This window comes from Lissotriton vulgaris, chromosome 7, assembly GCF_964263255.1.
Source record: "Lissotriton vulgaris chromosome 7, aLisVul1.2, whole genome shotgun sequence".
Lineage (NCBI taxonomy): Eukaryota > Metazoa > Chordata > Amphibia > Caudata > Salamandridae > Lissotriton > Lissotriton vulgaris.
This window is the reverse complement of record NC_141695.1, coordinates 1,610,991,538-1,611,063,626: the sequence shown is the minus strand read 5'-3', so window position 1 is coordinate 1,611,063,626 and position 72,089 is coordinate 1,610,991,538. Positions and strand designations below refer to the sequence as shown.

Below are 72,089 nucleotides of genomic sequence, written 5' to 3'. Positions count from 1 at the left end.
CACTGCTGATGACGTCACATATTACATCACTCATGACATGGTCAGTGACATCACTCATGACATCACTGATGACACCATCCAGTGAATGTGTGTCTTTCTGTAAAAAAAATATGTTTTACATATGTATTTGTAAAGGTCGATGGAAGAATACATTTTTAAATAAGTGTCTAAATGGATGTTTTAAAAAAAAAATTGATTGGTTAACTGGCTTATTAAGTATATCTTAGTGAATACATACATTAGCGAGTAATTTTTAAATATTTAAAAATATGTATCAGTGTTTCACTTTGTGTAAAAGTGGCTGCATGGGTTGGTGAGTAGCTACATGTGTGTGTATAAGTGTTATTAGATTTTTTTTTAGTATCAGTATGAGTGTCTGTATGGTTTGGTGGGGGTATTACTTAGCACATAGATGCATCAATGACTGACTCACTGTATGTGTTTTGAAGACAGCATATGTGCAGGACTGTATGGGTGGATGAGTATGTATATGTGTGTGTTAGTGAGTGAATGACTGTCTCACTAGTGTCTTTATCAGTAACCACATATGTTTTAATTTAGTATATGTGAGTATTGATGTATATAAGTGAGTATATGTGAGAGTGAGAGATTGTAAGAGTTCCTGTTTAAATAAGTATGTGTTTCTATAAGTGATTGTTTAAGAGAGTAAGTATGTGTAAGTTTCCTTAGAAGTAAGGTGGTAGTGTGTGTATAGTTGTATATGCAAATAAATGGATGTTCAATAGTTTATTTGCATGTGTGAGTATGTGTGTGAGTAACTTTTGGATGACTGTCGGTGTGTACCAGGATGTATAGGTGTATCACTACATATGATGAGTGAGTATATGTATAAATGACTATATAGAACTGTTGGTGAATGAGTGGCTGTGTATATAGACGGTGGAATTACTGAATTGGTTGTTGTAACTGGTATGGGTATCTCCATGTTTTTGAGAATGTTAGTTTCTATTTTTGAATATGTGTTTCAAGGGTTACATTACACTGAAAGGAGGTCTGTCACTCTGTCACAAGGATGGTGTCATCAGTGATGTCATGAGTGATGTCACTGACCGTGTCATGAGTGATGTAATATGTTACGTAATCAGCAGTGAATTGCAGGCGCGCAAGTTATAGTGAGTCCAACTAACTATAACGTGGGAATTTCAATGGTTTTAGGTCAGTAAAATTTCCAGCTAACTATAACTGGTGTCAAACCTATGGTTTTTTCAGTGAGTTTAATAGTTTTTTTTTTGCTGTTTTTTAAAAACCTTTATTTTCGGTATGCACAGTACACAGCGTCTGCCTACAACCTGAACGGGCCGGCCGCTATGACAATGAACATCAGGACAGTAGTGATAGAGGCAGTACAGGCAGCACGGAGAATAGCAACTAATCAGTGTACAGGCACATGAAACAGAAAAAGCAGAAGGATAAAATAGGTTTCATTTTAAGATTTTGGTGAAAAACATCTAACGAAACAAACTACATAAGCACATGGCAAAGAACGATTCCAGGGGCTCAAGTGGAGAGGGCAAGGGAACCAATCTCTAAAGAATATTGTGACATATGTCCGGGGACGGAGGAGTGATAAACAGAACAATGTAAAATATTACTATAGACAAACATCCGGAACGTCAACTAAGGGGACAATGGGACATCAGTAGTCTAATCAAGGAGTGCAAATATCCCCACGATATACGTTCCACTGGGACCAAATCCTGCCCCATTTCTTAGGACGGCCCGAGCTAAATAGACAGTCTTCTCCCTGAACATGCACCAGTCCATGTTCTCCTTCCAAGCTGTTATCCCAGGCGGTCTATGGGAACCCCAAAGTTGAGCAATATCCCTCTTGGCAACCATGTTACCAAGAGTGACCCAGAAAGTCTGAGCAGCAGTACAGTCCGTGGGCTCCCAAACGTTGAGCAGGCACCCGTGACCCTTTCCATTATTGCATGCACTCTAGACCAGAAAGCGGACATATGGTTTGAGTCTAAAGGGTACCTCCACTTTCGTAGTATTTATGCCGTGTCTACAAGCCTTGCATTTGGAACATTTTTTTAACCCCTTTTGGTTAGAAAGCCAATCTACAGTTTTTTTGATGGTCGGTGCATTGCAGACTAGATGATTCCTCATGGATTTGGCTTTCCTGAATGCTATGGAGGGTCTATTTCCACATATTTCTCCAATGGTCGGGTCGTTCCTTACCAAAGGCCAATGCTTTGTAAGTATTTTCCTAACCTGGGTGTGGTCGGCATTAAACCCTGTAATGAGTCTCGGGGGTTCTTTGTTGGGTGTTTGTGAGGCTGGAACTTGTTTCTGAGCAAACAGAAGATCCTTTCTATTGATTATTCTGCATTTGGTATCAGCCTTGTTACAGGTTTTCTGGCTATACCCTCTCTTTTTTAATCTAGAAAATAGATTTTCTTTCGCCTCAGTGAGCCCTGTTTTGGTACTACAATTTCTCGTCATGCGTAGGCACTCCGCATATGGGATAGATTCCTTGAGGTTCTGCGGGTGAAAACTCTGTGCATGTAGCACTGAGTTTCCCGCGGTTGGTTTGCGGTACGTTCTAGTTTGGATTTTACTTTGTTCAATGTAGAGTTCTACATCTAGGAATTGTATAGAGGTGGTGTCGGTGGTACACCTGAATTTAAGATTGAGTGCATTATCGTTAAGTTGTGCTGCAAACGATTCTGCCTCTTCTTTGGGGCCTTGCCAAAGTATAAAAATTTCGTCAATGTAGCGTTTGTACATGACTACATTTTTGGTGAGTGTGGCAAGATGTTTGACTCCCAGTACCTGTTCCTCCCACCAGCCCATGTGAAGATTCGCATAGCTGGGAGAGAAACAGGTACCCATAGCTGATCCTTGCAGTTGTTTGTAGTGGAGTCTGTTAAAGATAAAGGTATTGTTTGTCAAACACCACTCTGTCATTTCTAGCAACATCCTAGTGTGATTATACAGTGTTATAGGTCTCTGCCCCAGAAAATGGTTTACAGCTCGTAGTCCATCATGATGTCTGATGCTAGTATATAACGACTGCACATCTAGGGTCATAAATACATAATCATTTTCCCATTTTACGTCGTATATTTTGCGTAAAAAGTCTCCAGTGTCTTTAATGTATGCTGGGAGTTTTGAAACAAAGGGTTGCAGGAAATGGTCAATGAAGATGCTAGTGTTTTCAAACAGGCTGCCAATAGCTGCAATGATGGGTCTTCCTGGGGGCACTTTCTCATTCTTGTGTATCTTTGGGATAAGGTACAACTGTGGGGAAACTGGGTAATCTGTTTTCAAAAATTCGAACTCCTGTTTGCTGAGGAGTCCAGTGCTTTTCCATTTGTACAGTGCATTGGTGTATTTTTCCTGTATTCCAACAATATGCGAGGGAGTGATCCTGGTATAGCACTCCTGGTCTTGTAACTGTGACATGGCCTCGTTATTGTACATTTCCAAAGGCCAGAGCACGATGTTTCCCCCTTTGTCTGACCACCTGATCACAATGTCTGATCTAGCTTTAATTTTCTCCATTAGCTTGTCATATATGCAGTCTTTGTTTTGGTACTTTTTAAAGAACTCCCTGGAGCTGCGCATCGAAAGGTCTTTCAAATCTTTTATCACACAGTCTCTAAACAGATCCAGACCATCTTTTGGCATGGCTGGCATGAAGACAGAACGTGGTTTGAAGTTTGTTCTTTCAGTTTTATAAATGTCTATATCTGCCATTGCTGCTGCTCTTCCCGATGATACCATCTCATTCTCATTGTCGTATTCTATATCAATCATATCTCTTAGTGCGTTCATGTTGGCCACACAAACCTAGGACTTCTTGGGCGCTGGGTTGTGTGTTTGCGACTTGAAATGTTGTGTTGACAAAATGTTTTTGTAGCTTCAATTTGCGCATATATTGGAAGAAGTCAATTCTGGTTTGTGCGTAATCAAAATTCGCATGTGCACAGAAAGTCAAACCCAAAGATAAAATTTCTAGTTCTTTTTGTGATAGCTCCATGTTAGAAAGGTTAATTACTGTGTTGTCTGTGCTATTTTTGTTGTCTGGCATTATCGTCGTTTGTTCTTTCTGTATTGTTTTTTTGTTGTTGTTTTTGCCGTTTCTTTTCCCCCACCGTCTGTCTTTTCTGCGGCGGCTTTTTGTTTTTGTTGAGAGTCCTGTTTTGTGGTTGATTTGTTCCATTGTTGATGGGGTATCCTGGGTCTTAAGGTGGTGAGGCGTTGTAACCGTAAAAAAGCCAACTCTTGTGCTGGTGTCGGTACAGGTCCAGTTGCTCCTGTGGCATTATTCGTTTCATTTTCCGATTCATAGTCTGTGCTTAGTTCTGGTTCACTTTGCTCTCCTGGTGCTCCTGTGCTGGTTGTGACATTTGGTAGGGGTTGTCGCCTGACTTGGTCATATTTCCTGGCAAAAGTTTAAATTCTGCCAGTCACATAGTCCTTTCTATCCGTTTGGAACTTTATGGCTTTTCTTTCTTTTATTTCTTCTTCGTGTTTGAGAATTCTTACTTTTATTTCATCCAACGCTTTAGCGATTTCTTCTTTATTTCTTTTGTGTCCAGTTCTTTTATGATCTCTTCAATGCGGGCAATGAGTTTCTCTCTGTCACTTGCCGCGTACTTAGTCAATATTTTGAGCATGTTCATAGACGCCTGCGCGCTGTTATCTGTCCAATCCTGGAGCATGGCAGGGTCTGGGTTTTCATACGTGGGAGCTACTAGTATTCTTAATCCCCTGGGAACTCGACCAACTTCAATGTATCTACTCAAGGATTTCACCTCCCACCATTTTGCCACCTCTTTTTCCCTTAGTTTCTCCAGTTCTGCCAGTAGATTTTTGGTTTCATCCTTTTTCCCTCCTTTATCCTTGGGAGCTGGCATGTTGTTTGTGTTATCTTCGCCTGTATCAATGTCTTGGAAAATGTCCAATGCCGCCTCTTCCCGTTCTCTTTCCCATTCCACAGCCATTGTGGGTTAAGTGTTTTAAATAAAAAGTTGTTTGGAAAATTTCACTGCCCGTATAGTGCTCCTTCGCACCTGGGCTACCTCTCCCTTGAACCTCGCTCTTTCAACTTTCCCGCTAGACCTGTTCTTCCACACACGTAACAGCCTTACCTGGCAATCCCCGATTGCCCTCCGGTGATCGTAGATTCCAGTCAGGCTGTCCGCTGCGTTTTCACAGATCCACTCGGTTGCTTCCTGCTCACAGTGATGGTTCCGGGGGGCGCTGCGTGTCTCTCTTTCAGAAAGTTTACCATAGGTATTTCGTCCTTTTCTCCCACAGCACAACCAGATCGAGGAGGGTCAGTGTTGGATCTCCAGGACGGGAGATCCTATAAATCAGGAACACTCCAAACTTCTGCATACAAGAAAGGCACTGACTCCGTGAAATTTTGGATTCCAAATAAGTTTTATTCCCCTATTGGCTGCTTGACGCGTTTCGGCGGTAAGCACCCGCCTTGTTCACAACATCTCCGCAGTTTGTGGTTACATTTATACCCCAGTGACTTTACATTACATTATGTATGTTTCACGTTTATTTTGTGGTAGAATCTAGCTTGTTTTACACTTCTATTGCCTGGTTGCCATGGTTACATTTGGCAGAGGTCCAGATCGGCAGACATAGAAAAGTTACTAAGGCATGCACATTCCTGAGTCACATCATCCTCCCTTTCACGTTTACACGTAACTATAGAAACCACACGGCTGCCACAGCCTAGTGATTTTTCCATTAACGCAGCGCGCTTGACACAATGCAGAGCGGTAATCCTTGAGCGGTCGTGTTGCTTTTGAGAGTAAGTAAAACCTTGTTTGTAGTAGTGTCACAGGTTAATGCTGATAGAGGCGCGCTGAGAACGATGCATAGTTGGCTTGTCTAGCGCTATGTGAAGGAAGCTTAACTGTGGTTGAAAAACCGGGTGGCTCCTTTATGTGCGCTTGTGGGGTTTGTGTATGTCGTGGGTTTTTGGTACTAAATGATCCCAGAATGGACCTCTTGGGCCTCTGTGTATATATTATGTGCAGTCAGGTGCCTCAATTATTTGTATAGCATATGACAGTGGTGCTACACAATTAGTACACATCCGCATTTAGCCTAAGAAACACATCTTCTCCAAGTGGAAAGGCGTATGTGGAACATTCATATAGATTAATGTAAAGTTAACAAATACCAATATTGATGACATAATTACTGTCAGCACCCGCGATCATTTTGTACACATTTCTACTATGTGTATATCTCTAGTTGGATTGTGTGTTCCCATTGAACTTTGTTGTTTTCATCCCCCCCACCATGTGAATTCGAGGATAATACATAATTACATCTACTAAAGTTTATGAAGACATGCCTATTGTTGTAAGCTGAACTACCACTCCTGATAAAACAGAGTCTGGGGTTGGTGATTGTGCTCCTATGTACAATGTGACGTGAGGTTAAAACATGAACAGTAGATGTTTCCAGGAAGGGAAAGGAGGAAACTCTTGGGGAGAGGGAAGGCATTACAGAATTGGAAATGGACCATTTGTGTGATTTACAGGTGCACGCTAAGCGCCTCATCAGCGTTCAGGCCATTGGGTATTTTAGAATTGAGGAGAATTATGTACCTCGATTCTAATCTCCTAAGAGTTAGTAGACGGTTACCACCCCTGATATTTTTGGGGACACTGTCTATGACAAAGTACGACAGTACTCCAATGTCACCTGCATGGACCGCATTGATGTGTCTGACCACTGGATAGGCTGGGTCATCATTCGTCACTGCTCGGAGATGTTGGAGAACTCTCACGTGCACTGGGTGAATGGTGCTTCCTACGTACCGTTTACCACAAATACAGACTAAAACATATACTGCGTGATCCGTTTTGCAGTTGTATTTGTCTCGGAAGGTATATGGTTTGAGTCTAAAGGGTACCTCCACTTTCGTAGTATTTATGCCGTGTCTACAAGCCTTGCATTTGGAACATTTTTTGAACCCCTTTTGGTTAGAAAGCCAATCTACAGTTTTTTTGATGGTCGGTGCATTGCAGACTAGATGATTCCTCATGGATTTGGCTTTCCTGAAGGCTATGGAGGGTCTATTTCCACATATTTCTCCAATGGTCGGGTCGTTCCTTACCAAAGGCCAATGCTTTGTAAGTATTTTCCTAACCTGAGTGTGGTAGGCATTAAACCCTGTAATGAGTCTCGGGGGTTCTTTGTTGGGTGTTTGTGAGGCTGGAACTTGTTTCTGAGCAAACAGAAGATCCTTTCTATTGATTATTCTGCATTTGGTATCAGCCTTGTTACAGGTTTTTTGGCTATACCCTCTCTTTTTTAATCTAGAAAATAGATTTTCTTTCGCCTCAGTGAGCCCTGTTTTAGTACTACAATAACTCGTCATGCGTAGGCACTAGATTCCTTGAGGTTCTGCGGGTGAAAACTCTGTGCATGTAGCACTGAGTTTCCCGCGGTTGGTTTGCGGTACGTTCTAGTTTGGATTTTACTTTGTTCAATGTAGAGTTCTACATCTAGGAATTGTATAGAGGTGGTGTCCGTGGTACACGTGAATTTAAGATTGAGTGCATTATCGTTAAGTTGTGCTGCAAACGATTCTGCATCTATATATACAGCCACACAATCCAACCAATTCGGTCGAGAAAAACGGCAAGCACTCCGATTTCAAGACGTTTCAAAGTCTATTTATTTTCCAAACCCCCTTCACCCCCGACAGACGCGTTTCGCAAGTAAGCTACGTCAGTGTCAGTTTGTGCAAACATTCAATCGCCATTTTAAACTCACCGCACTTTTTCATTTCATCAACATAGAAGATGGTAAATTCCATGGAAATGGCGGCCATCTTGTAGTGTAGTATTACAAGGATTGTACATTAGTTCAAACAGAAAAATTAAGTGCTCTAGTGCAAAATTAAAATCGTTGACAACAACAAACATTATTCTTATGCACACTATTTTCATTTATATGTTTCTCATAATATTGTATCAATTCATATATGTACATTCCAAGATTATGTACATTTGGATTCACATAGCTAGTTATGTAGGGGTGTATCCCCTAGTTTTAGATGAGATATATCCACTCCAAAGTTTTACAGTGCATATTCCTTTTCTTTATGGGGCCCTGTATGGGCTTGAATCCAAAGTGTGTATGATACAGATATTTACATATTTACAAGGCATTATCAGGGGATCGTGCAAGTATAGAAAGATACCTTTACCTAAACAGTGTGTGCACACAGAGTAGTTCCCAGTCCTGTTTCATAGGTGAACCCACATTTCTGCATCATTATTGAGGCCCCACAGTGTCATTGTTTTGAGGTCCAAGATATACCTTGACTCTGTGATGCGGAGTGCTTTTTCCCTGTCCCCACCACGTTCTGATTTTGTAATTTGGTCTATGCAGTAATAGCTGAGTAAATCCCTGTTGCTTTTATGGAATTCAGCAAAATGACGGGCTACCGGATAGGTCTTATCATTGTTCGCGATAGCCCTCATATGCTCCAGGATTCTCAGTTTAGTGGGTTTGATGGTACTGCCTATGTAACGCTTTTTACACGGGCACTCCAGATAATATACTGTAAATTCTGAATTACAGTTTAGATGTTTCGTGATCACCCTGTTAGGTTTATCCTCTCCTGATCTTCCTGGGTATTCTTTTACTTTCTTGCTATACTTTTTATTTTTTTTAAACACTTTATTAAAGCTGCTGAGGCAATCCACATTTGTAAAGACCAAGCAAATATCCAGCATAAATTGACATCAGGTATCACATTGAACATTGCAAATAAAACACTGGTGTTTCCAGTAGGATTGCGTATTTGAACATAGAGAATGATACAGGGTAAAAATTTTCTAATAAGGCAACAGAGATTCAAAAGGAAAGAAATGAATAGTACGAAAATCAAAAGCAAGATAAAAGAAACACAAATCATAATTACTAGATTGCAAGACCAGCACAGTAATTCAGCTCGAGTGGCGGTAACCACCATCCCTGACAACATCCCCAGTCCAGACAAAGCAGACGACCTCAGGCACCACCCAACCAATACATGGACGGCGTTCAGTAGTCCACACATTTGTGTGTTAACAAGAAAGTCAGAAGGATAGATCGAACACAATACAGCCTCCTTGTGTGTCAGGCAATACACCCCCGAAGCTAGGAGGAGCAACGCTTCTCCAATCTACCCGGACCAAGTCTCCTGCATCCCAGGGCAGAAGTGAGCCGCATTAGGGTTAGTACGATGGTAGGTGCAACGAAGGGGTCCCTCACGCCCTAGCCCACCCCAGTCGGTGTGTTGGGATGAAGTGACTGAGAGGGTGTTTCACGTCTCATCTTTGCAATATATTGGCGATACGGACCCCAGAAGTCAATAGGGCAAGAAGAGGTTGGGAGCTGCTCCGAATATTCCACACTATTCATATTACAGTATGCCACACTCCCAAGCAACAAGGTGACCTTGGGGGCGCGTCGTGCACACCAGAGCAGTGCAACCTCCCTTTTGGCCAGAAGGAAGCAAATGGACGCCAGTTTACGGGTTTTGCGGGGGAAATTTGCCACATAACCCAGCAGCGCAATTTCCGGTGTAACAGTCAGTGTCAGACCCAGTATGTCCCCCAGAATCTTGTGTACCTCAACCCAGTAGGTGTGGAGTCTCGGGCAAGTCCAGGACAGGTGTGCGAAATCCGCCTGAGGGGCGCTGCATTTGGGGCAGGCATGAGGTCTGTTGGCGTCAATTCTGCGAGCAAGTGCCGGTGTGTGATACATCCTTCGCAGGAATTTAAAGTGTACAAGTTTGTGCCTACTATTCATGGAGACCTCCCTGGTCATAGCACAACATGCCTCCCATTGGTCGTCTGAAATCTGCGTGCCCAGGTCATGTTCCCATGCGGCGCAGACCGCCCCATCCGACGATGGAAGTGAGGACAAGCACAACTTGTAGAGTTTAGACACCACATGAGCCCCTAAGTTATTTTGTATGATGAATGTAAGTGCGGGATTATCATCAGGCGGAAGGGGGAATGTGGGGAATGTAGCTCTCAACAACGCTTGCAATCTCGTGAGTATGAAAGTATCCATAAAGGTTCGATCAGTGAAACGGGGGTCCTCAGTCACAGAGAAGGCATGTCCATTGGGGAACAGGTCACCAACCGAGAGTAGTTGGAATTTGGATAGAGACCGGCGCACCACAGATTCGCCGGTTATAGGGAGCCAGTGTGAGTTAGGTAACGGAAGGGCAGACGAGTACAGTGTGTCTATGTGCAGGAAGCGCCTGATCTTGTCCCAAGCCCAAGTCGTTGTAGCGAGCGGGAGTATGTCGTGAGGTTCTCGAGGTAGGCCCCTGGGGAGGACTGCGTTAAGTGACCGCGGGAGTGCCGCATCAGCTTCAGGTTTCAAATGTGGGATTCTGGCATCCGGATGGTACCAATGGTGGGCATACAAGCATTGGGCGACCAAGTAGTAGAGGTAGAAATCCGGGACCCCAAAGCCACCTCTCTCGTAAGTTAGTGTCACAGTGCGCCAGGCTATGCGTGGGTTTCCCCCCCCCCCCACACCAATCTCCTCAGGGCAGTGCGTAATTGTGTGAAAAAAACCTTGGTTAGAGGGATTGGTATGCTATTGAAGAGGTACAAAAACCGGGGGAGAACCACCATCTTAACAACAGCGATACGTCCGGCCAACGACAGAGGGAGACGGAGCCATCTGTCAGTGTTGTCTTCTAGAAAATCTAGAGCTTGCCCGTAATTTAGACGAATGATGGACACAGTTTCAAGATGGACATGTATCCCAAGGTACTTGACAGATTCTTCACACCACTCCAATGGAAGGGAGCAAGGCCACCGTGTGGTGGCGGGAGTGAGCGGAAAAAGTTGTGATTTGTGCCAATTGACCCTGAGGCCCGAGTATTTGCCAAATCGAGCAATCTCAGATAACAAGGGTTGTAGATTGGTCTCCAGAGTACGGACATATAAAACCATATCGTCTGCATAAAGCGAGACCAAAAGAGGGCCAGTGCGGAATTGGAGCCCTCTGTGGAGATGTTTCTCCTGGAAGTGACGAACCAGGGGGTCCATTGCCAAAATGAAAAGGAGGGGAGATAAGGGGCACCCTTGTTGGGTGTCTCTAGAGAGTGTAAACCCATCAGTGATGGTGCAGTTTAAGCGAATGCGAGCCGTGGGCACAGTATACAGCAGCTCCACCGTCGCAACAAACATTGCGGGCATGCCCATCCTGCGCATCACCTCCAAAAAAAAGGGCCATTCTAGAGTGTCGAAAGCCTTCTCGGCGTCTAAGAAGACAGCAGCCGTTGGCGTGGAGGGTTCAATTCTATGTAGGACCGAGAAAAGTGTGCGAAGTTTCAGGGAGGTTGATCTCTGAGAGATAAAGCCAGACTGTGCTGGCGATACAATGGTGTTCACCAGCAGTGCAAGCCGCATCGCCAGTACTTTTTCCAATATTTTGTAGTCTAGATTTAGAAGTGACAGTGGGCGGTAGGAACTACAGACTGTGGGGTCGCATCCCGGTTTGGCAACAAAACTATGACCGCTTCTCGGAGTGTTGGGGAAGGAATACCAGACTCAAGGGCTTCTGCATATACTTCAACAAGTATGGGCACCAGCTCCTCTTTGTATTCCTGGAAAAAGTCGGCCGTGAAGCCATTAAGACCGGGCGCCGAGGAGCCCCTCAGGGAGTCAATGGCTTCAGCAATCAATTCCGGACTTATGGGATGAGCTAGAAAGTCTTGCATATATTTCTCTAAGTACACCATGGCAATTTCGTTAATATACGACCCCGGGTCACGGCAATCATCAGGAAGTGCGGACGTGTAAAGATGTCGATAGTAGGTCAAAAAGGTGTCACAAATAGCAGGGGTTGAGAAGTGATGCCCGCCCAGTGCGTCAGCTATGTCAGTGATGTATGTGGCCTGCCGAGGCGAGCGTAGCAGCTGGGCCAATAACCTGCCCGGCCTATCTCCCTCACCATACCGGCGCGCCGTGTGGTATTTGCCCTGAAACCGCAACTCTCTGTCCGCGGTGTCCCTGAACTCCATCAGAAGCTCGAGGCGTCGCGCCTCGCGACCCGGCGAAGGGTCAGCAAGGATCTCGCTTTCAACCACTAACAGTTCGGTCTCTAGGCGGTTCAGAGTAGCACGGATTTCACGCAGTGCTCCAACACATTCTTACCTCTATTTCGCCACGCTCGTGACCCCGTTCCGCCCCGGCTCTGTGCCGTTTGCGCGGAGGGTCAGTCAGAGGAGCGTCACTTCCTGCCTGCAACACCACTTCCGCCCTGCATCCAGTCATCGCAGGTTAGCGGCCTAGTGTTGCCGAGCTTGCGTGTACTTATCCCCGCTCCCAGCACCCGACCAGTGACTAACGCGGCGAGCTAGGCTGCGGATGCACACTTGCTGTGGCTGCTGAATAATTTTAATGCTGATTTTAATAGCACTTTGTTAAATTACTCTGTTTTGTGTAGCGCTCATTCTTACCTCTATTTCGCCACGCTCGTGACCCCGTTCCGCCCCGGCTCTGTGCCGTTTGCGCGGAGGGTCAGTCAGAGGAGCGTCACTTCCTGCCTGCTACACCACTTCCGCCCTGCATCCAGTCATCGCAGGTAAGCGGTCTAGTGTTCCCTCACATACGTATAAAATGGCAATATGGCGGAAGCGCAGCGGACGAGCGCAGCGGGAGCGCCGACTTCGCGCACAAGTCAAGCCCGTCTGCGCCCGTCCACGGCCGACCGGGCCTAGGGCCCCGTCCTAATGCCCATTTTATTACTTATTCCTCCACTGACCTCCTTAATCTTAACCTCCCAGGGCCCATTACCGATCGCGCCACTAGGGCCGCCCAACAATGTGGTATCTTTGTCCCCTCGGATATCCCTGTGCTTGAAACCACCTCTTCCCTCAAACACTCTCCCTCTCCTTCTACCTTCACGCCCCCAACACTTGTTCCCCTGATGGTGCTGTATTTAAATACTCGCTCCCTAGTTTGCCATCAGCTCGAAGTTTTCCAACTACTGCATGATAGTACCATCGACATCCTCCTCTTAACCGAAACGTGGTTAACCGAGGATTCTGGCCCTGACATCCTCGCAGCTATCCCTGCAGGTTACTACATTATGCAAGCTAACCGTCCTGCCGGCAAGTCCGGTGGAGGGGTGGCGGCCATTATCCACTCTGAATTTAAATTCTCGGAGCTGTCGATGACCCCCATTCCCAAAACTGACTGTCTCACCTTTAAATTTTCCTCACCCAAATCTTCATTTGTCTGTGTCCTAGTTTATAGGCCCCCTGATCATATGCCTCTCTTCTCCCAACTCTTCGGCTAATCCATCTCCCAGCTTTCGATCAATCATGCCAACATCATGATCATTGGAGACTTCAATTATTGCCCATCTGACACCCACGAAAACCATCTCTCTGCGGAATTTACGGACCTGTTGGCAGGCATGAATTTCCACCAGCACATTCATACCCCTACTCACTGCAAAGGTCACATCTTGGACCAAGTGTGGACATCCAACCTTGATATCTCCCCTCCCTCCGTACTTCCCTGTCCCTGGTCTGATCATTTTTCTATTTCTTTCTCTCTTTATCTTCACATTTCGCGCCCCCCTCCCCTTACTAAAAACCTATCTGCTCGCAACTGGAAGAAAGCCAACATAAACGATTTCCATGCTCTATTGGCTTCCTCCGTTCCAGCACCTGCGATCTCGGTCGCCGACCAGGCTGCCCACCTAGAAGAATGGCTGTTAACTGCCTGTGACAAAGTTGCTCCCTACAAAACCATTAAAGCTAAGCGTCCCCACGATGCTCAACGGTGGTTTTCTGATCAGCTCAAGGCTGATAAACTTGCTCTTCGGCAGGCAGAGCGCCGCTGGAGACGCAATTATGATCCTCAGCTTAAACTTGTTTATGTAGATGCCCTGAACACTTACAAAAAAGCTATATTATCTGCCAAAACAGCCTACTTCTCTCAAAAAATCTTGGATTCTAACACCAAAGCCAAAGACATCTTTTCTATTGTCAATGAGCTCTCCCTGCCTGACAGGCTTACACCCCAACCTACCCAAACCTTATGCGACTCTCTGAATTCTTACTTCATAGACAAAATAACCATCATCAAAGACAACAGCCCCCCCCCTCATCACCCCTTCCTTTACCTCTTCCCCCCATGAATTCTAGCCATCTGACTCTGCTCCCACCAATTTCTCAAAATGAATTCTCCGTGCTTCTTTGCGAGGTTAGCTCAGGCTCCCCTAATGACTGCTGCCCCCCTCAGATCCTTAGAGAGGCCTTCCTGGCATGCCCTGGCCCTCCATTAGCTTTGCTCAACAACTCTCTCGCTACTTGGGAGGTCCCCCATTCCTTCAAACAGGCAGCTGTCATACCCATCCTCAAAAACACTAATGCTGACCCCACCATTCTAAGTAATTATCGCCCCATTTCCCTCCTTCCCTACTTGGGCAAAATTCTGGAGACCTATGTTACCCGCTGCCTGAGTACCTTTATCAAGGATTCCTCCTTCCTGGATGCCCAACAAGCTGGCTTCAGACCCCTCCACTCCACCGAGGCGGTCATAGTGGCCGTCATGGATGCCCTGAGGAAAGGTGCCGACAACAACATCTCTCAGGCCCTTGTCCTCCTGGACCTGTCGGCTGCTTTTGACACGGTCGATCATACTATTTTGATCGACCGTGTCAACAACGCCGGCATCCAGGGGGTGGCCCTCGACTGGCTCAGATCTTTTCTGAGCCATCGGACTCAGGCAGTTCACTTATCTACCTTTTCTGCGCCCTATTCATCCCTCACCTGCGGGGTCCCCCAGGGCTCCGCGCTCTCACCCTTACTGTTTAATTTGTACCTCCAGCCCCTTCTTGCTTCCCTCCGTAATACCCCGGTTACTATTTTCAACTACGCAGACGATCTTCAGTTAATTTTTCCCATTGACCCTCTTCCTTCCTCCCGTTCCAACTTTCAATCCACTATGCTCAACATCGCAGAGTGGATGCTTCATAGTCAGCTAAAACTGAACCCCACAAAAACTGAGCTGGTACTTGTTGGGGGCTCCACTAATCCGTGGAATTCCACCTTTTGGCCCACTTCCCTGGGGACTCCGCCTAGCCCAGTTGGCACTGTGAAGAGTCTGGGGGTGATCATCTCTGAGGACTTCTCAATGAGGCCTCAAATCAACGCAGTCACCTCTTCCTGTTTTTTCCACCTAAGGCGGATTCGTAAAATTAGTAGGTTCCTCACTAGAGATGCTCTAATTTTAGTCATCCTAGCATTGATCACTTCCAGACTTGACTATGCTAACACGTTGTATGCCGGAATTCCATCAATCCATCTCCACCGGCTGCAACTTGTCCAGAACCAGGCAGCTCGCCTGATTTTCCGCCAGCCAAAATACCAGCATGTCACCCCTCTTCTGCGTAGCCTCCACTGGCTCCCCATCACTAAACGCTGCATCTTTAAACTGGGCTGCGTCACCTTCAAAGCCCTATCCGAGCTAGCCCCTGCATTCATCTCTTCTTGCCTGACACGGTATGTCCCCCACAGAGACCTCCGCTCCGCAACTCTCAATCTCCTTGTCATTCCTAAAACCAGACGGAAAAAGCATGGTGGCCTGAGTTTCTCTGCCATGGCCCCCACCACCTGGAATTCCCTCCCAACTGCACTCCGCCTCTGCCCCAACTACGATCACTTTCGCAGACTGTTAAAGACCTACCTGTTTCAGTCAACACTTGAGTAACTCCTCCACCCCGGCTGACGTTATGTCAAGAGCGCCATGAAACCGTTGGTGAACGTGCGCGGTACAAATATTTTTAACGTAACGTTTAACGTAACGTTTGGTGATGCATACCCCCTTATGGTGGCCTTAAATCCTTCCCACAAAGTAGCCCAAGTGGTCACAGAGCCAGTGTTGATTTCGAAATAGTCCTCAATGGCGGAACGGACCTCCTCCGTAAAGACCGGGTCTGCTAAGGCTCTCTCTGGGAATCTCCATTGCCGTTCATATCCGCCCAGCCTAGGGATCGCCAGTGTCAGGACCACAGGGGAGTGATCAGAAAGAGTGCGGGGAATGTGTGAAGATCAGTAACCCATCCCGCCAAGCCCGGAGAGAGTAGCCAGTAGTCAATCCTGGTGCTCGTGTTGTGGTAACGGGAGTGGTGAGTAAATGCAGGGGTATTAGTGTGTCGTTTGGCCTCTATGTCAAGCAGTGAGAAGTGTGAGCATATAGCCGCCACGGCTGCACGGGCAAGTGGTTTGCGATCCGTGGAGGGAGATGTGCTATCCCAACAAGGGTCCATCAACAGATTGAAATCGCCCCCCAGTGCCAGTAGCTCTATGTTTGACTGGAGCAGTGACAGGTATAGGTCGTGAAGACAGGCCGGTGAGTCAGTATTGGGACCATAGAACCCCACAAAGGCAATCCTGTAACCATACAACACCCCAGAGAGTATCGCATATCTGCCTTCGCCATCAACTTTACTGTCTGTGAACACAAAGGGGATCCGCTTATGTATCAGAATCGCCACCCCACGTGCGTATCTACTGTAGCTAGAAAACACTCTGTGGGCACCCCAACTCCTAGCCAATTAAGCCGTGTCCGCCTGCACCATGTGTGTTTCTTGTAAGAAAAGAACATCTGCTTTATGCCGGTCAGCATATTGTTTACGTTTACGGGTGGAGGTTAAGCCCCGAACATTCCATGTCATCAATATTAGTCTAGATGGACCAGACTGCAGACCTAACCGGGCCATATCGTCAAATCAAGAACTGTAAGCAATGGGTGGTCGCCCAACAAGCCGACACCATAAGTCTCGCAATCTATCAAAAAAAAGAAAATGAGCCACAAAAAAACATACAACCCATCCCCCACCCACCACCCAGCCTCCCAGTACCCCTTGAGAGGCAGAACCCAGCCAATCTCTGGTCAGCAGTACAGAACACCAATAGCCAATTATACAGAACAGCAAAACATTTCTGCAAACTTAAACGTAACAAACCCCAAGAAGAACAAAATAAGGAGGCATACGCCATGGGGGGAGGCAACGCTACCCCCAAGCAGGCAACCCAGCTACGCGAAATATGAGATATTGGCAAATAACGAAATCCAGCAAATTCGGACCGTCCCACCACATAGAGAAAGAGCCATGACTGGAGGATCCTCGGATGATCAGCCCAGGCCAGTTTCTACAAACAAGTCCGCGCTAGCCTGTGTGTCAGTTTGAGGTGGAGAGTTAGGCCTGGAGCCGGAAGTCGAGCCCGGACCCTTTTTGTAATCATGACAAAAGTCCTGGGCCTCAGCCGGAGAGTCAAAGAAGCGGAATCTACCGTTAACATCCACCTTCAGACGCGCCGGGTAAAGCATACTGTATTTCAAGCCTAGATTGCGAAGAGCCGCCTTGACACTAGTGAATTTCCGCCGTGCCTCTTGCACCATTAACGTGTAGTCCGGAAAGAAGGACAACTTGCTCCCCTGCCACTGCACCTCCCCCATCTCTCGTGCAGCTCGGAGTGCGGCGTCACGGTCCCGAAAGTTCATAATCCTGGCAATAATGGGTCGGGGCAATTGCCCCGGTTGCAGTTTAGACCCCAGCGACCTATGTGCTCGCTCCACCACAAAGCCAGCCGTGAAGGTGTCTTTTCCGAACAGTTCAATAAGGAGGCTTTCAACAAAGGTGTCAATCGGCCTCCGACTACGCTCTTCCAAGTCCTCATTCTTAATGGCCACATCTTTAAGAATTTTTTCGACTCGTTCCAGCCGTTTCAGCGTCTTAGATGACCTGTCCTCTACATCCGATATTCTGGACTCGGCTAAGTCGAGGCGTCGGTCGTGGGCCTGCACCGTGGAGCCAATGTCAGATAACTTTTTCTCCAGACTATCGAAGCGCGTGTCCAGTGCCTTAAAGCCAGCGCGCATTTCCCCCATCATGAACGTTGCATCACCTCCGTCCTGTGTCCCATGAGCGCCAGATGCCGCACCAGGCGGGGGGTCGGCGGCGGGGAGAGGTGGTTTGTCGAAAGTGAGCGTCCTCTGGGAAGGGTCTCTTTTCCCCATCGTCAAGGACGCACTGCGATGCCGCAGGCGCAGCGACAGTGGCGGAGAACAGGGATCAATGATTCTCCTACCTCGCCGCCAAGACTTGGAACTCCCTCCCGGCCCACCTCCGCCTGACCCAGGACCACCTCGCCTTCAGGAAGCAGCTCAAGACCTGGCTGTTCGAGCAGTAGCGGACCCCCCTCCCCTAGCGCCTTGAGACCCTCTGGGTGAGTAGTGCGCTATATAAATGCTCTGATTGATTGATTGATTGAAGGTGAGTGATCAAACTCAGGAGCCACCAGAGCCTGTGAAGAACCAGCGGCGCGTGTACCCAGTGAGTAGGTCCCAATCCAAGGGAGCAATTTCAGGAGAAATGTCAGCCAGCACAGTGATCCGACTCCGAGTCTCTCCTGGTCATGGGCCCTCGCTACGCCAAGCGTGACTGATTAGGGAGAGACCACGTTGGAAGAAAGCGGAGAGGCACCGGTTCCGCTGCAGCAGTCGCACGGCGGGGCCGCTGTGTTACACCGGAGATTGCCGTCAGGTCCCCCAGCAGCCGCGCGCCCCTCTCCCTCCGCCCTCCATCAGGCCCCACAGCTGCCACCTGAACTCCTGCACGGGCCCGTAATCTAGGTCCCGGCTCCGGCGCTCGCCCGGGCCGGAGGCCCCCGCCTCACGCCGGGAACCAGGCAGCCCAGAGCAACGGGAACCGCGCAGCAAGGGCGGCGCCTACGCGAGCCTAGCAGGGGAGATAGCAGGGATCGGGATCGCGACCGCCAGCGGCCAAGCGGCACTCACCCGGCGCTCCAGCGCAGAGAGGGAAGATGGCGTCGAGGTCCGGAGGCCTCAGATCCCCTCCGCCGTGTACTTTGTGCTCGACCGCTCCCGCGGCACGGAAATTTCACCCAGGTGGTCCCGCGGACATCGGGAGGTAGGTCCTAGCGTCTGGGAAATAAATGGGGCGCAGATTACATCCCTTTTCGCTGTTGCCGGGCGCCCGCTCGGAGGAGCTTCACAGCAGAGCGGCCATTACGTTTGCTGCCGTGGCCACGCCCACTTTCTTGCTATACTTGCAAGCTTTGCAGCGCAAGCACGGGAAGAAGCCTGTGATCCTATTGGTAGCCGAGGTTGCAGTTGGGGGGGGAGAAGTGGCTATGAATCAGGTGATCTGATAATGACTGGCATCTCCGATAGGTAATCATAGGTCTATCCGAGATATGTTTTTTCAAGAGGTTATCTGTTTTTAATATATGCCAGTTTTTCTTAAACGCCTGGACAAGATCACCTGATTTGATGTTAAATGTGGTGATCATTCTGACCTGATCATTCTCATTCTGCGCCTCCTTCACCAACAGGAGATCCCTCCTGTTGATGGTTTCTGCCTTAACGGTTGCCTGATTTAATACACTCTTTGAGTAGCCCCTAGCCTGGAATCTGTTGCTAGCATCTTTTTGGGCACCTCTAAAATCTGTTTCCGCTGATCAGTTACTTTTGAGGCGCAGATATTCACCGTAAGGTACGTTCCTGATTAGACTCCTAGGGTGATGGCTAGCCGCGTGTAGCACGGCATTGCCTGCCGTGGGCTTCCTATAAAGTCTAGTGTGGAGGTTGTTGTTGTCCACAAATACTTCTAAGTCAAGATAACATACGCTACTGTCAGTAATTGTGCTAGTGAATTTTAGGTTCAGATCATTATTGTTAAGCGCGGAGACATAGTCCTCAGCCGAGGTTTTATCTCCGCGCCAAACAACAAAGAGATCGTCGATGTATCTTGTCCACATCAAAATTCTCTCATTCCACATTTCATTATTACCTCCCGAGGCCTCGTGCTTCTCCCACCAGCCCACAAATAGATTTGCGTAGCTGGGAGAGAAGCACAAGCCCATTGAAGTACCCCTGATTTGCTACAGCTGGCCAGAGAAAAGGAAGAAGTTATTGTACAGACAAAATCGCATCATACACAAAAGCGAAATTTTTCTTGTTTCCTGTCCAGGAACCACTTTGTGGCACTTAGCCCTTTTTCATGATCAATGCATGTGTATAGATTAACAACATCAAGTGTTATTAGTAGCATATCATTCCCAAGTGACGCTGTCCATGATGCGAAGGAAATCCTGCGTGTCCCTCACATAAGAGGGTAAATCCTTCACAATCGGGGCCAAGTATGTATCAATGAAGCAAGAAGTGTTCTAGAGTTGGCTGCCTATTGCCGAGACAATAGGCCTCCCTGGTGGTCTTTTGGCATTTTTATGGATTTTTGGCAGGTGGGAAGAACCGGGGAATCGCAGTGAAGAAAAGAGTATTCCTCTCAACTGATCATGCCATCACTCTTCCATTGATTGTTCTCTCTTTACCATAGCATAGCACTCTATGTCTCTCAATTGTCTTAGTGCCTCATGTTCGTAATTATCCTTACTGAAGATATTAATGTTCCCACCCTTATCCGAGGGCTTGATCTCCATCGATTTATCATTCCGTAGAGATTTAATTGCTTCCCATTCCTTCCTTGTGATATTAGATGTTCTCATATCCATTTTGTTGTTAGCCATTCTTTCCAGATCTGCCGTTATTGCTTCACTGAAAACATCAATCGCATCGTGAGATGCATTCGGCAGTTTCCTTGATTTCTTCTTTAAATTGCTTGGATCTCTGACTTGTGTTATGGAGGTTACATTATTTCTCTCCATGTCTTGCTCCTGATTTTGTAATTCCTGCGTGGGAGTTAGCAAGATATTCAGGCGGTTATCTTCAATTGTTTCCTCCGTTAGTGTTGTTTCTATCATTCCTGGGCTTGCTGATTCTTGCCCTATTATTGGGTGTTGTAAGAAGATTTTTTTGAATTTAAGTTTCCTAATATATCTGAACAAGTCCATTTTTGTGTCCACAAGCTTGAACTCACTTGTCGGACAAAAGCTGAATCCTTTTTTGAGTACCTTGATCTCATCAATCGTCAAGTTCCTTTTAGACAGGTTGATGATGTTGTTCGCCAGTAGGTAGTTCTAGTTAGGACCTTGTTTCTATTCAAAAAGTGTTTTTTCTTTTCCCAATAACTTTGGCACCGGTTGACGAATCTTCGCAAATTTTTCAAAACTAGTGGGGCGCTCTGGTCCGCTCCCATCTTGAAAGTTTCGGGGTGATCCAGCAAGCTAAAGGTAGCCCTCAAAAAGAACTCTTTTTCTTAAATGGTGTAAATCCGTTCAGTAGTTGCTGAGAAAATCAAAAAATAAAAGTTTCAATATTTAGAGGCACGGAGGATCTGCGGACCCTCCTGACCACAAGCTGTATTCTAATTGACTGACAACACTTCAAACCAGGAAGTGTTCGCAGCCATCTTGTGCCTCAGTTCTGAAATGCGCAAAACAAGAAAAGGGGGCGGGGTAGAAACACCCTGACCCCCTAGGCCCGCTCAGGGGGTCCCACAAGGACCCCCAGGGCCAAAAAACATTACTGAAGGTACCTGGTGGGCTAGTTGAACCCCAGGGACCCTCAGGATCTCAGGATTCAAGGGGACTTAATCCCCCAACTTAAAACGTGCCACATGGGTGCAAACACACCCTGTGGCACGTTTTAATTTGGGAATTAATTCCTCTTCAATCCCGATGACCCCTGGGGGGCAACTAGCCCAACAGGTACCTCCAAAAAGCGCCAGAGGCCTGCGTTGTAGAGAGGTGGTCCAGGCCATGCCCCTTTTTACACCTCTCTGCAATGCAGCTCCTTGGCCCTTACTGTAGGTACCTGGTGGGCTAGCTGGACCCCAGGGACCCTCAGGATTCAAGGGGACTTAATCCCCAACTTAAAATGCGCCACGGGGCACATTTGCACAGTGGTGAAGGGAGGGGGCGGGGCCTTTCTGCACCTCTGACTTAGAGGTAGTTTTAATCCCCCTGCCCTATTATGTACCAGGGCCTTACAGAGGAGGTCATGCTAATCACAGGGGTACCCCAACACATAGTGTTCTCTAGTGTATGTAGGTGTTTTCATTGTATTCTAAGTGTCTTTTAGCATAGCACTGGCTCTAGGCGTGGTTAGTCAGAGTCATTTACCACCAGTACCCGTACCCGTCTGAAAAAGTTGAGGGCATAGGATAATTTTGTAACAGGGCCTCTTTCTGCTCCTCTGTTTTTTCTTTCTGCACTTCTTGCTTTTTCCTGCACTTTTCCTCATCTTTGAGGACTTCTTTCTGCATTTTTTTTTATTCTTTCCGTGCATTTTTTCTACTTTCTTCACGTCCTACCTCTGTAGACATAGTTATAAACTAACATTTAAAAGAACCTTAGAAATTCACTTAAAAACCATAGGTTTCAGGCATGTTATAGTTCGAAATTAGCATTTAAAAAACCGTTGAAATTCACAGAATAAACCATCGGTTTCAGGCACGTTATTGCTAGAAATTAGCATTTAAAAAACCTTAGAAATTCACTGCAAAAACCATAGGTTTCAGGGGCGTTATAGTTAGTTGGACATTTCACTCGTACAAAACAGAGCAGACAGGCCTAACGTAGAGCAAAGTATAAAGGATTTAACCCGTTAACCGCGGCGGTAATTCCGCCGCGGTGCGGACGTTTCCGTGCGCGGGTGGGGCGCCGTCGGTAGCATGGAAAGGGTTAAGAACAAAAGAACAATAAAGTCAAAATGCAAAACAATGAAAATCCCAAACGGAATTTGAATTTTTTTTTTAATGAGCTAAATAATAACAAAATGGCAAAAATAAAAAAGGGGTACCTTGAGATATGAATTTTAAACATTTTAAGTAGGAATAGCACCAAGAAAAGTAAAAGTGATATAAGCACAATTTGTGGCTGTCTGCAGTGGAGTTTGGATAGGATACACAAACCAGGTTTGTTGTGGCCAAGGATTATACCTTTTGAGTTAGTCCTTTAACCCTTGCAGCGCAGCGAATTTTCGCGCTGTGTGGGTCATTTACATAGTGGGCGAGATTCAGACGGCCCCCGGCAGTCGTGAGCACACGCCCAACGTAACTCATGACAGGCGAGGGCCGTCATTAGCATGCAAGGGGTTAAGTCCCAAACCAGCACAAGAGTACACTTGTAAGGCCCCCTCAGGACCTCACGGGTGGCACTTAAAAAGACTTGATAGGTGTCAGGGAGATCACAACAGAAGGGTACAGTTGAGGTCCAGATGCCAATGGATGTTGCAGGAAAGGCCTCTTGTAGCTTGTTGTAGCTCTGTAGCTTGGACAAGTGGCCAGTCTTATGACCCTCACCCTTGGAGTCCACACCTTTGTCCCGAGTACAAGAGGGAGAAAATCCAGTCCTTCATGGCTCCTCTCAGGTCACAGAAGCAGGTCAAGCCCTCTTCTATTTCTCCTCAGGTCCAGCAGTGTTCTGAAGTGGGTGCCTAGAGATGCTACCATTATGCTTGGCACAAGCCAGTGGATGGGAAGGACTCCAAGGCAGGCCCTAACCAACGGGGTAAAAGTTCAGACCCTAGCTATTTTGGGCATTTGCAAGCTGGCGAAAGTGTTCAGCCATGCTAAACTTCAGCTCCGAGTGATGGAGGTGTATGTGGTGAGTGTACTACGGTAACCCCGGTACCCTCCCACATCTTACACCAAAATCCAGTCTAAAGCAGCCACTGAACCCCCAATAAACCAACATTACGCAAAAGATTGGCATTTCCTGCAGTGCTGAGAAGTGGGCCAGGGGAAACCAGCAGGTGGATAACAACTGTGCAACTTCAACCAGTTTTAGATATTTTCCCTTCCAGTATCATCAGTGATTGAGGGCAAGTTGTATAATTTCCAACATGACAAAATCACAACACAAACATACAAAAAGTAAGATTGACAACACTGTTTTGTTTATTAACTTGTTTTCTCTTTTGTAACTAGCTGTGCATTGGACACTTGATGTTAGGCTCAAGTCTAATGTCTGGCTCAGGCTTTTTTATAAGACAAAGCAGGCGTGAGCCAGCATTTTCTGTAAGGAGTTGACAGGATTATTCTGATCTCTACAATCAAATGTGTATCCAAGCAAGCACCTACTGAATTAATGCTCGACTTCATGTATATTTCAAATCTTTAATCAAATGGTTACACTATGAAACATTAAATTCCTTGATCTTTTTTGAGCTGTTGGATTTAAGGCAAACACATATCAGTTCTGGCTTGACTCTGCCGCAGAATGCTTTCGCTTCTGCCCCTTTGGCAAGATGCAAGGTGGATAAGGTTCAGTACGTGGCCTATTTGTTTGGAATATTAGCTTAGACAAAGAAGTCCTATCATCACACAAATCTGGATTGGACATTCTTTTATTCTTTATTACACATGAGAACACACGTTCTTCTTCTGCATTACTGTGTGGTAAAGTAAAAACAAGTCTTGCGATTTTAGAAAGTAGAAAAAACTTGCTCCTGTGTGAGCTTCGAAAGATAAAATCCCGCTCAAGATGAAACCAGACAACATCTATTCTGTATGCATCAACCTCTCCACTGGCACAGTTTACTTTAATGGTAGCATCTTCCCAGGTTTTCGCAGGAACATCTGCAAATTCAATAACTTGGTAAGTGCCAAACTCTTGCTTGAGGAAGGTCAGATCTTTTTTTGTGAATTTTAAATAGGTTTTAAACCGCTCAACCATAAAGAGCACACTTTCAAAACCATATTTATGTTTTTCAAAAAAGTTGAAGACTCTAGCATGTTTGAGCACCTCGTCATGAACTGGGAGCACTTCTAATGCCCATTTTACTGCCTCCTGGTGAAAAGAGCGCACAGCTTCAAAGAATTTAGATTGGGTTTGAGTTTCAATAATCCCTCTTTCAAGCATGCTCTTCAGCTTTCCACGAACACTGATGCCTACATAAAGGCTCGATTCGGGGATCTGGTAGTCGCAGGAACTCAGATCTGGAAGATTGGTTTCTGGATTTTTAATGAACGATTGGACAACCTGGCCCAGATAGGCTCTATTTAATAGTAATGTCAGAAGATCCACAATGGCATCATACAACAGATGAATTACGGGGTCTTCTCTCTGCAGCAAGAGGTTGAAATTCACAAATGCTGATAATGAAGACTGAAGGAACAGGCAATAGATCTCAGTCATAGGGTTCTTGAAGCAATGAACCAGCCTCTGCAGTCTGCTCCAACTAGTTCCATCAATATCCATAGTGGACGAAAAATAAGAACGGAGGGAGTCAAAGTTAAGAATCCGTTGATCCAAACAAGTAAGCATTCCAAGCCAACGGACAGAAATTTCCTTCAGCGTTTGACAGTAGTCGGAGTCTGCAAACTTACAAAACCGACCAGACAAGTTTGTCATTGTCGATGCATGTTCAAACCAGAAGTATAAATCAATAAGAAGATCCTCTGCATCAAAATATTTTAGGAAGATGCAGAAAGCAGATGAGGCTTACAAGGCACAGTTGTCTGCTACTTGACTTGGGCATGCCATGAAATATATGTTTTCATTATAATTGTGTGCAATAGTTTTTATAGGGTTTAGGTTCCCCATATTAAATGAGGTGTTATCAAGCCCAAACCCAATACAATTTTCCCAAGGAATGGAATGTTTATGCACAGCATTGCAAACAGCATCAAATATACCTTCGGTTGTGTCATCCTTCCTTATGCACATGTCCAGAAATTTACAGCATACTCTGCCCTGTTTAGAGTCAAAAATACGTACAGTCAAATGGGTTGGTCACCTTGGAGCAGTAAATACAATGATACATTATGCACAATACCATTTCAAGTTGGCCACTCATATCACTGGGTGGCCATCTTAGATTGTAACATTTACAGTGTGCCTCTATTGTACTAATCATCAAACGACAAAACCTTGGATAGTCTCCACGTAGGGAACAGGAGACAATGGCGTCACTAGAGTGAACTGGCCTCCAATGGCAAATGTTAAACCCAAGAATCGCCACCTGAGAAAATGTTTCTTTGTTCCTTTATAAGTGATTATCCACCTCAAGTCTATCTACGGACACACAAACAATTGTGACAGGATGTCCTCACACCCCACCAGGTGTAATGCTTCATCATAGGACTTTCCTCGCTCTTCAAAAACTCATTCTGATTAAGAACAGGCCTACACTTAATAGTAAAGGAGGTACTTCTACCTGACTATTTAACTGTGATATAAGTATGTTAAAAACCAATGTGATAAATCAAAACTACCTTTTTATCTAAGCGAGATATCACTAGGTGTTAAAAAATCAGTATGGAGACTAGGGGAACCAAAACCCCATCTCCCACTTAGACCATCAACATGTTTCTGCCTCTTGGTTCACAAGAGTGTGGCATTCGTCAGGACGGAACACGGGATCATATTGTGGCTTGTACTCCTGTTAGTGCCACTTTATATTCAGACTGACATTAAAAAACAATATTTTGGGAGGAGGTAAGGAAAAGTCTTTTCCAGTTCTCCTCTCATGTTAAATCTGTTTGCTCACATCTTTTTAATGGGCACCTCAGTATCTTGGGGCGGAGTCGATAGTGTACTATGTTTTGAAAACCCTTGCGCTGACCAGCTGTTCTTGCTAAATTGGCACCCTAGCAATAGCTTTTCAGGGATAGATTGTTCACCCGATTCTGGTGCTTATCAAAATTACCCACTATAGCACTGCCTCACATGCAAAAATGTTTGTTTCTTCCTACAGTTTTGCATTCTAAGATTGCATGCAATCTCACAAAAATATCCTCTGTAGTCGCTTGAAAATTGACTAGGGGGCATATGTATCAAACGATTTTGTATTCGCAAATGCTGCGATTCGCAAAAAAACAGCGTTTGCGAATACAAAATCGCAAAACGGGATGTATGAGCAATTTTCGCATCGCATTATTAAGGAATCGCTAATTTTGCGATTCTTTAATTTTGCGTAAGCATTTAAAGGAATCGCAAATTACGATTCCTTAAATGCTATGTAACAAGCACCCAAGTTGTGCGATTTCTCTTGAAGATATCGCAAATTACCACCAACTTACAGTTGGTGGTAATTTGTGATTTCTTAGAAAATTGCACTTTTTGGCATTTTTCAAAGTGCCATGTGGTGCACATACATGCCCTTATGGCATGTATGTGCGCCATATGCGCACACATGCTCATTTCAGGGGTGCATCGGGGTGTCCTTACGACACCCTTGCACTCTTGAAAATATTCTCAATTTGTGATTCTCAAATTGCAAATCGCAAATTGAGAATGACTTCCCTCTCCTGGCCCATAGGAATGAATGGGAAGGTATTCCTTAATTGCGATTTCGCAATTTGCTAATCGCAATTAAGGAACAACAAGAAAACTCAAAATATTTGCACATTTTTAAATACATCCTGTTATGCGATTCTCAAATAGCGATTCTCAAAAAATCGCTATTTGAGAATCGCAATAACAGATTTTGATACATATGCCCCTTGGACTTAAAACGTCAAATTTTTGCCTCTCCTTTACTTTCCAATGAACCTCTCTTTTCTTTGCATCCTTTAATCACAGCCTAGTATAAGTCACACACGTTTGCCGTATCGCCTATCATTTTATTTCTGCAAATCTCCCACACCTCATTTCAAAGATGTAACCTTGCCTTTACAAGATGTATCCCTGCAGCCTGACAATACCTAATCTCCTATAGCTTATACATTAATAATGCCAACCATTTGCATGGACCTCCGCCCAACTAAAGATCACACTAGGGGCCCGATGTAGGTAATTCTAATTTACCACTTCTTAAATACCGAATCATACCGATTCGGTATTTAAGAAGTGGTAAATGAGAGGGGGGGGAAATGTAGGTAATTCAGAATCGGTAAATACCGAATCGGCACCTCAGTATCTTGCGGCGGAGTCGATAGTGTACTATGTTTTGAAAACCCTTGCGCTGACCAGCTGACCAGCTGTTCTTGCTAAATTGGCACCCTAGCAATAGCTTTTCAGGGATAGATTGTTTACCCGATTCTGGTGCTTATCAAAATTACCCAATATAGCACTGCCTCACATGCAAAAATGTTTGTTTCTTTCTACAGTTTTGCATTCTAAGATTGCATGCAATCTCAAAAAAATATCCTCTGTAGTCGCTTGAAAATTGACTAGGGGGCATATGTATCAAACGATTTTGTATTCGCAAATGCTGTGATTCGCAAAAAAACAGCGTTTGCGAATACAAAATCGCAAAACGCGATGTATGAGCAATTTTCGCATCGCATTATTAAGGAATCGCTAATTTTGCGATTCTTTAATTTTGCGTAAGCATTTAAAGGAATTGCAAATTACGATTCCTTAAATGCTATGTAACAAGCACCCAAGTTGTGCGATTTCTCTTGAAGATATCGCAAATTACCACCAACTTACAGTTGGTGGTAATTTGTGATTTCTTTGAAAAGTGCACTTTTTGGCATTTTTCAAAGTGCCATGTGGTGCACATACAGGCCCTTATGGCATGTATGTGCGCCATATGCGCACACATGCTCATTTCAGGGGTGCATCGGGGTGTCCTTACGACACCCTTGCACTCTTGAAAATATTCTCAATTTGTGATTCTCTAATTGCAAATCGCAAATTGAGAATGACTTCCCTCTCCTGGCCCATAGGAATGAATGGGAAGGTATTCCTTAATTGCGATTTCGCAATTTGCTAATCGCAATTAAGGAACAACAAGAAAACTCAAAATATTTGCAAATTTTTAAATACATCCTGTTATGCGATTCTCAAATAGCGATTACCGATTCGGTAAATTCCGATTGTTGCAAGGGTGCAGGGGGTGTCACTTTGACACCCTCTAGCAACCCAATTCCGGACTTGTGTGCCATGTGACACACAGACATGCCCTAAGGGCATGTCTGTGTGTCACATTGCACAGATGTGCATGCACACCTGTATTCAGTATTTTACCACCCAATAGGATTGGGTGGTAAAATACAGATTCTTAAAGCCCTGTGGCACTCTGACATGTGCCAGCTACATCTGCATTTACAGAATCGGTATTTTACCGAGTCTGTATTTACCGATTCGGTAAATACAGAATTGGGAAAATACAGATTCTGTAAATGCATGCCCTACATCTGAAAAACGTAATACCGGTCGGAAACGGCGGAATTCGGCCGTTTCCGACCGGTATTAGGGCACCTACATCGGGCCCTAAGCTTCTATAAATTTTTTCTACCAAATATAAACTGGAATAAATGCATGGAATTGTTTCCTTAGTGCATAAAACTAATCCCTATAACCTATTATACCATGGGTAAAAACACTAACCATTGATTCCACAGCAGAATGCTGCTTGGCGTAAATTCCTTCATCATGGGTAGTAAGCGCTATATGTATTCAACTGCAATAAAATATATAACCCTACTGGCTCACACTTTTACCATAACACTCAATGGTGTTAAATAAAAGGTGACAGTAGTCCATACAGGCTGCCTAATCATATTTACTGCTTGACACTCTTACACTTACATTAAGACAAACTTGCTATGGGTCATGTCAATCCATAGTACTTTACCAGTCCACAGCAATCAGCCACCCATCACAAATTGAACAGACATGGTATAACTTTGGAGATCTGCCACACGCTCCTGGCCAACGGAGGACTTTAATTTGGTCCTACCACTGCAGGTCACAAGAAGCTATACACCAGGACTGCTATTTTTATGGTTGTAACTAACCAAATAATGTTCCCTTACTGACTGACTGACTGACTGCTATTTGACATCTCACAATGACAATCAGATATGGGATGGTATTAAGGTCCATCCAAGCAAATCTGTCGACTATTTCTCCTTCCAACCTATGCCTGCTCATAAACTTTACATAAAATATCTCAGAATGGACTACCCACTGCAGTGCATTAACCAGCTAAGTACACTATGATCTTACAAAATACTATAAAGGGACCTGCAAAGTTGTAGAAAGCTTCCAGCTTAAGCAAAAAGCAAACGACATGCCTCTATGTCACACATTTTCATCAATTACACTGCTAAGTGCTGTGTCCCTTAACACAATAACCATACCTTGGTGGTCATCACTCACATGTGAACACTTAACTTATTGAGTTTTGTATAGTGAGAACTTGACCCGAAGGCATCAGAGCACTTTACAGAATGGGGACTGCCGCAATTACATGAGTTACCTATGGAGTAAATATTCATACATAGCAACAGTACGTAAAATAAGTATACAAGAGACAGTAGGATATGTGGACAATATAGTCATAGTGCTTTACAGAGTTGGCACAGCAGCAAATACCAAGTTACAAGTGGAGTAAGTAAGAATACATAATAACAGTGTTATAAAGGAAGTTAACAATAGACAGTAGGATAAACGGATTATATCGTTTTGAGGTAGCTACGAAAGGGTGTTGCAAATGTGGGGAGAGTAGAGCGCAGTTCCCCCCCCCCCCCCTCCCCCCAGGTAGTGAAGCTCATAATTTTCGGAGATTGAGGGGTGCGGCAACAGACTAGTCAGATGGTTTAGGGGAAGGGTTATGATGTGTATTAAGGAAAGGAAGTTTCTGTTTATTTCTGAAGTCAGGGAATGATTGATTGTAACGCAACTCCTTGGGCAGTGAGTTCCAGATTCTCCCTCTATGCAGATGATATCTTATTATACATTGCAAGCCCGGACATAACACTACCGGTGGTCTTCAAACTAATCACGGTACGGTAAACAAGCTGGATATAGTATTAATTTGGGGGAAATCCACCATCTACCATATCAGCGGCCCCACGGACATATAATCAGTACCGCCCCGTCTCTCGACTGCAGCCAAGGGCTTTCAATATCTTAGACTGTTTATCTCCCTTAATGATATGGACTGTCTTACCCACAATATCCAACGTGTCCTGCAAGAGGTTTTATCTCCGCGCCAAACAACAAAGAGATCGTCGATGTATCTTGTCCACATCAAAATTCTCTCATTCCACATTTCATTATTACCTCCCCAGGCCTCGTGCTTCTCCCACCAGCCCACAAATACATTTGCGTAGCTGGGAGAGAAGCACAAGCCCATTGAAGTACCCCTGATTTGCTACAGCTGGCCAGAGAAAAGGAAGAAGTTATTGTACAGACAAAATCGCATCATACACAAAAGCGAAATTTTTCTTGTTTCCTGTCCAGGAAGCACTTCGTGGCATTTAGCCCTTTTACATGATCAATGCATGTGTATAGATTAACAACATCAAGTGTTATTAGTAGCATATCATTCCCAAGTGACGCTGTCCATGATGCGAAGGAAATCCTGCGTGTCCCTCACATAAAAGGGTAAATCCTTCGCAATCGGGGCCAAGTATGTATCAATGAAGCAAGAAGTGTTCAAGAGTAGGCTGCCTATTGCCGAGACAATAGGCCTCCCTGGTGGTCTTTTGGCATTTATATGGATTTTTGGCAGGTGGTAGAAGGTGGGAAGAACCGGGGAATCGCAGTGAAGAAAAGAGTATTCCTCTCAACTGATCATGCCATCACTCTTCCATTGATTGTTCTCTCTTTACCATAGCATAGCACTCTATGTCTCTCAATTGTCTTAGTGCCTCATGTTCGTAATTATCCTTACTGAAGATAATGATGTTCCCACCCTTATCCGAGGGCTTGATCTCCATCGATTTATCATTCCGTAGAGATTTAATTGCTTCCCATTCCTTCCTTGTGATATTAGATGTTCTCATATCCATTTTGTTGTTAGCCATTCTTTCCAGATCTGCCGTTCTTGCTTCACTGAAAACATCAATCGCATCGTGAGATGCATTCAGCAGTTTCCTTGATTTGTTCTTTAAATTGCTTGGATCTCTGACTTGTGTTATGGAGGTTACATTATTTCTCTCCATGTTTTGCTCCTGATTTTGTAATTCCTGCGTGGGAGTTAGCAAGATATTCAGGCGGTTATCTTCAATTGTTTCCTCCGTTAGTGTTGTTTCTATCATTCCTGGGCTTGCTGATTCTTGCCCTATTATTGGGTGTTGTAAGAAGATTTTTTTGAATTTAAGTTTCCTAATATATCTGAACAAGTCAATTTTTGTGTCCACAAGCTTGAACTCACTCGTCGGACAAAAGCTGAATCCTTTTTTGAGTACCTTGATCTCATCAATCGTCAAGTTCCTTTTAGACAGGTTGATGATGTTGTTTTCGCCAGTAGCTAGTTCTAGTTAGGACCTTGTTTCTATTCAAAAAGTGTTTTTTCTTTTCCCAATAACTTTGGCACCGGTTGACGAATCTTCGCGAATTTTTCAAAACTAGTGGGGCGCTCAGGTCCGCTCCCATATTGAAAGTTTCGGGGTGATCCAGCAAGCTAAAGGTAGCCCTCAAAAAGAACTCTTTTTCATAAATGGTGTACATCCGTTCAGTAGTTGCTGAGAAAATCAAAAAACTAAAGGTTCAATATTTAGAGGCACGGAGGATCTGCGGACCCTCCTGACCACAAGCTGTATTCTAATTGACTGCCAACACTTCAAACCAGGAAGTGTTCACAGCCATCTTGTGCCTCAGTTCTGAAATGCGCAAAACAAGAAAAGGGGGCGGGGTAGAAACACCCTGACCCCCTAGGCCTGCTCAGGGGGTCCCACAAGGACCCCCAGGGCCATAAAACATTACTGAAGGTACCTGGTGGGCTAGGTGGGCTAGTTGAACCCCAGGGACCCTCAGGATTCAAGGGGACTTAATCCCCCAACTTAAAACGTGCCACATGTGTGCAAACACGCCCTGTGGCACGTTTTAAGTTGGGGAATTAATTCCTCTTCAATCCCGATGACCCCTGGGGGCCAACTAGCCCAACAGGTACCTCCAAAAAGCGCCATAGGCCTGCGTTGTAGAGAGGTGGTCCAGGCCATGCCCCTTTTTACACCTCTCTGCAATGCAGCTCCTTGGCCCTTACTGTAGGTACCTGGTGGGCTAGCTGGACCCCAGGGACCCTCAGGATTCAAGGGGACTTAATCCCCAACTTAAAATGCGCCACGGGGCACATTTGCACAGTGGTGAAGGGAGGGGGCGGGGCCTTTCTGCACCTCTGACTTAGAGGTAGTTTTAATCCCCCTGCCCTATTATGTACCAGGGCCTTACAGAGGAGGTCATGCTAATCACAGGGGTACCCCAACACATAGTGTTCTCTAGTGTATGTAGGTGTTTTCATTGTATTTTAAGTGTCTTTTAGCATAGCACTGGCTCTAGGCGTGGTTAGTCAGAGTCATTTACCACCAGTACCCGTCTGAAAAAGTTGAGGGCATAGGATAATTTTGTAACAAGGCCTCTTTCTGCTCCTCTGTTTTTTCTTTCTGCACTTCTTGCATTTTCCTGCACTTTTCCTCGTCTTTGAGGACTTCTTTCTGTTTTTTTTTTTTATTCTTTCCGTGCATTTTTTCTACTTTCTTCACGTCCTACCTCTGTAGGCATAGTTATAAACTAACATTTAAAAGAACCTTAGAAATTCACTTAAAAACCATAGGTTTCAGGCATGTTATAGTTCGAAATTAGCATTTAAAAAACTGTTGAAATTCACAGAATAAACCATCGGTTTCAGGCACGTTATTGCTAGAAATTAGCATTTAAAAAACCTTAGAAATTCACTGCAAAAACCAAAGGTTTCAGGGGCGTTATAGTTAGTTGGACATTTCACTCGTACAAAACAAAACAGAGCAGACAGGCCTAACGTAGAGCAAAGTATAAAGGATTTAACCCGTTAACCGCGGCGGTAATTCCGCCGCGGTGCGGGCGTTTTCGTGCGCGGGTGGGGCGCCGTCGGTAGCATGGAAAGGGTTAAGAACAAAAGAACAATAAAGTCAAAATGCAAAACAATGAAAATCCCAAACTGAATTTGAATTTTTTTTTTTAATGAGCTAAATAATAACAAAATGGCAAAAATAAAAAAGGGGTACCTTGAGATATGAATTTTAAACATTTTAAGTAGGAATAGCACCAAGAAAAGTAAAAGTGATATAAGCACAATTTGTGGCTGTCTGCAGTGGAGTTTGGATAGGATACACAAACCAGGTTTGTTGTGGCCAAGGATTATACCTTTTGAGTTAGTCCTTTAACCCTTGCATGCGCGGCGAATTTTCGCGCTGTGTGGGTCATTTACATAGTGGGCGAGATTCAGACGGCCCCCGGCAGTCGTGAGCACACGCCCAACGTAACTCATGACAGGCGAGGGCCGTCATGAGCATGCAAGGGGTTAAGTCCCAAACCAGCACAAGAGTACACTTGTAAGGCCCCCTCAGGACCTCACGGGTGGCACTTAAAAAGACTTGATTGGTGTCAGGGAGATGACAACAGAAGGGTACAGTTGAGGTCCAGATGCCAATGGATGTTGTTGGAAAGGCCTCTTGTAGCTTGTTGTAGCTCTGTAGCTTGGACAAGTGGCCAGTCTTATGACCCTCACCCTTGGAGTCCACTCCTTTGTCCCGAGTACAAGAGGGAGAAAATCCAGTCCTTCATGGCTCCTCTCAGGTCACAGAAGCAGGTCAAGCCCTCTTCAATTTCTCCTCAGGTCCAGCAGTGTTCTGAAGTGGGTGCCTAGAGATGCTATCATTATGCTTGGCACAAGCCAGTGGATGGGAAGGACTCCAAGGCAGGCCCTAACCAACGGGGTAAAAGTTCAGACCCTAGCTATTTTGGGCATTTGCAAGCTGGCGAAAGTGTTCAGCCATGCTAAACTTCAGGTCCGAGAGATGGAGGTGTATGCGGTGAGTGTACTACGGTAACCCCGGTACCCTCCCACATCTTACACCAAAATCCAGTCTAAAGCAGCCACTGAACCCCCAATAAACCAACATTACGCAAAAGATTGGCATTTCCTGCAGTGCTGAGAAGTGGGCCAGGGGAAACCAGCAGGTGGATAACAACTGTGCAACTTCAACCAGTTTTAGATATTTTCCCTTCCAGTATCATCAGTGATTGAGGGCAAGTTGTATAATTTCCAACATGACAAAATCACAACACAAACATACAAAAAGTAAGATTGACAACACTGTTTTGTTTATTAACTTGTTTTCTCTTTTGTAACTAGCTGTGCATTGGACACTTGATGTTAGGCTCAAGTCTAATGTCTGGCTCAGGCTTTTTTATAAGACAAAGCAGGCGTGAGCCAGCATTTTCTGTAAGGAGTTGACAGGATTATTCTGATCTCTACAATCAAATGTGTATCCAAGCAAGCACCTACTGAATTAATGCTCGACTTCATGTATATTTCAAAACTTTAATCAAATGGTTACACTATGAAACATTAAATTCCTTGATCTTTTTGAGCTGTTGGATTTAAGGCAAACACATATCAGTTCTGGCTTGACTCTGCCGCAGAATGCTTTCGCTTCTGCCCCTTCGGCAAGATGCAAGGTGGATAAGGTTCAGTACGTGGCCTATTTGTTTGGAATATCAGCTTAGACAAAGAAGTCCTATCATCACACAAATCTGGATTGGACATTCTTTTATTCTTTATTACACATGAGAACACACGTTCTTCTTCTGCATTACTGTGTGGTAAAGTAAAAACAAGTCTTGCGATTTTAGAAAGTAGAAAAAACTTGCTCCTGTGTGAGCTTCGAAAGATAAAATCCCGCTCAAGATGAAACCAGACAACATCTATTCTGTATGCATCAACCTCTCCACTGGGACAGTTTACTTTAATGGTAGCATCTTCCTAGGTTTTCGCAGGAACATCTGCAAATTCAATAACTTGGTAAGTGCCAAACTCTTGCTTGAGGAAGGTCAGATCTTTTTTTGTGAATTTTAAATAGGTTTTAAACCGCTCAACCATAAAGAGCACACTTTCAAAACCATATTTATGTTTTTCAAAAAAGTTGAAGACTCTAGCATGTTTGAGCACCTCGTCATGAACTGGGAGCACTTCTAATGCCCATTTTACTGCCTCCTGGTGAAAAGAGCGCACAGCTGCAAAGAATTTAGATTGGGTTTGAGTTTCAATAATCCCTCTTTCAAGCATGCTCTTCAGCTTTCCACGAACACTGATGCCTACATAAAGGCTCGATTCGGGGATCTGGTAGAACTCAGATCTGGAAGATTGGTTTCTGGATTTTTAATGAACGATTGGACAACCTGGCCCAGATAAGCTCTATTTAATAGTAATGTCCGAAGATCCACAATGGCATCATACAACAGATGAATTACGGAGTCTTCTCTCTGCAGCAAGAGGTTGAAATTCACAAATGCTGGTAATGAAGACTGAAGGAACAGGCAATAGATCTCAGTCATAGGGTTCTCGAAGCAATGAACCAGCCTCTGCAGTCTGCTCCAACTAGCTCCATCAATATCCGTAGTGGACGAAAAATAAGAACGGAGGGAGTCAAAGTTAAGAATCCGTTGATCCAAACAAGTAAGCATTCCAAGCCAACGGACAGAAATTTCCTTCAGCGTTTGACAGTAGTCGGAGTCTGCAAACTTACAAAACCGACCAGACAAGTTTGTCATTTTCGATGCATGTTCAAACCAGAAGTATAAATCAATAAGAAGATCATCTTCATCAAAATCTTTTAGGACGATGCAGAAAGCAGATGAGGCTTGCAAGGCACAGTTTTCTGCTACTTGACTTGGGCATGCCATGAAATATATGTTTTCATTATAATTGTGTGCAATAGTTTTTATAGGGTTTAGGTTCCCCATATTAAATGAGGTGTTATCAAGCCCAAACCCAATACAATTTTCCCAAGGAATGGAATGTTTATGCACAGCATTGCAAACAGCATCAAATATACCTTCGGTTGTGTCATCCTTCCTTATGCACATGTCCAGAAATTTACAGCATACTCTGCCCTGTTTAGAGTCAAAAATACGTACAGTCAATGGAAATGCTTTTTGCTCAGGGTCTTGATATCTGCTTCCATGAATGCAAAGACTGAACACTGATGCCTTCATGTCATCTGTTAAGTTAGCCAACAATTCTGGTACAATTGCTTCATTCAATATGCTGGCTGCTCGCGTTTTATCACAAGTGAAGGACCGGGCAAATTTAGAGTCCGGAAAACTTTGGGATAGTATACCAACCAAGTGATCTGCTGCAGCAAAAGGGACTGTGTGTTCAGCAAAAAATTTGGTGAATTTCCATTCAGCTTGCCTCACAAGCCACTCTTCAGTGGACTCTTGCTCTGCTAAAGGCCCAGTGCTTGTCTTGTTTTTTAACTTCCTCTCTTCGAAAGTCCTGTGTGCTTTACCTGAAATATGGCGTTTCACATCAAATATACCTTGATGAGCGCAGGATACATTCTTTTCACAAATCAAACAACGGAAGCAGCTGGAATCATTCTGGACAGGAACAATGATCCCTAGGAGGTAAAAAAAGGATTTTCAAAATTAGATTTCTTTCATATGTGGCAATCTTTAAGTAAAGTGGCAGCAGATTTTAATACATAAGGGATTTTTATGCTAAGCTTCTATTTCTCACATAAGTGCATATGTTAACATTGAAATATTTAAAAATGTTCTGGTAATGCTACTGTGTTTGGCTCATAACTGTGAGTGGCACTTTGCCACGGATTGTTTTAGTCTCTCAATATGTCATCAAAGAGTCACTGGATCCCTCATCTTGTATTGAAACATCTATTCATCCACCTATTTTTTTCCATTCACCTATTTAACCACCTGCAATAAAACAAACACACAAACTCAGCAAGCATATGGAAGATTCATGTGAGAATAAATGTGGAAAAAAAATGTCACCTAACCTTGGTGGGCATATGGTTGCAATGTAAAAAAAATATATACATAGCAATAGGCAATCATCTTGTACATAGTGTATCACTGTTTTAAATTTCCATCCTCGCTGCAGTGTTTAGAACAAATGTGTTGGTCACCTTGGAGCAGTAAATACAATGATACATTATGCACAATACCATTTCAAGTTGGCCACTCATATCACTGGGTGGCCATCTTAGATTGGTAACATTTACAGTGTGCCTCTATTGTACTAATCATCAAACGACAAAACCTTGGATAGTCTCCACGTAGGGAACAGGAGACAATGGCGTCACTAGAGTGAACTGGCCTCCAATGGCAAATGTTAAACACAAGAATCGCCACCTGAGAAAATGTTTCTTTGTTCCTTTATAAGTGATTATCCACCTCAAGTCTATCTACGGACACACAAACAATTGTGACAGGATGTCCTCACACCCCACCAGGTGTAATGCTTCATCATAGGACTTTCCTCGCTCTTCAAAAACTCATTCTGATTAAGAACAGGCCTACACTTAATAGTAAAGGAGGTACTTCTACCTGATTATTTAACTGTGATATAAGTATGTTAAAAACCAATGTGATAAATCAAAACTACCTTTTTATCTAAGCGAGATATCACTAGGTGTTAAAAAATCAGTATGGAGACTAGGGGAACCAATACCCCATCTCCCACTTAGACCATAAACATGTTTCTGCCTCTTGGTTCACAAGAGTGTGGCATTCGTCAGGACGGAACACGGGATCATATTGTGGCTTGTACTCCTGTTAGTGCCACTTTATATTCAGACTGACATTAAAAAACAATATTTTGGGAGGAGGTAAGGAAAAGTCTTTTCCAGTTCTCCTCTCATGTTAAATCTGTTTGCTCACATCTTTTTAATGGGCACCTCAGTATCTTGGGGCGGAGTCGATAGTGTACTATGTTTTGAAAACCCTTGCGCTGACCAGCTGTTCTTGCTAAATTGGCACCCTAGCAATAGCTTTTCAGGGATAGATTGTTCACCCGATTCTGGTGCTTATCAAAATTACCCAATATAGCACTGTCTCACATGCAAAAATGTTTGTTTCTTTCTACAGTTTTGCATTCTAAGATTGCATGCAATCTCAAAAAAATATCCTCTGTAGTCGCTTGAAAATTGACTAGGGGGCATATGTATCAAACGATTTTGTATTCGCAAATGCTGCGATTCGCAAAAAAACAGCATTTGCGAATACAAAATCGCAAAACGCGATGTATGAGCAATTTTCGCATCGCATTATTAAGGAATCGCTAATTTTGCGATTCTTTATTTTTGCGTAAGCATTTAAAGGAATCGCAAATTACGATTCCTTAAATGCTATGTAACAAGCACCCAAGTTGTGCGATTTCTCTTGAAGATATCGCAAATTACCACCAACTTACAGTTGGTGGTAATTTGTGATTTCTTGAAAAGTGCACTTTTTGGCATTTTTCAAAGTGCCATGTGGTGCACATACATGCCCTTATGGCATGTATGTGCGCCATATGCGCACACATGCTCATTTCAGGGGTGCATCGGGGTGTCCTTACGACACCCTTGCACCCTTGAAAGTATTCTCAATTTGTGATTCTCTAATTGCAAATCGCAAATTGAGAATGACTTCCCTCTCCTGGCCCATAGGAATGAATGGGAAGGTATTCCTTAATTGCGATTTCGCAATTAGCTAATCGCAATTAAGGAACAACAAGAAAACTCAAAATATTTGCACATTTTTAAATACATCCTGTTATGCGATTCTCAAATAGCGATTCGCAAAAAATCGCTATTTGAGAATCGCAATAACAGATTTTGATACATATGCCCCTTGGACTTAAAACGTCCAATTTTTGCCTCTCCTTTACTTTCCAATGAACCTCTCTTTTCTTTGCATCCTTTAATCACAGCCTAGTATAAGTCACACACGTTTGCCGTATCGCCTATCATTTTATTTCTGCAAATCTCCCACACCTCATTTCAAAGATGTAACCTTGCCTTTACAAGATGTATCCCTGCAGCCTGACAATACCTAATCTCCTATAGCTTATACATTAATAATGCCAACCATTTGCATGGACCTCCGCCCAACTAAAGATCACACTAAGGGCCCGATGTAGGTAATTCTAATTTACCACTTCTTAAATACCGAATCATACCGATTCGGTATTTAAGAAGTGGTAAATTAGAGGGGGGGGGGGGATGTAGGTAATACAGAATCGGTAAATACCGAATCAGTAATATTCAGTATTTACCGATTCTGTAAATACCGAATCGGTATCCCCCATTGATTCCTATGGGCCTTGAAGCCCATAGGAATCAATGTGGAATACCGAATCGGTATTTACCGATTCAGTAAATTCCGATTTTTGCAAGGGTGCAGGGGGTGTCACTTTGACACCCTCTAGCAACCCAATTCCGGACTTGTGTGCCATGTGACACACAGACATGCCCTAAGGGCATGTCTGTGTGTCACATTGCACAGATGTGCATGCACACCTGTATTCAGTATTTTACCACCCAATAGGATTGGGTGGTAAAATACAGATTCTTAAAGCCCTGTGGCACTCTGACATGTGCCAGCTACATCTGCATTTACAGAATCTGTATTTTACCGAGTCTGTATTTACCAATTCGGTAAATACAGAATTGGTAAAATACAGTTTCTGTAAATGCATGCCCTACATCTGAAAAACGTAATACCGGTCGGAAACGGTGGAATTCGGCCGTTTCCGACCGGTATTAGGGCACCTACATCGGGCCCTAAACTTCTATACATTTTTTCTACCAAATATAAACTGGAATAAATGCATGGAATTGTTTCCTTAGTGCATAAAACTAATCCCTATAACCTATTATAACATGGGTAAAAACACTAACCATTGATTCCACAGCAGAATGCTGCTTGGCGTAAATTCCTTCATCATGGGTAGTAAGCGCTATATGTATTCAACTGCAATAAAATATATTACCCTACTGGCTCACACTAATACCATAACACTCAATGGTGTTAAATAAAAGGTGACAGTAGTCCATACAGGCTGCATAATCATATTTACTGCTTGACACTCTTACACTTACATTAACCTCTTCCAGGCTCATGACGAGCTGGGCTCGTCATGAAGTAGCCTCCTACCAGGCTGATGACGAGCCCAGCTCGTCATGAACAATGGACTTTTGAAAATTACAGCACAGGAGCAAAATATCGCTAGCAGCAATGGTGTTAAGACAAACTTGCTATGGGTCATGTCAATCCATAGTACTTTACCAGTCCACAGCAATCAGCCACCCATCACAAATTGAACAGACATGGTATAACTTTGGAGATCTGCCACACGCTCCTGGCCAACGGAGGACTTTAATTTGGTCCTACCACTGCAGGTCACAAGAAGCTATACACCATGACTGCTATTTTTATGGTTGTAACTAACCAAATAAAGTTTTCTTACTGACTGACTGACTGACTGACTGACTGACTGCTATTTGACATCTCACAATGACAATCAGATATGGGATGGTATTAAGGTCCATCCCAGCAAATCTGTCGACTATTTCTCCTTCCAACCTATGCCTGCTCATAAACTTTACATAAAATATCTCAGAATGGACTACCCACTGCAGTGCATTAACCAGCTAAGTACACTATGATCTTACAAAATACTATAAAGGGACCTGCAAAGTTGTAGAAAGCTTCCAGCTTAAGCAAAAAGCAAACGACATGCCTCTATGTCACACATTTTCATCAATTACACTTCTAAGTGCTGTGTCCCTTAACACAATAACCCTACCTTGGTGGTCATCACTCACATGTGAACACTTAACTTATTGAGTTTTGTATAGTGAGAACTTGACCCGAAGGCATCAGAGCACTTTACAGAATGGGGACTGCCGCAATTACATGAGTTACCTATGGAGTAAATATTCATACATAGCAACAGTACCTAAAATAAGTATACAAGAGACAGTAGGATATGTGGACAATATAGTCATAGTGCTTTACAGAGTTGGCACAGCAGCAAATACCAAGTTACAAGTGGAGTAAGTAAGAATACATAATAACAGTGTTATAAAGGAAGTTAACAATAGACAGTAGGATAAACGGATTATATAGTTTTGAGGTAGCTACGAAAGGGTGTTGCAAATGTGGGGAGAGTAGAGGCGCAGTTCCCCTCCCCCCAGGTAGTGAAGCTCATAATTTTCGGAGATTGAGGGGTGCGGCAACAGACTAGTCAGATGGTTTAGGGGAAGGGTTATGATGTGTATTAAGGAGAAGAAGTTTCTGTTTCTTTCTGAAGTCAGGGAATGATTGATTGTAACGCAACTCCTTGGGCAGTGAGTTCCAGATTTTCCCTCTATGCAGATGATATCTTATTATACATTGCAAGCCCGGACACAACACTACCGGTGGTCTTCAAACTAATCACGGTACGGTAAACAAGCTGGATATAGTATTAATTTGGGGGAAATCCACCATCTACCATATCAGCGGCCCCACGGACATATAATCAGTACCGCCCCGTCTCTCGACTGCAGCCAAGGGCTTTCAATATCTTAGACTGTTTATCTCCCTTAATGATATGGACTGTCTTACCCACAATATCCAACGTGTCCTGCAAGAGGTTTTATCTCCGCGCCAAACAACAAAGAGATCGTCGATGTATCTTGTCCACATCAAAATTCTCTCATTCCACATTTCATTATTACCTCCCCAGGCCTCGTGCTTCTCCCACCAGCCCACAAATAGATTTGCGTAGCTGGGAGAGAAGCACAAGCCCATTGAAGTACCCCTGATTTGCTACAGCTGGCCAGAGAAAAGGAAGAAGTTATTGTACAGACAAAATCGCATCATACACAAAAGTGAAATTTTTCTTGTTTCCTGTCCAGGAACCACTTCGTGGCACTTAGCCCTTTTTCATGATCAATGCATGTGTATAGATTAACAACATCAAGTGTTATTAGTAGCATATCATTCCCAAGTGACGCTGTCCATGATGCGAAGGAAATCCTGCGTGTCCCTCACATAAAAGGGTAAATCCTTCGCAATCGAGGCCAAGTATGTATCAATGAAGCAAGAAGTGTTCTATAGTAGGCTGCCTATTGCCGAGACAATAGGCCTCCCTGGTGGTCTTTTGGCATTTATATGGATTTTTGGCAGGTGGTAGAAGGTGGGAAGAACCGGGGAATCGCAGTGAAGAAAAGAGTATGCCTCTCAACTGATCATGCCATCCCTCTTCCATTGATTGTTCTCTCTTTACCATAGCATAGCACTCTATGTCTCTCAATTGTCTTAGTGCCTCATGTTCGTAATTATCCTTACTGAAGATAATAATGTTCCCACCCTTATCCGAGGGCTTGATCTCCATCGATTTATCATTCCATAGAGATTTAATTGCTTCCCATTCCTTCCTTGTGATATTAGATGTTCTCATATCCATTTTGTTGTTAGCCATTCTTTCCAGATCTGCCGTTCTTGCTTCACTGAAAACATCAATCGCATCGTGAGATGCATTCGGCAGTTTCCTTGATTTGTTCTTTAAATTGCTTGGATCTCTGACTTGTGTTATGGAGGTTACATTATTTCTCTCCATGTCTTGCTCCTGATTTTGTAATTCCTGCGTGGGAGTTAGCAAGATATTCAGGCGGTTATCTTCAATTGTTTCCTCCGTTAGTGTTATTTCTATCATTCCTGGGCTTGCTGATTCTTGCCCTATTATTGGGTGTTGTAAGAAGATTTTTTTGAATTTAAGTTTCCTAATATATCTGAACAAGTCCATTTTTGTGTCCACAAGCTTGAACTCACTCGTCGGACAAAAGCTGAATCCTTTTTTGAGTACCTTGATCTCATCAATCGTCAAGTTCCTTTTAGACAGGTTGATGATGCTGTTTTCGCCAGTAGGTAGTTCTAGTTAGGACCTTGTTTCTATTCAAAAAGTGTTTTTTCTTTTCCCAATAACTTTGGCACCGGTTGACGAATCTTCGCAAATTTTTCAAAACTAGTGATCAATTTAGATTTAATATGTTTACAAGAGACCCACTTACCCTGGAGCAAAAAACATTGGTTGAATTTTAAAAACTATGAATTATTGTCATGTACATCCCAGACCTCTATGATAAGAGGTGTGGCCATAATTGGTAAAGTGGGGCTAGGGGGGGCCAAAAGGTGCAAAGCGGATTCATTAGGAAGATGGGCAATTTGCGAAATGAACTTAGGTTTCACTATCTGCACAATATACGGATCCAATACAGACGAGCCAGAAATCTTTAGCCAAATTGAAAATGAATTAAGTGATTGGCATACCCCGATAGTAGTATGCGGCGATTTTAACATCTCTGCAAATTTTACGGATGGCAGCGCATACATAGGTAGGAAGCCAAGGGTGTTTAGAGCAATCACGTCAATGATGCAGTCACACGGCTTAGATGATGTTTGGGGAAATTTACTGACCGGAGATCCCGGGTTTACCTATTTTTCACATCCTTTTAATAAATACTCGAAACTGGATTATTTCATGATCTCGTCTACCCTACTTAGGAGTGTACAAATAAATAAGCTTCCGAAAATTATGTCTGATCACAATCCCCTAGTTTTAAATATGGCCATCAATAAACCATACAAGGTTCCTAGACCTTGGTCGTTTGATAAAAAACTATTAGCGGATGCCGACTATATCACACATATGAAAATCTGGTCCCAGTCCTTTTTTGACGCTAATAGGTATAGTGCATCAAGGGGAGTTGTGTGGGATAGCTTTAAAGCAGGAATAAGAGGAGAGACTATAAGCTATACCACCAACATATGGAAAAAGGCTAACAGGGAAAGGGAAGCATTGATGGGAAAACTAAGTCAGGCAGAGACACAACATAGACAAGATATAATTACGGGTGCTCAATCTGTCGAGAGTCTACATAGAGTGAACTCCCTAAAAGCTGAGATCCAGAAACAACTAGCAAGAAAGGCGGCAGCAAATTAGAGCTCTTGCCCTGCGAATTAGGCAGGTGGCTAGTAAGAACATTGTGACACAAATTGAATATCAGGGCCAAATACACGATAAACCTGGTGAAATTCTGGAGGGGTTTAGGAAATTTTATCAAGAATTATATCAGGAGGAAGTAGCTGGAGATGCACCAAATTTATGCTGGTTAGACATGGGTAGTAAGTTAAAACCAGGCCAGATCGAACTATTGGAACAAGAGATTACAATGTCAGAGGTATTGGAAGCACTGAAAGAACTTGCAAGCGGAAAGGCGGCGGGCCCAGATGCTATACCAGTAGAGCTTTATAAAAGTCTAAGGGAGGAAACAACACCAATACTCTTAGATCTATTCAATGGTGTAATGAATACCGGAATAATACCTGAGTCCTGGCAAGAAACTAATATAGTAATCTTCCACAAAAAAGGGAAACCTAAGACTAACCCGGGCTCGTACAGACCAATATCATTGATTAACGGCGATAACAAGTTATATGCCAAAATCATGGCCACCCGCATGGGAAGGGTCTTTGCGTCCTTGGTTTCCCCCTGGCAGCATGGGTTTATCCCAGGAAGAGGAACCACAAACCATATCAGGAGAGCTATTACACTATTTGACATCGGTGCTGCTAGGGGGGAGGAGGTTGCAATGATCCTCCTCGATGCGGAGAAGGCATTTGATCTCGTCAGATGGAGTTTCCTATGGAAGGTTATGGAGGCAAGGGGATTTGGCCCTAGATTTTGTCAAGCCATCCAGGCTATGTACTCATCGCCTATCGCAAGAATTCAATTAATGGGGGAAAGATCAGATAGGATCAACATAACAAGGGGTACAAGACAGGGCTGCCCATGCTCTCCAATCCTGTTCGCGCTTTACATAGACCCTTTAATTACACAATTAATGAACAGTGCGCTTATTAAACCAGTAATATCTAATGGGTTTCATACCAAACTTCTCGCCTATGCGGATGATCTAGCAGTCATTACAAAAGATCCAGAGCTAGCTATGAGGGAGGTAGTTAACATAACCAGTCAGTTTGGAGATGTGTCTGGCTACCGACTAAATGTGGATAAAACACAGGTACTCTGTTCTAGAAAAATTGCCAAGGTGGATGGAAGGTATGTAGAATCTGTAGTTTACCTGGGTATAACAATAAATGCAGAACCAGGTAAAATAATTGACGATAATTACACCCCTCTTCTCAAATCTATGGAAACAGATCTAAAAAGAATGGACTCAATAAAGTTGTCACTGATTGGGAGGGCCAATGTCATAAAAATGACAATGTTTCCCAAGGTGCTTTATAAATTAAGGTCAATCCCATTCAAAATTGACGAGAAAATTATTAAGAAGATTGAGTCCATTTTCATGAAATTTTTATGGCAATATGGCAAAATACGGCGGTCAAATAGATATATGGCATTACCACAAGATAGAGGTGGGTTGGGATTGCCAGATATTAAAAGCTATCATTTTGCATGCCTCCTTGTAGACACGGCTATCCTACTCCATCCGGGGGGCCCAACTCTCAGGCAGGCGGAGATACCATCAATTTATCAGCTATTGGTGGGAAGTGAAGCCGTAGGGCTTCTATTAAGGAGAACCCAGAGGAGATATTACATGGAAATTGGATATAAGACGTTGGAAGGTATATGGTCCATGTGGAAATCTGTTAAAAAAGTTCTAGATATACCCACTATGCATTATCGCACACCACTTTGGAACTCAACACTCTTTCCAAGTCTTAGTAGCGATGGAACGTGGCGACATTGGGAGAGTCATGGCATTGTGGAGCTGGGGCAAATAATGATCAGAGATCAATGCAGAACGCTAGAAGAACTCACATACCATTATTCACTACAAGGCTATCAAGAGTTCAAATACCTACAGATAGTAAATAGAATTAAAGCAATTAGGCCATACATCACTCAGCTTGGGAAATTCGAACTAATTGAGTATTTGAAGTCAGGTGGTCATAGAATTAGAGATATTTATAAAATATTTAACGACGTATCAATCGACGATATTGGGAAAATTTAAACTACATGGTCCAAAAAATTGGGAGATCCCGAAGTAGACCTTGATAAAGCGTTAGCTATGGATAAGAAGTTTCTGCGTTCCTCGAATCTCTGGGCCCAACATTTCAAAACTCTATTTAATTTATACTATACCCCCGAAAAATTATTCTCCTGGGGGAAAGCGACAGATAGCAACTGCCCCAGATGTGGTAATGGTACAGCAGATCTTATACACATGTTCTATGGCTGTGAAAAATTAAAAACTATTAAAACCGAGATAACACGCTTTTTAGAGGGGCTACTCGACGTTAAAATTAACCTATCCCCAACTCTGATAATAATTGGTTGTGATGTGAAACTAGATATGAGTATGGAGGCTGAAGCTTTAGTTTTCATTTCCGTAGCAGTCCTCAGGATTTTAATCAGCGCAGCCTGGAAGGATACAGAAGCCCCAACTTTCCAAATGTGGTTGTGCAGAATGCTGGGTATACATAATATTGAGGAAGCATTATATGAGGTAAAAGGAGTAAAGCTAAGGGATATAGGCAAGCGACTTTGGGCCCCAGTGGCCACTTGGAGGACAGCAAAACTACAAGCGAATGATTTACTGGCTGTTTAGATATTTAACATGTCAACTGACTCTGTACTGTATAGTACTCTTTACGCCTTTTTCGTTTGATTTAATAATGTAATGCTTCTAACTATGTATTTACGTATGTTTCTATGAATATGTATTTACCGGTATGAACTCTCAATAAAAATATTATAAAAAAAAGAAAATCAAAAAATAAAAGTTTCAATATTTAGAGGCACGGAGGATCTGCGGACCCTCCTGACCACAAGCCGTATTCTAATTGACTGACAACATTTCAAACCAGGAAGTGTTTGCAGCCATCTTGTGCCTCAGTTCTGAAATGCGCAAAACAAGAAAAGGGGGCGGGGTAGAAACACCCTGACCCCCTAGGCCTGCTCAGGGGGTCCCACAAGGACCCCCAGGGCCAAAAAACATTACTGAAGGTACCTGGTGGGCTAGGTGGGCTAGGTGGGCTAGTTGAACCCCAGGGACCCTCAGGATTCAAGGGGACTTAATCTCCCAACTTAAAACGTGCCACATGTGTGCAAACACGCCCTGTGGCACTTTTTAAGTTGGGGAATTAATTCCTCTTCAATCCCGATGACCTCTGGGGGCCAACTAGCCCAACAGGTACCTCCAAAAAGCGCCAGAGGCCTGCGTTGTAGAGAGGTGGTCCAGGCCATGCCCCTTTTTACACCTCTCTGCAATGCAGCTCCTTGGCCCTTACTGTAGGTACCTGGTGGGCTAGCTGGACCCCAGGGACCCTCAGGATTCAAGGGGACTTAATCCCCAACTTAAAATGCGCCACGGGGCACATTTGCACAGTGGTGAAGGGAGGGGGCGGGGCCTTTCTGCACTTCTGACTTAGAGGTAGTTTTAATCCCCCTGCCCTATTATGTACCAGGGCCTTACAGAGGAGGTCATGCTAATCACAGGGGTACCCCAACACATAGTGTTCTCTAGTGTATGTAGGTGTTTTCATTGTATTCTAAGTGTCTTTTAGCATAGCACTGGCTCTAGGCGTGGTTAGTCAGAGTCATTTACCACCAGTACCCGTCTGAAAAAGTTGAGGGCATAGGATAATTTTGTAACAAGGCCTCTTTCTGCTCCTCTGTTTTTTCTTTCTGTACTTCTTGCTTTTTCCTGCACTTTTCCTCGTCTTTGAGGACTTCTTTCTGCATTTTTTTTTATTCTTTCCGTGCATTTTTTCTACTTTCTTCACGTCCTACCTCTGTAGGCATAGTTATAAACTAACATTTAAAAGAACCTTAGAAATTCACTTAAAAACCATAGGTTTCAGGCATGTTATAGTTCGAAATTAGCATTTAAAAAACCGTTGAAATTCACAGAATAAACCATCGGTTTCAGGCACGTTATTGCTAGAAATTAGCATTTACAAAACCTTAGAAATTCACTGCAAAAACCATAGGTTTCAGGGGCGTTATAGTTAGTTGGACATTTCACTCGTACAAAACAAAACAGAGCAGACAAGCCTAACGTAGAGCAAAGTATAAAGGATTTAACCCGTTAACCGCGGCGGTAATTCCGCCGCGGTGCGGGCGTTTCCGTGCGCGGGTGGGGTGCCGTCGGTAGCATGGAAAGGGTTAAGAACAAAAGAACAATAAAGTCAAAATGCAAAACAATGAAAATCCCAAACTGAATTTGAATTTTTTTTTTAATGAGCTAAATAATAACAAAATGGCAAAAATAAAAAAGGGGTACCTTGAGATATGAATTTTAAACATTTTAAGTAGGAATAGCACCAAGAAAAGTAAAAGTGATATAAGCACAATTTGTGGCTGTCTGCAGTGGAGTTTGGATAGGATACACAAACCAGGATTGTTGTGGCCAAGGATTATACCTTTTGAGTTAGTCCTTTAACCCTTGCATGCGCAGCGAATTTTCGCGCTGTGTGGGTCATTTACATAGTGGGCGAGATTCAGACGGCCCCCGGCAGTCGTGAGCACACGCCCAACGTAACTCATGACAGGCGAGGGCCGTCATGAGCATGCAAGGGGTTAAGTCCCAAACCAGCACAAGAGTACACTTGTAAGGCCCCCTCAGGACCTCACGGGTGGCACTTAAAAAGACTTGATCGGTGTCAGGGAGATGACAACAGAAGGGTACAGTTGAGGTCCAGATGCCAATGGATGTTGCTGGAAAGGCCTCTTGTAGCTTGTTGTAGCTCTGTAGCTTGGACAAGTGGCCAGTCTTATGACCCTCACCCTTGGAGTCCACTCCTTTGTCCCGAGTACAAGAGGGAGAAAATCCAGTCCTTCATGGCTCCTCTCAGGTCACAGAAGCAGGTCAAGCCCTCTTCTATTTCTCCTCAGGTCCAGCAGTGTTCTGAAGTGGGTGCCTAGAGATGCTCAAAATGAATTGGGGTTGAAGGAGTGCTCCTTCAACCCCAATTCATTTTGAGATTCTGTCTACACGAAGTGAGCACCTAAACATGGCATACGAGCAAATTTCAAGCATGACCGAAAACAGAGCGAAAACTCTTGCATATACGAGTGAACAAGCAGACAGTATTTACGCATTGATACAGGATGTCAAATCTTCAAACGTGCAAGGCAACACCATCATTCAGCAATTAAAGCAACTCGAATATTTAGCAAAACGTGAAGTGAATCAAAAGTTGCACGCATCAACCCTAGTGCAGTATCATAGGGTGAAGAGGATTCCACGCGGCTTAAGGATGTCAATCAAACCGATTCTGCATAGATTTCACCTTAACAAGGAGTTTATGGAGAGATGGTTTTCTATTCTTAATAAATGTTCTCTGGACTTGATCCTTTTACTGATTGAGGAATTGGCTAAAGTTATCCATGAACTTTCAAACGAGATAGACGAGATTAAACACAACCTGGAGTCTCGAATGGATAAAACGGACTGGGATAAATCGTTGGAGGATTTAAATTTGAAACTCGAGAGATATTCCAAGGAGTTACAAGAAGGAAAGTTGAGAAAATTCAAACGAGATACGTTGGATTATAAATTAAACGAAGTGTATACCTGGGCTGACGTTTATGCCCAACGGAGAACCTTTCCAAAGAAAAAAGCAGCCACAACATCTGAGGAGAGTTTAGTTTCTGATAGTGAATTGAATACCAACAGACCTGCAGCTCAGACCCAAATAGTAGAAACTACTACAAGCCAAACTGCAACTGATTCATCAAAAACACCTGGTACCAGCCAGTCTTTTTTAGCCCAGGGAGGGGATGCGAGTCAACCACCAGGGAAACAACAGAAAAAACCAGCAAGACAAGGAGAGGAGGTAGAAGGGGTTCGAACAAGAAGCACGAAATAAACTTGGTATTGAACATATCTAAAACTCAATTGACTAAAGATGAACTAAGAATTTTAAACAAAGGCTTAGGGTTCGTCCCTACGTATGATACCAACAAACTTGAGAGTGAGGTAGCTTTTTACAAGTTCATGCGTGTTCTGAAACTCAGACATTTTTTTACCAACGTGGCACCACTTCAAATGGAAAAAGAAGAACCAGAATTTCTGGAATTTAAACCAAAATCTAAATTTCAAGCTCCGGTATCCCATAAAATCTTGGATGCGTTTGAAAACTCTGTCATTAATGATTTGGACAGTCTAAATTTGAGGAAATCGAAAAGAAAGAATCTATCAGTTTACGACAGGACAACCATCAAAGGACTCCAAGAAAATCAGGATATCTTCATACAAAAAGCTGACAAGGGAGGTGCCATAATAGTCATGGACAGAACAATGTACAACTCCAAAGTGAATGAACACGTATCAGATACTACAACCTATTTTGAACTGGAAAGAGATCCAACAGTTGAACTCCAAACCACCCTCAATGAAATCTTGACCAAAGCACTGGAATTAGGACATATATCGACAACAACCAAATTATTTCTCACTGTTCAAAATCCGAGAAGACCGTCCCTCTACATGCTCCCGAAGGTGCATAAAAACCTTTTAGATCCACCTATGCGCCCCATTGTGACCGGATGTGGTACTATTTCTGAACCACTCGGTCAGTACATTGACGAATTTTTGCAGCCATTTGTTCAGAAATGGCCATCGTATATAAAGGACACCAACGATTTTCTTTTGACATTGAAAAGCATTAACATCACCAGTGCTACAATAATGTGTAAAATCGACGTCAAGTCTTTGTACACTTCTATTCCCCACCAAGCTGGATTGGAAGCCGTGGAGTGGGCCTTGCTACAACAGACATCGGTGAAAGCAGAGAAGGTATTCATTTTGGAACTTTTACATTTTTGTTTATATCATAGCTATTTTCAATGGTCATCTAAGTTTTTTCTTCAGCAGAACGGAACATCGATGGGATTTGCCGGGGCTCCGGCATACGCCAATACTTTTATGGCTAAATTTGAGGCTGATCATATTTACACCAACAAGTTCTGGAATGATCACGCAACCCTATACAGGAGGTTCATTGACGACATTTTTGTACTGTGGTCTGGCACCAAACAAAGTCTGGAATCTGAAATTGAAAAACTAAACCAATGCTCAGAGCACATTGAATTCACACATGTGATCAGTGAAAAGGAACTACCTTTCTTAGACGTTTTGGTTAACATTCAAGATTCTCAGATAAAAACCACAGTACATAGAAAAGACACTGATGTAAACAATTCGCTATTCTATCAAAGCTTTCATCCACAAAACCTTAAAAACAACTTACTAGTTTCCCAATACATGCGAATTAAAAGAATTTGTTCACATGATGATGAATTGGAAAAGAATCTCAATTTGCAAGAACAACGATACAAAGACAGGGGATACCCTGATGATGTTTTGAAGAAAGCAAGAGACAGGATAGAAGTTTACAGTAGGGACAACCTTTTAATGCAAAAACCGAAGAAATCGCAGGACAGACATGTGTTTGTATCAAAATTCTCTACCGCATCACAGAAATTAAAAACCATCATACACAAGCATTGGGTTCTTCTGAAGAATGAAGTAGACTTTAACAGGATTTTTTCAAACAAGCCGATTTTTGCCTACAAGAGATCAAAAAATTTAAAAGAACTGTTGATGACTCCCATAAGAGACACAAAAGAAACTCATAGAGGCATGAAGAAATGTCAAAATTGTGTCCACTGTTCAAATGTGATAGAAGGGAAAGTGCTACATCATCCACAAACGGGTAAAGAACTGACTTTACAATATAACTGGGATTGTAACTCCAAGAATCTAATCTATTACATAAAGTGTCCCTGCGGGAAAATTTACACAGGAAAAACAGAAAGAAAACTCAAAACAAGGATTTCTGAACATAAGAGTACAATAAGAAACAAAAATGTCAAAAGCAATTTGGCCAAACACTGGAATGAAAACAATCACAGCATCGCCCAGATCAGGTTTTCGATTCTAGAGGTAGTAAGAACATAGGAGGGGGTTGATCTATCCAGATCCCTCCTCCAAAGAGAAATTCACTGGATAAGATATCTTGCCACACAAGAACCCAAAGGTCTTAATGAGAAAATTAATTTATCATGTTTTCTATGATTCCTCTTTCGCCTTAAATGCTGTACGAGATTGATGTCTGCATCTAACTGTATTTATCTGTATACTGTTAATTCATTATTTCACTTAATGGTAACATGTTCAAGTTCACTCTATTCTTTATTATTATTTTTCTTATTTTATTTTAAACACGTGTTGCGTTTTCATCTTTGGTATTTTCGGTTCACCAGGGTCATTTTTGATCTTTATAACATGGCGCCCGTGGTTTAGTTGGTAGGCGTTTGTTTCTTAGTCCGTTTTCATTGTTGAAGATTAGTCACTACTTTAAATAATTGGGTGTGGTTGATCCATGCTGTCAGCGGTTCCCATAGCGAGAGCGTTTGAATGAGAGAGGGAAACAGTTCGCATACTCAGGAGTTGTTAGCGAGGTGAGTTCATGGAATATTGGTGGTTGAGCTGATAAGTATTTCAGGGATGGGATCCCGGAGTAGAGCTGATGTTTTCTATATATTCACAGGAGGAGAGGGACGACTGGGTGTGTTGGAGATTTTGTTTTGAGCACAGTGCTTTGAGTGTTCAAGGTAAGATATCGTGTTAGCGTTCTTGTGATTTTGTTGTCGGGTAATGGACTTTACTATGCAAGAAAAGGTGGAGGCAGTTTCAGTGTTTAATTTTCTTTTAGGAGAGGAGATTTCTGGTTTATTGCGACTTCAGTGAGTTTGTTTTTTGGATTCTTTTCGCATACACTGTGGTGCCGGTGAAGGGTAGTTTATAAGAAAATGTTACCATATAATTTTTTGCTTTGTAACAACTTTAAGATTCGTGTTGATATGATGAGTTGAATGAACTTACTAATTGAAAATCGTACTCAGTTGCACAGGCCCCCGACGAAGAGCTCCATTGAGCTCGAAATGCATTGGGCATAACAAAGAAAAAGTCACCAGAAATGAAAGATTCAACATCTACTTATGTTTATATTGTATATATTGTGTGTTGAAATGTAATAACATACTTTGTGTTTATCATTGTAAAACAAAAGAGTTTATTTGTTGTGGAAACAAGTTATAAATATACTTACAGTTGAAATTCTATAAGTGTTGTTGCATTTATAAAAGAGTAGCGGTTTTCCGCAAGTAGCAACAGTGCGCAGAGGTTAAGTGTTGCATACACTTAAGATAAGATGCCTAGAGATGCTACCATTATGCTTGGCACAAGCCAGTGGATGGGAAGGACTCCAAGGCAGGCCCTAACCAACGGGGTAAAAGTTCAGACCCTAGCTATTTTGGGCATTTGCAAGCTGGCGAAAGTGTTCAGCCATGCTAAACTTCAGCTCCGAGTGATGGAGGTGTATGCGATGAGTGTACTACGGTAACCCCGGTACCCTCCCACATCTTACACCAAAATCCAGTCTAAAGCAGCCACTGAACCCCCAATAAACCAACATTACGCAAAAGATTGGCATTTCCTGCAGTGCTGAGAAGTGGGCCAGGGGAAACCAGCAGGTGGATAACAACTGTGCAACTTCAACCAGTTTTAGATATTTTCCATTCCAGTATCATCAGTGATTGAGGGCAAGTTGTATAATTTCCAACATGACAAAATCACAACACAAACATACAAAAAGTAAGATTGACAACACTGTTTTGTTTATTAACTTGTTTTCTCTTTTGTAACTAGCTGTGCATTGGACACTTGATGTTAGGCTCAAGTCTAATGTCTGGCTCAGGCTTTTTTATAAGACAAAGCAGGCGTGAGCCAGCATATTCTCTAAGGAGTTGACAGGCTTATTCTGATCTCTACAATCAAATGTGTATCCAAGCAAGCACCTACTGAATTAATGCTCGACTTCATGTATATTTCAAAACTTTAATCAAATGGTTACACTATGAAACATTAAATTCCTTGATCTTTTTTGAGCTGTTGGATTTAAGGCAAACACATATCAGTTCTGGCTTGACTCTGCCGCAGAATGCTTTCGCTTCTGCCCCTTCGGCAAGATGCAAGGTGGATAAGGTTCAGTACGTGGCCTATTTGTTTGGAATATCAGCTTAGACAAAGAAGTCCTATCATCACACAAATCTGGATTAGACATTCTTTTATTCTTTATTACACATGAGAACACACGTTCTTCTTCTGCATTACTGTGTGGTAAAGTAAAAACAAGTCTTGCGATTTTAGAAAAAAGAAAAAACTTGCTCCTGTGTGAGCTTCGAAAGATAAAATCCCGCTCAAGATGAAACCAGACAACATCTATTCTGTATGCATCAACCTCTCCACTGGCACAGTTTACTTTAATGGTAGCATCTTCCCAGGTTTTCGCAGGAACATCTGCAAATTCAATAACTTGGTAAGTGCCAAACTCTTGCTTGAGGAAGGTCAGATCTTTTTTTGTGAATTTTAAATAGGTTTTAAACCGCTCAACCATAAAGAGCACACTTTCAAAACCATATTTATGTTTTTCAAAAAAGTTGAAGACTCTAGCATGTTTGAGCACCTCGTCATGAACTGGGAGCACTTCTAATGCCCATTTTACTGCCTCCTGGTGAAAAGAGCGCACAGCTTCAAAGAATTTAGATTGGGTTTGAGTTTCAATAATCCCTCTTTCAAGCATGCTCTTCAGCTTTCCACGAACACTGATGCCTACATAAAGGCTCGATTCGGGGATCTGGTAGTCGCAGGAACTCAGATCTGGAAGATTGGTTTCTGGATTTTTAATGAACGATTGGACAACCTGGCCCAGATAAGCTCTATTTAATAGTAATGTCAGAAGATCCATAATGGCATAATACAACAGATGAATTACGGGGTCTTCTCTCTGCAGCAAGAGGTTGAAATTCACAAATGCTGGTAATGAAGACTGAAGGAACAGGCAATAGATCTCAGTCATAGGGTTCTCAAAGCAATGAACCAGCCTCTGCAGTCTGCTCCAACTAGCTCCATCAATATCCATAGTGGACGAAAAATAAGAACGGAGGGAGTCAAAGTTAAGAATCCGTTGATCCAAACAAGTAAGCATTCCAAGCCAACGGACAGAAATTTCCTTCAGCGTTTGACAGTAGTCGGAGTCTGCAAACTTACAAAAACGACCAGACAAGTTTGGCATTTTCGATGCATGTTCAAACCAGAAGTATAAATCAATAAGAAGATCCTCTGCATCAAAATCTTTTAGGAAGATGCAGAAAGCAGATGAGGCTTGCAAGGCACAGTTGTCTGCTACTTGACTTGGGCATGCCATGAAATATATGTTTTCATTATAATTGTGTGCAATAGTTTTTATAGGGTTTAGGTTTCCCATATTAAATGAGGTGTTATCAATCCCAAACCGATACAATTTTCCCAAGGAATGGAATGTTTATGCACAGCATTGCAAACAGCATCAAATATACCTTCGGTTGTGTCATCCTTCCTTATGCACATGTCCAGAAATTTACAGCATACTCTGCCCTGTTTAGAGTCAAAAATACGTACAGTCAATGGAAATGCTTTTTGCTCAGGGTCTTGATATCTGCTTCCATGAATGCAAAGACTGAACACTGATGCCTTCATGTCATCTGTTAAGTTAGCCAACAATTCTGGTACAATTGCTTCATTCAATATGCTGGCTGCTCGCGTTTTATCACAAGTGAAGGACCGGGCAAATTTAGAGTCCGGAAAACTTTGGGATAGTATACCAACCAAGTGATCTGCTGCAGCAAAAGGGACTGTGTGTTCAGCAAAAAAATTTGGTGAATTTCCATTCAGCTTGCCTCACAAGCCACTCTTCAGTGGACTCTTGCTCTGCTAAAGGCCCAGTGCTTGTCTTGTTTTTTAACTTCCTCTCTTCGAAAGTCCTGTGTGCTTTACCTGAAATATGGCGTTTCACATCAAATATACCTTGATGAGCGCAGGATACATTCTTTTCACAAATCAAACAACGGAAGCAGCTGGAATCATTCTTGACAGGAACAATGATCCCTAGGAGGTAAAAAAAGGATTTTCAAAATTAAGATTTCTTTCATATGTGGCAATCTTTAAGTAAAGTAGCAGCAGATTTTAATACATAAGGGATTTTTATGCTAAGCTTCTATTTCTGACATAAGTGCATATGTCAACATTGAAATATTTAAAAATGTTCTGGTAATGCTACTGTGTTTGGCTCATAACTGTGAGTGGCACTTTGCCACGGATTGTTTTAGTCTCTCAATATGTCATCAAAGAGTCACTGGGTCCCTCATCTTGCATTGAAACATCTATTCATCCACCTATTTTTTTCCATTCACCTATTTCACCACCTGCAATAAAACAAACACACAAACTCAGCAAGCATATGGAAGATTCATGTGAGAATAAATGTAGAAAAAAAATGTCACCTAACCTTGTTGGGCATATGGTTGCAATGTAAAAAAAATATATACATAGCAATAGGCAATCATCTTGTACATAGTGTATCACTGTTTTAAAGTTCCATCCTCGCTGCAGTGTTTAGAACAAATGTGTTGGTCACCTTGGAGCAGTAAATACAATGATACATTATGCACAATACCATTTCAAGTTGGCCACTCATATCACTGGGTGGCCATCTTAGATTGGTAACATTTACAGTGTGCCTCTATTGTACTAATCATCAAACGACAAAACCTTGGATAGTCTCCACGTAGGGAACAGGAGACAATGGCGTCACTAGAGTGAACTGGCCTCCAATGGCAAATGTTAAACACAAGAATCGCCACCTGAGAAAATGTTTCTTTGTTCCTTTATAAGTGATTATCCACCTCAAGTCTATCTACGGACACACAAACAATTGTGACAGGATGTCCTCACACCCCACCAGGTGTAATGCTTCATCATAGGACTTTCCTCGCTCTTCAAAAACTCATTCTGATTAAGAACAGGCCTACACTTAATAGTAAAGGAGGTACTTCTACCCGATTATTTAACTGTGATATAAGTATGTTAAAAACCAATGTGATAAATCAAAACTACCTTTTTATCTAAGCGAGATATCACTAGGTGTTAAACAATCAGTATGGAGACTAGGGGAACCAATACCCCATCTCCCACTTAGACCATCAACATGTTTCTGCCTCTTGGTTCACAAGAGTGTGGCATTCGTCAGGACGGAACACGGGATCATATTGTGGCTTGTACTCCTGTTAGTGCCACTTTATATTCAGACTGACATTAAAAAACAATATTTTGGGAGGAGGGAAGGAAAAGTCTTTCCCAGTTCTCCTCTCATGTTAAATCTGTTTGCTCACATCTTTTTAATGGGCACCTCAGTATCTTGGGGCGGAGTCGATAGTGTACTACGTTTTGAAAACCCTTGCGCTGACCAGCTGTTCTTGCTAAATTGGCACCCTAGCAATAGCTTTTCAGGGATAGATTGTTCACCCGATTCTGGTGCTTATCAAAATTACCCAATATAGCACTGTCTCACATGCAAAAATGTTTGTTTCTTTCTACAGTTTTGCATTCTAAGATTGCATGCAATCTCAAAAAAATATCCTCTGTAGTCGCTTGAAAATTGACTAGGGGGCATATGTATCAAACGATTTTGTATTCGCAAATGCTGCGATTCGCAAAAAAACAGCATTTGCGAATACAAAATCGCAAAACGCGATGTATGAGCAATTTTCGCATCGCATTATTAAGGAATCGCTAATTTTGCGATTCTTTAATTTTGCGTAAGCATTTAAAGGAATCGCAAATTACGATTCCTTAAATGCTATGTAACAAGCACCCAAGTTGTGCGATTTCTCTTGAAGATATCGCAAATTACCACCAACTTACAGTTGGTGGTAATTTGTGATTTCTTGAAAAGTGCACTTTTTGGCATTTTTCAAAGTGCCATGTGGTGCACATACATGCCCTTATGGCATGTATGTGCGCCATATGCGCACACATGCTCATTTCAGGGGTGCATCGGGGTGTCCTTACGACACCCTTGCACCCTTGAAAGTATTCTCAATTTGTGATTCTCTAATTGCAAATCGCAAATTGAGAATGACTTCCCTCTCCTGGCCCATAGGAATGAATGGGAAGGTATTCCTTAATTGCGATTTCGCAATTAGCTAATCGCAATTAAGGAACAACAAGAAAACTCAAAATATTTGCACATTTTTAAATACATCCTGTTATGCGATTCTCAAATAGCGATTCTCAAAAAATCGCTATTTGAGAATCGCAATAACAGATTTTGATACATATGCCCTTTGGACTTAAAACGTCCAATTTTTGCCTCTCCTTTACTTTCCAATGAACCTCTCTTTTCTTTGCATCCTTTAATCACAGCCTAGTATAAGTCACACACGTTTGCCGTATCGCCTATCATTTTATTTCTGCAAATCTCCCACACCTCATTTCAAAGATGTAACCTTGCCTTTACAAGATGTATCCCTGCAGCCTGACAATACCTAATCTCCTATAGCTTATACATTAATAATGCCAACCATTTGCATGGACCTCCGCCCAACTAAAGATCACACTAAGGGCCCGATGTAGGTAATTCTAATTTACCACTTCTTAAATACCGAATCATACCGATTCGGTATTTAAGAAGTGGTAAATTAGAGGGGGGGGGGGGGATGTAGGTAATACAGAATCGGTAAATACCGAATCAGTAATATTCAGTATTTACCGATTCTGTAAATACCGAATCGGTATCCCCCATTGATTCCTATGGGCCTTGAAGCCCATAGGAATCAATGTGGAATACCGAATCGGTATTTACCGATTCAGTAAATTCCGATTTTTGCAAGGGTGCAGGGGGTGTCACTTTGACACCCTCTAGCAACCCAATTCCGGACTTGTGTGCCATGTGACACACAGACATGCCCTAAGGGCATGTCTGTGTGTCACATTGCACAGATGTGCATGCACACCTGTATTCAGTATTTTACCACCCAATAGGATTGGGTGGTAAAATACAGATTCTTAAAGCCCTGTGGCACTCTGACATGTGCCAGCTACATCTGCATTTACAGAATCTGTATTTTACCGAGTCTGTATTTACCAATTCGGTAAATACAGAATTGGTAAAATACAGTTTCTGTAAATGCATGCCCTACATCTGAAAAACGTAATACCGGTCGGAAACGGTGGAATTCGGCCGTTTCCGACCGGTATTAGGGCACCTACATCGGGCCCTAAACTTCTATACATTTTTTCTACCAAATATAAACTGGAATAAATGCATGGAATTGTTTCCTTAGTGCATAAAACGAATCCCTATAACCTATTATAACATGGGTAAAAACACTAACCATTGATTCCACAGCAGAATGCTGCTTGGCGTAAATTCCTTCATCATGGGTAGTAAGCGCTATATGTATTCAACTGCAATAAAATATATTACCCTACTGGCTCACACTAATACCATAACACTCAATGATGTTAAATAAAAGGTGACAGTAGTCCATACAGGCTGCATAATCATATTTACTGCTTGACACTCTTACACTTACATTAACCTCTTCCAGGCTCATGACGAGCTGGGCTCGTCATGAAGTAGCCTCCTACCAGGCTGATGACGAGCCCAGCTCGTCATGAACAATGGACTTTTGAAAATTACAGCACAGGAGCAAAATATCGCTAGCAGCAATGGTGTTAAGACAAACTTGCTATGGGTCATGTCAATCCATAGTACTTTACCAGTCCACAGCAATCAGCCACCCATCACAAATTGAACAGACATGGTATAACTTTGGAGATCTGCCACACGCTCCTGGCCAACGGAGGACTTTAATTTGGTCCTACCACTGCAGGTCACAAGAAGCTATACACCATGACTGCTATTTTTATGGTTGTAACTAACCAAATAAAGTTTTCTTACTGACTGACTGACTGACTGACTGACTGACTGCTATTTGACATCTCACAATGACAATCAGATATGGGATGGTATTAAGGTCCATCCCAGCAAATCTGTCGACTATTTCTCCTTCCAACCTATGCCTGCTCATAAACTTTACATAAAATATCTCAGAATGGACTACCCACTGCAGTGCATTAACCAGCTAAGTACACTATGATCTTACAAAATACTATAAAGGGACCTGCAAAGTTGTAGAAAGCTTCCAGCTTAAGCAAAAAGCAAACGACATGCCTCTATGTCACACATTTTCATCAATTACACTTCTAAGTGCTGTGTCCCTTAACACAATAACCCTACCTTGGTGGTCATCACTCACATGTGAACACTTAACTTATTGAGTTTTGTATAGTGAGAACTTGACCCGAAGGCATCAGAGCACTTTACAGAATGGGGACTGCCGCAATTACATGAGTTACCTATGGAGTAAATATTCATACATAGCAACAGTACCTAAAATAAGTATACAAGAGACAGTAGGATATGTGGACAATATAGTCATAGTGCTTTACAGAGTTGGCACAGCAGCAAATACCAAGTTACAAGTGGAGTAAGTAAGAATACATAATAACAGTGTTATAAAGGAAGTTAACAATAGACAGTAGGATAAACGGATTATATAGTTTTGAGGTAGCTACGAAAGGGTGTTGCAAATGTGGGGAGAGTAGAGGCGCAGTTCCCCTCCCCCCAGGTAGTGAAGCTCATAATTTTCGGAGATTGAGGGGTGCGGCAACAGACTAGTCAGATGGTTTAGGGGAAGGGTTATGATGTGTATTAAGGAGAAGAAGTTTCTGTTTCTTTCTGAAGTCAGGGAATGATTGATTGTAACGCAACTCCTTGGGCAGTGAGTTCCAGATTTTCCCTCTATGCAGATGATATCTTATTATACATTGCAAGCCCGGACACAACACTACCGGTGGTCTTCAAACTAATCACGGTACGGTAAACAAGCTGGATATAGTATTAATTTGGGGGAAATCCACCATCTACCATATCAGCGGCCCCACGGACATATAATCAGTACCGCCCCGTCTCTCGACTGCAGCCAAGGGCTTTCAATATCTTAGACTGTTTATCTCCCTTAATGATATGGACTGTCTTACCCACAATATCCAACGTGTCCTGCAAGAGGTTTTATCTCCGCGCCAAACAACAAAGAGATCGTCGATGTATCTTGTCCACATCAAAATTCTCTCATTCCACATTTCATTATTACCTCCCCAGGCCTCGTGCTTCTCCCACCAGCCCACAAATAGATTTGCGTAGCTGGGAGAGAAGCACAAGCCCATTGAAGTACCCCTGATTTGCTACAGCTGGCCAGAGAAAAGGAAGAAGTTATTGTACAGACAAAATCGCATCATACACAAAAGTGAAATTTTTCTTGTTTCCTGTCCAGGAACCACTTCGTGGCACTTAGCCCTTTTTCATGATCAATGCATGTGTATAGATTAACAACATCAAGTGTTATTAGTAGCATATCATTCCCAAGTGACGCTGTCCATGATGCGAAGGAAATCCTGCGTGTCCCTCACATAAAAGGGTAAATCCTTCGCAATCGAGGCCAAGTATGTATCAATGAAGCAAGAAGTGTTCTATAGTAGGCTGCCTATTGCCGAGACAATAGGCCTCCCTGGTGGTCTTTTGGCATTTATATGGATTTTTGGCAGGTGGTAGAAGGTGGGAAGAACCGGGGAATCGCAGTGAAGAAAAGAGTATGCCTCTCAACTGATCATGCCATCCCTCTTCCATTGATTGTTCTCTCTTTACCATAGCATAGCACTCTATGTCTCTCAATTGTCTTAGTGCCTCATGTTCGTAATTATCCTTACTGAAGATAATAATGTTCCCACCCTTATCCGAGGGCTTGATCTCCATCGATTTATCATTCCATAGAGATTTAATTGCTTCCCATTCCTTCCTTGTGATATTAGATGTTCTCATATCCATTTTGTTGTTAGCCATTCTTTCCAGATCTGCCGTTATTGCTTCACTGAAAACATCAATCGCATCGTGAGATGCATTCGGCAGTTTCCTTGATTTGTTCTTTAAATTGCTTGGATCTCTGACTTGTGTTATGGAGGTTACATTATTTCTCTCCATGTCTTGCTCCTGATTTTGTAATTCCTGCGTGGGAGTTAGCAAGATATTCAGGCGGTTATCTTCAATTGTTTCCTCCGTTAGTGTTATTTCTATCATTCCTGGGCTTGCTGATTCTTGCCCTATTATTGGGTGTTGTAAGAAGATTTTTTTGAATTTAAGTTTCCTAATATATCTGAACAAGTCCATTTTTGTGTCCACAAGCTTGAACTCACTCGTCGGACAAAAGCTGAATCCTTTTTTGAGTACCTTGATCTCATCAATCGTCAAGTTCCTTTTAGACAGGTTGATGATGCTGTTTTCGCCAGTAGGTAGTTCTAGTTAGGACCTTGTTTCTATTCAAAAAGTGTTTTTTCTTTTCCCAATAACTTTGGCACCGGTTGACGAATCTTCGCAAATGTTTCAAAACTAGTGATCAATTTAGATTTAATATGTTTACAAGAGACCCACTTACCCTGGAGCAAAAAACATTGGTTGAATTTTAAAAACTATGAATTATTGTCATGTACATCCCAGACCTCTATGATAAGAGGTGTGGCCATAATTGGTAAAGTGGGGCTAGGGGGGGCCAAAAGGTGCAAAGCGGATTCATTAGGAAGATGGGCAATTTGCGAAATGAACTTAGGTTTCACTATCTGCACAATATACGGATCCAATACAGACGAGCCAGAAATCTTTAGCCAAATTGAAAATGAATTAAGTGATTGGCATACCCCGATAGTAGTATGCGGCGATTTTAACATCTCTGCAAATTTTACGGATGGCAGCGCATACATAGGTAGGAAGCCAAGGGTGTTTAGAGCAATCACGTCAATGATGCAGTCACACGGCTTAGATGATGTTTGGGGAAATTTACTGACCGGAGATCCCGGGTTTACCTATTTTTCACATCCTTTTAATAAATACTCGAAACTGGATTATTTCATGATCTCGTCTACCCTACTTAGGAGTGTACAAATAAATAAGCTTCCGAAAATTATGTCTGATCACAATCCCCTAGTTTTAAATATGGCCATCAATAAACCATACAAGGTTCCTAGACCTTGGTCGTTTGATAAAAAACTATTAGCGGATGCCGACTATATCACACATATGAAAATCTGGTCCCAGTCCTTTTTTGACGCTAATAGGTATAGTGCATCAAGGGGAGTTGTGTGGGATAGCTTTAAAGCAGGAATAAGAGGAGAGACTATAAGCTATACCACCAACATATGGAAAAAGGCTAACAGGGAAAGGGAAGCATTGATGGGAAAACTAAGTCAGGCAGAGACACAACATAGACAAGATATAATTACGGGTGCTCAATCTGTCGAGAGTCTACATAGAGTGAACTCCCTAAAAGCTGAGATCCAGAAACAACTAGCAAGAAAGGCGGCAGCAAATTAGAGCTCTTGCCCTGCGAATTAGGCAGGTGGCTAGTAAGAACATTGTGACACAAATTGAATATCAGGGCCAAATACACGATAAACCTGGTGAAATTCTGGAGGGGTTTAGGAAATTTTATCAAGAATTATATCAGGAGGAAGTAGCTGGAGATGCACCAAATTTATGCTGGTTAGACATGGGTAGTAAGTTAAAACCAGGCCAGATCGAACTATTGGAACAAGAGATTACAATGTCAGAGGTATTGGAAGCACTGAAAGAACTTGCAAGCGGAAAGGCGGCGGGCCCAGATGCTATACCAGTAGAGCTTTATAAAAGTCTAAGGGAGGAAACAACACCAATACTCTTAGATCTATTCAATGGTGTAATGAATACCGGAATAATACCTGAGTCCTGGCAAGAAACTAATATAGTAATCTTCCACAAAAAAGGGAAACCTAAGACTAACCCGGGCTCGTACAGACCAATATCATTGATTAACGGCGATAACAAGTTATATGCCAAAATCATGGCCACCCGCATGGGAAGGGTCATTGCGTCCTTGGTTTCCCCCTGGCAGCATGGGTTTATCCCAGGAAGAGGAACCACAAACCATATCAGGAGAGCTATTACACTATTTGACATCGGTGCTGCTAGGGGGGAGGAGGTTGCAATGATCCTCCTCGATGCGGAGAAGGCATTTGATCGCGTCAGATGGAGTTTCCTATGGAAGGTTATGGAGGCAAGGGGATTTGGCCCTAGATTTTGTCAAGCCATCCAGGCTATGTACTCATCGCCTATCGCAAGAATTCAATTAATGGGGGAAAGATCAGATAGGATCAACATAACAAGGGGTACAAGACAGGGCTGCCCATGCTCTCCAATCCTGTTCGCGCTTTACATAGACCCTTTAATTACACAATTAATGAACAGTGCGCTTATTAAACCAGTAATATCTAATGGGTTTCATACCAAACTTCTCGCCTATGCGGATGATCTAGCAGTCATTACAAAAGATCCAGAGCTAGCTATGAGGGAGGTAGTTAACATAACCAGTCAGTTTGGAGATGTGTCTGGCTACCGACTAAATGTGGATAAAACACAGGTACTCTGTTCTAGAAAAATTGCCAAGGTGGATGGAAGGTATGTAGAATCTGTAGTTTACCTGGGTATAACAATAAATGCAGAACCAGGTAAAATAATTGACGATAATTACACCCCTCTTCTCAAATCTATGGAAACAAATCTAAAAAGAATGGACTCATTAAAGTTGTCACTGATTGGGAGGGCCAATGTCATAAAAATGACAATGTTTCCCAAGGTGCTTTATAAATTAAGGTCAATCCCATTCAAAATTGACGAGAAAATTATTAAGAAGATTGAGTCCATTTTCATGAAATTTTTATGGCAATATGGCAAAATACGGCGGTCAAATAGATATATGGCATTACCACAAGATAGAGGTGGGTTGGGATTGCCAGATATTAAAAGCTATCATTTTGCATGCCTCCTTGTAGACACGGCTATCCTACTCCATCCGGGGGGCCCAACTCTCAGGCAGGCGGAGATACCATCAATTTATCAGCTATTGGTGGGAAGTGAAGCCGTAGGGCTTCTATTAAGGAGAACCCAGAGGAGATATTACATGGAAATTGGATATAAGACGTTGGAAGGTATATGGTCCATGTGGAAATCTGTTAAAAAAGTTCTAGATATACCCACTATGCATTATCGCACACCACTTTGGAACTCAACACTCTTTCCAAGTCTTAGTAGCGATGGAACGTGGCGACATTGGGAGAGTCATGGCATTGTGGAGCTGGGGCAAATAATGATCAGAGATCAATGCAGAACGCTAGAAGAACTCACATACCATTATTCACTACAAGGCTATCAAGAGTTCAAATACCTACAGATAGTAAATAGAATTAAAGCAATTAGGCCATACATCACTCAGCTTGGGAAATTCGAACTAATTGAGTATTTGAAGTCAGGTGGTCATAGAATTAGAGATATTTATAAAATATTTAACGACGTATCAATCGACGATATTGGGAAAATTGAAACTACATGGTCCAAAAAATTGGGAGATCCCGAAGTAGACCTTGATAAAGCGTTAGCTATGGATAAGAAGTTTCTGCGTTCCTCGAATCTCTGGGCCCAACATTTCAAAACTCTATTTAATTTATACTATACCCCCGAAAAATTATTCTCCTGGGGGAAAGCGACAGATAGCAACTGCCCCAGATGTGGTAATGGTACAGCAGATCTTATACACATGTTCTATGGCTGTGAAAAATTAAAAACTATTAAAACCGAGATAACACGCTTTTTAGAGGGGCTACTCGACGTTAAAATTAACCTATCCCCAACTCTGATAATAATTGGTTGTGATGTGAAACTAGATATGAGTATGGAGGCTGAAGCTTTAGTTTTCATTTCCGTAGCAGTCCTCAGGATTTTAATCAGCGCAGCCTGGAAGGATACAGAAGCCCCAACTTTCCAAATGTGGTTGTGCAGAATGCTGGGTATACATAATATTGAGGAAGCATTATATGAGGTAAAAGGAGTAAAGCTAAGGGATATAGGCAAGCGACTTTGGGCCCCAGTGGCCACTTGGAGGACAGCAAAACTACAAGCGAATGATTTACTGGCTGTTTAGATATTTAACATGTCAACTGACTCTGTACTGTATAGTACTCTTTACGCCTTTTTCGTTTGATTTAATAATGTAATGCTTCTAACTATGTATTTACGTATGTTTCTATGAATATGTATTTACCGGTATGAACTCTCAATAAAAATATTATAAAAAAAAGAAAATCAAAAAATAAAAGTTTCAATATTTAGAGGCACGGAGGATCTGCGGACCCTCCTGACCACAAGCCGTATTCTAATTGACTGACAACATTTCAAACCAGGAAGTGTTTGCAGCCATCTTGTGCCTCAGTTCTGAAATGCGCAAAACAAGAAAAGGGGGCGGGGTAGAAACACCCTGACCCCCTAGGCCTGCTCAGGGGGTCCCACAAGGACCCCCAGGGCCAAAAAACATTACTGAAGGTACCTGGTGGGCTAGGTGGGCTAGGTGGGCTAGTTGAACCCCAGGGACCCTCAGGATTCAAGGGGACTTAATCTCCCAACTTAAAACGTGCCACATGTGTGCAAACAAGCCCTGTGGCACTTTTTAAGTTGGGGAATTAATTCCTCTTCAATCCCGATGACCCCTGGGGGCCAACTAGCCCAACAGGTACCTCCAAAAAGCGCCAGAGGCCTGCGTTGTAGAGAGGTGGTCCAGGCCATGCCCCTTTTTACACCTCTCTGCAATGCAGCTCCTTGGCCCTTACTGTAGGTACCTGGTGGGCTAGCTGGACCCCAGGGACCCTCAGGATTCAAGGGGACTTAATCCCCAACTTAAAATGCGCCACGGGGCACATTTGCACAGTGGTGAAGGGAGGGGGCGGGGCCTTTCTGCACTTCTGACTTAGAGGTAGTTTTAATCCCCCTGCCCTATTATGTACCAGGGCCTTACAGAGGAGGTCATGCTAATCACAGGGGTACCCCAACACATAGTGTTCTCTAGTGTATGTAGGTGTTTTCATTGTATTCTAAGTGTCTTTTAGCATAGCACTGGCTCTAGGCGTGGTTAGTCAGAGTCATTTACCACCAGTACCCGTCTGAAAAAGTTGAGGGCATAGGATAATTTTGTAACAAGGCCTCTTTCTGCTCCTCTGTTTTTTCTTTCTGTACTTCTTGCTTTTTCCTGCACTTTTCCTCGTCTTTGAGGACTTCTTTCTGCATTTTTTTTTATTCTTTCCGTGCATTTTTTCTACTTTCTTCACGTCCTACCTCTGTAGGCATAGTTATAAACTAACATTTAAAAGAACCTTAGAAATTCACTTAAAAACCATAGGTTTCAGGCATGTTATAGTTCGAAATTAGCATTTAAAAAACCGTTGAAATTCACAGAATAAACCATCGGTTTCAGGCACGTTATTGCTAGAAATTAGCATTTACAAAACCTTAGAAATTCACTGCAAAAACCATAGGTTTCAGGGGCGTTATAGTTAGTTGGACATTTCACTCGTACAAAACAAAACAGAGCAGACAAGCCTAACGTAGAGCAAAGTATAAAGGATTTAACCCGTTAACCGCGGCGGTAATTCCGCCGCGGTGCGGGCGTTTCCGTGCGCGGGTGGGGTGCCGTCGGTAGCATGGAAAGGCTTAAGAACAAAAGAACAATAAAGTCAAAATGCAAAACAATGAAAATCCCAAACTGAATTAGAATTTTTTTTTTAATGAGCTAAATAATAACAAAATGGCAAAAATAAAAAAAGAGGACCTTGAGATATGAATTTTAAACATTTTAAGTAGGAATAGCACCAAGAAAAGTAAAAGTGATATAAGCACAATTTGTGGCTGTCTGCAGTGGAGTTTGGATAGGATACACAAACCAGGATTGTTGTGGCCAAGGATTATACCTTTTGAGTTAGTCCTTTAACCCTTGCATGCGCAGCGAATTTTCGCGCTGTGTGGGTCATTTACATAGTGGGCGAGATTCAGACGGCCCCCGGCAGTCGTGAGCACACGCCCAACGTAACTCATGACAGGCGAGGGCCGTCATGAGCATGCAAGGGGTTAAGTCCCAAACCAGCACAAGAGTACACTTGTAAGGCCCCCTCAGGACCTCACGGGTGGCACTTAAAAAGACTTGATCGGTGTCAGGGAGATGACAACAGAAGGGTACAGTTGAGGTCCAGATGCCAATGGATGTTGCTGGAAAGGCCTCTTGTAGCTTGTTGTAGCTCTGTAGCTTGGACAAGTGGCCAGTCTTATGACCCTCACCCTTGGAGTCCACTCCTTTGTCCCGAGTACAAGAGGGAGAAAATCCAGTCCTTCGTGGCTCCTCTCAGGTCACAGAAGCAGGTCAAGCCCTCTTCTATTTCTCCTCAGGTCCAGCAGTGTTCTGAAGTGGGTGCCTAGAGATGCTCAAAATGAATTGGGGTTGAAGGAGTGCTCCTTCAACCCCAATTCATTTTGAGATTCTGTCTACACGAAGTGAGCACCTAAACATGGCATACGAGCAAATTTCAAGCATGACCGAAAACAGAGCGAAAACTCTTGCATATACGAGTGAACAAGCAGACAGTATTTACGCATTGATACAGGATGTCAAATCTTCAAACGTGCAAGGCAACACCATCATTCAGCAATTAAAGCAACTCGAATATTTAGCAAAACGTGAAGTGAATCAAAAGTTGCACGCATCAACCCTAGTGCAGTATCATAGGGTGAAGAGGATTCCACGCGGCTTAAGGATGTCAATCAAACCGATTCTGCATAGATTTCACCTTAACAAGGAGTTTATGGAGAGATGGTTTTCTATTCTTAATAAATGTTCTCTGGACTTGATCCTTTTACTGATTGAGGAATTGGCTAAAGTTATCCATGAACTTTCAAACGAGATAGACGAGATTAAACACAACCTGGAGTCTCGAATGGATAAAACGGACTGGGATAAATCGTTGGAGGATTTAAATTTGAAACTCGAGAGATATTCCAAGGAGTTACAAGAAGGAAAGTTGAGAAAATTCAAACGAGATACGTTGGATTATAAATTAAACGAAGTGTATACCTGGGCTGACGTTTATGCCCAACGGAGAACCTTTCCAAAGAAAAAAGCAGCCACAACATCTGAGGAGAGTTTAGTTTCTGATAGTGAATTGAATACCAACAGACCTGCAGCTCAGACCCAAATAGTAGAAACTACTACAAGCCAAACTCCAACTGATTCATCAAAAACACCTGGTACCAGCCAGTCTTTTTTAGCCCAGGGAGGGGATGCGAGTCAACCACCAGGGAAACAACAGAAAAAACCAGCAAGACAAGGAGAGGAGGTAGAAGGGGTTCGAACAAGAAGCACGAAATAAACTTGGTATTGAACATATCTAAAACTCAATTGACTAAAGATGAACTAAGAATTTTAAACAAAGGCTTAGGGTTCGTCCCTACGTATGATACCAACAAACTTGAGAGTGAGGTAGCTTTTTACAAGTTCATGCGTGTTCTGAAACTCAGACATTTTTTTACCAACGTGGCACCACTTCAAATGGAAAAAGAAGAACCAGAATTTCTGGAATTTAAACCAAAATCTAAATTTCAAGCTCCGGTATCCCATAAAATCTTGGATGCGTTTGAAAACTCTGTCATTAATGATTTGGACAGTCTAAATTTGAGGAAATCGAAAAGAAAGAATCTATCAGTTTACGACAGGACAACCATCAAAGGACTCCAAGAAAATCAGGATATCTTCATACAAAAAGCTGACAAGGGAGGTGCCATAATAGTCATGGACAGAACAATGTACAACTCCAAAGTGAATGAACACGTATCAGATACTACAACCTATTTTGAACTGGAAAGAGATCCAACAGTTGAACTCCAAACCACCCTCAATGAAATCTTGACCAAAGCACTGGAATTAGGACATATATCGACAACAACCAAATTATTTCTCACTGTTCAAAATCCGAGAAGACCGTCCCTCTACATGCTCCCGAAGGTGCATAAAAACCTTTTAGATCCACCTATGCGCCCCATTGTGACCGGATGTGGTACTATTTCTGAACCACTCGGTCAGTACATTGACGAATTTTTGCAGCCATTTGTTCAGAAATGGCCATCATATATAAAGGACACCAACGATTTTCTTTTGACATTGAAAAGCATTAACATCACCAGTGCTACAATAATGTGTAAAATCGACGTCAAGTCTTTGTACACTTCTATTCCCCACCAAGCTGGATTGGAAGCCGTGGAGTGGGCCTTGCTACAACAGACATCGGTGAAAGCAGAGAAGGTATTCATTTTGGAACTTTTACATTTTTGTTTATATCATAGCTATTTTCAATGGTCATCTAAGTTTTTTCTTCAGCAGAACGGAACATCGATGGGATTTGCCGGGGCTCCGGCATACGCCAATACTTTTATGGCTAAATTTGAGGCTGATCATATTTACACCAACAAGTTCTGGAATGATCACGCAACCCTATACAGGAGGTTCATTGACGACATTTTTGTACTGTGGTCTGGCACCAAACAAAGTCTGGAATCTGAAATTGAAAAACTAAACCAATGCTCAGAGCACATTGAATTCACACATGTGATCAGTGAAAAGGAACTACCTTTCTTAGACGTTTTGGTTAACATTCAAGATTCTCAGATAAAAACCACAGTACATAGAAAAGACACTGATGTAAACAATTCGCTATTCTATCAAAGCTTTCATCCACAAAACCTTAAAAACAACTTACTAGTTTCCCAATACATGCGAATTAAAAGAATTTGTTCACATGATGATGAATTGGAAAAGAATCTCAATTTGCAAGAACAACGATACAAAGACAGGGGATACCCTGATGATGTTTTGAAGAAAGCAAGAGACAGGATAGAAGTTTACAGTAGGGACAACCTTTTAATGCAAAAACCGAAGAAATCGCAGGACAGACATGTGTTTGTATCCAAATTCTCTACCGCATCACAGAAATTAAAAACCATCATACACAAGCATTGGGTTCTTCTGAAGAATGAAGTAGACTTTAACAGGATTTTTTCAAACAAGCCGATTTTTGCCTACAAGAGATCAAAAAATTTAAAAGAACTGTTGATGACTCCCATAAGAGACACAAAAGAAACTCATAGAGGCATGAAGAAATGTCAAAATTGTGTCCACTGTTCAAATGTGATAGAAGGGAAAGTGCTACATCATCCACAAACGGGTAAAGAACTGACTTTACAATATAACTGGGATTGTAACTCCAAGAATCTAATCTATTACATAAAGTGTCCCTGCGGGAAAATTTACACAGGAAAAACAGAAAGAAAACTCAAAACAAGGATTTCTGAACATAAGAGTACAATAAGAAACAAAAATGTCAAAAGCAATTTGGCCAAACACTGGAATGAAAACAATCACAGCATCGCCCAGATCAGGTTTTCGATTCTAGAGGTAGTAAGAACATAGGAGGGGGTTGATCTATCCAGATCCCTCCTCCAAAGAGAAATTCACTGGATAAGATAT

General features: G+C 42.8%; 3 pseudogenes across 1 annotated transcript; all 3 read right to left on the bottom strand.

Moving 5' to 3' along the window:
* Window positions 1-23,530: 23,530 nt before the first annotated feature.
* Window positions 23,531-25,699, bottom strand: LOC147706098 (uncharacterized; annotated as a pseudogene).
* Window positions 25,700-35,235: 9,536 nt separating this feature from the next.
* LOC147706097 (uncharacterized) lies at window positions 35,236-43,346 on the bottom strand (annotated as a pseudogene).
* An 11,176-nt stretch (window positions 43,347-54,522) lies between these two features.
* LOC147706096 (uncharacterized) lies at window positions 54,523-62,749 on the bottom strand (annotated as a pseudogene). The gene is made up of 2 exons (XR_015297378.1): window positions 62,383-62,749; window positions 54,523-56,658 (listed from the first exon to the last, which is right to left on the bottom strand). The product of XR_015297378.1 is annotated as an uncharacterized LOC147706096 (transcript).
* Between the last annotated feature and the right edge of the window lie 9,340 nt (window positions 62,750-72,089).